The following is a 72,089-nucleotide window of genomic DNA, read 5'->3' on the forward strand; positions in this document are numbered from 1 at the left end:
GGAAAATAGCAGATGATAAATTAAGTGTTTGGGGCCCTGCCATCCATTTGGGAGACCTGGATGGAGCTCCAGGCTCCTGGTTTCTGCCTGGCCCATTTGGTGAAGGAACCAGTGGATGTAGCATCTCTCTCTTTCTCTGTCTTTCCTTCTCTCTCTTAACTCTGTCTTTTAAATAATAAATGCATCTACAATAAATAAAGTTGCCCTTTACATTGAAATGAAACTTGCCACCCAATAGCTTAATCCATTTGGCTCCAATTTTTTCATTTTATTTCAAATGCCACACAGCCAAGTCTGGGCTAGGCCAAAACCAGGAGGTAAGAATTCAATCTGAGTTGCTCATGTGGGTAGTAGAGACACAAGACTTGGGCCATCCTCTAGTACTTTCTGAGACATATTAACAGGGAGCTAGTTCTGAAATGGAGCAGCTAGAACTTGACTGGCACTCTCATATGGGATGTCAGTGTTGTAAAAGCAATGGCTTAACCCACTGCACAACAACACCAACCCTTAATCAGTTCTTTGGGGCTGATGCTGTGGCATAGCAGGTAAAGCCACTACCTGCAGTGCTGGCATCTCATACAGTCACCGATTCAAGTTCTGGCTGCTCCACTTCTGATGCAGCTCCCTGCTATGGCCTGGGAAAGCGGTGTAAGATATGGCCCAAGTGCTTGGGCCCCTACACCCGTGTGGGAGAACCAGAAGAAGCTCCTGGCTTCTGGCTTCAGATCCACACAGCTCTGGCCATCTGGGGAGTGAATCAGCAGATGGAAGACCTCTCTCTCTCTCTCTCTCTCTCTCTCTCTCTCTCTCTCTCCCTTTCCCTCTCTCTCTCTTTTTCTTTCTCTCTGCCTCTCCTTCTCTCTCTGTGTAACTCTGATTTTTAAATAAATCAATAAATCAATAAAAAAGTCAGTCCTAGCTTCAAATCCTTGTGCTAAGGAGATCATTATAATAATGAGACTTCTGGGTGCTTTTCTAAAAATAAATCAAACAAGTTCTACAACTCTTGAGAGAAGTAGGTAAATATAAATTTGTTAAAGTGCCAATTGGGGACCCAGAAAAGAAGAATTAAAATTAAAATTAATTAAATTAAATTAAATTAAAATTAAAAGAAGAATTTTTCCATTTGGCAAAAAGTAGATTATAAATTAAAATCTTCAATACAAATTCTGAAAAACTGATACAAGTCTCTTAACTTCAGAGTAGTTCATAAGATGTGTCTTTAAACTTTTTGATGATTAGAATATTAGTGCATCAATCTCTATGAACAGTCCATTAGTCTTTAATATAATCTACTCATGGCCAGAAAGGGAAAAATTTCCAGGGTATATCAAATAATTTTTTGGTATTATTATGTTACCTGTGACAAGTCATTTCCAGTGCAGATCATAGAAATGCTAGTTGATTCGCATGTCTGAGTATGCAGAGCTTTTAGCATCATGAAAATTAACCTTACAGGGGGCTCAAGTCTTTCCCCAAAGGCATTTAGATGCATAGCTGAGTATCTCTTCTTGCGATACTAAATGCATGTCATTGGAATTTAATAATTGGAAACTGAGTTAAACAAAGAAAAGAAAATTGAGTCTAAAAAAAAAAAAAAAAAACCTTTTCCCACTTAGGTGTTTGGCATTAAGAACTATAGCAGCCCAACTCTTTGAATACCAACCTGGGTACCAGTTTTAATTTATGTTAGTCTCTTATTCAATATTTCTCTCTTGTTTTGTCTTTTTCTTTTTTAATCTTTTCCTTTTTTTAACTTTTATTTAATGAATATAAATTTCCAAAGTACAGCTTATGGATTACAATGGCTTCCCTCCTCAACTTCCCTCCTGCCCAAAACCCTCCCCTCTCCTGTTCCCTCTCCCCTTCCATTCACATCAAGATTCATTTTCAATTCTTTTTATATACAGAAGATCAGTTTAGTATATACTAAGTAAAGATTTCAACAGTTTGCACCTACAAAGAAACACAAAGTGAAAAGTACTATTTTAGTACTAGTTAGTTATAGCATTAAATCACAATGTACAGCACATTAAGGACAGAGATCCTACATGAGGAGTAAGTGCACAGTGACTCCTGTTGTTGACTTAACAAATTGACACTCTTGTTTATGGTGTCAGTAATCACACTAGGCTCTTGTCATGAGTTGCCAAGGTTATGGAAGCCTTTTGAGTTCGCGGACATCAATCTTATTTAGACAAGGCCATAGTCAAAGTGAAGTTCTCTCCTCCCTTCAGAGAAAGGTACCCCCTTCTTTGATGACCTGTTCTTTCCACTGGGATTTCACTTGCAGAGATCTTTCATTTAGGTCATTTTTTTTTTTTTTTTTTGGCCAGAGTGTCTTGGCTTTTCATACCTGAAATACTCTCATGAGCTTTTCAGCCGGATCTGAATGCCTTAAGGGCTGATTCTGTGGCCAGAGTGCTGTTTAGGACATCTGCCATTCTATGAGTCTGCTGTGTATCCCACTTCCCATATTGGATCGTTCTCTCTCTTTTTTTTTTTTAATTCTATCGGTTAATATTTTCAGACACTAGTCTCGTTATGTGATCCCTTTGACTCCTAGTCCTATCATTATGATCAATTGTGAACAGAAATTGATCAGTTGGACTAGAGAGATGGCATTGGTACATGCCACCTTGATGGGATTGAATTGGAATCCTCTGGTATGTTTCTAACTCTACCATTTGGGGCAAGTCCAATTGAGCATGTCCCAAATTGTACATCTCTTCCCTCTCTTCTTCCCACTCTTATATTTAACAGGGATCACTTTTCAGTTAAGTTTCAACACTTAAGAATAACTGTGTATTAATTACAGAATTCAACCAATAGTATTAAATAGAACAAACAAAAAAATACTAAAAGGGATAAAGTATTAAGTCAGGGCAAGGGCTGATCAAGTCACCATTTCTCATAGTGTCCATTTCACTTTAAAAGTTTCCTTTTTGGTGCTTTGTTAGTTGTCGCTGATCAGGGAGAACATATGATATTTGTCTCTTTGGGACTGGCTTATTTCATTCAGCATGATGTTTTCCAGATCCCTCCATTTTGTTGCAAATGACCGGATTTCATTGTTTTTGACTGCTGTATAGTATTCTATAGAGTACATGTCCCATAATTTCTTTATCCAGTCTACTGTTGATGGGCATTTAGCTGGATTCCAGGTCTTAGCTATTGTGAACTGAACTGCAATAAACATTAAGGTGCAGACCGCTTTTTTGTTTGCCAATATAATTTCCAAAGGAGAGGGATGGCTGAGTTGTATGGTAGGGTTATATTCAGGTTTCTGAGGAATCTCCAGACTGACTTCCATAGTGGCTTAACCAGTTTGCATTCCCACCAACAGTGGGTTAGTGTCCCTTTTTCCCCACATCCTCTCCAGCATCTATTGTTGGTAGATTTCTGAATGTGAACCATTCTAACCGGGGTGAGGTGAGACCTCATTGTGGTTTTGATTTGCATTTCCCTGATTGCTAGTGATCTTGAACATTTTTTCATGTGTCTGTTGGCCATTTGGATTTCCTCTTTTGAAAAATGTCTATTGAGGTCCTTGGCCCATCTCTTAAGTGGATTGCTTGTTTTGTTGTTGTGGATTTCCTTGATCTCTTTGTAGACTCTGGTTATTAATCCTTTATCTGTAGCATAGTTTGCAAATATTTTTTCCCATTCTGTCGGTTGCCTGTTCACTTTCCTGACTGTTTCATTTGCCATACAGAAACTTCTCCATTTGATGCAATCCCAATAGTTAATTTTGGCTTTGACTGCCTGTGCCTCTGGGGTCTTTTCCAAGAAGTCTTTGCCGGTGCCAATATCTTGCAGGGTTTGTCCAGTGTTCTCTAATAATTTAATGGTGTCTAACATGGCTATTCCAAATATTCCTTCCCAACTTTCTTACCCTTTTTTTCCTATTATTCTCCTTCCAGTTGATTTAGTCCATACCTGCATCTTGAAATTATGTCTACTCTATCTTCTCTGGGCCACTGTCCAGGTCACCACTTGTGTTTGGAATGCTCACATTATCTCAGCTTCATGGGTTCATTTTCATCACTGAATTCCCATCATTTCTACACAGGATATTTGGGAACTTCACTATTATCCATACCTTGATCACTATTTTCCAATCTGGCCACAAACCACGTTGCTACCCTGTAAACAGGGACAAAGGGAAAGAGGGGAGAATAAGAGGAAGGAGGGAGGGAGTAGGTAATGAGGGAGGCAGAGACAGAGGAAGGGAAGATCCTGATCTTAGGAGTTCATATGCTGAATTTGGAGAAATAGAAAACACACAGACTATGTCAACTAGTTTGAAAGCTATCGAGAAAAAATAAGATCATTTTAAAAATGATGGACATATTTAAGCAAAGAACTGATGTAAGTGGGTATCTATGAGAAGAGTGGAAAACATTGTTAGTAACTGTCTCATCCCTCAAAATAATTAACTACATAAAATAATTTTAAGTGTTATCTGCTAATACCATATATTAACTCTTTAATCCTCAATATCACTTTGCAGAGTATCTATGAGCTTCCTTGTTTTCATAAAGGAAAACATGGGTCTCGGATTAAGCAGTATGCAAGGACATATAATTTGTAATGCATCAACTCAGGATGCATAGCCAGGTCGTTGTGACTTTGAAATCCATCACCTTCCAACTGCATGCTACATCTTTATTGCCAAATGAGCATATTTCTGAATATATTGCCAATGTGCTTGTTAGTGTTTACCACTGTCATTGTAACAGCATTAGATTACAAATTCCTAGAGAGAAATACTTCACCTATATCCAGCAGGATGCCATAGTTATATGTGAAGGGGAAGAGAAGAAGCCTGACTATTCTCAAATCTTTTATTTGTCAATATCTCAATCCCACTTCATTACAGGTTTTCTGGGGAACTTGGAATTCCCATTATAATGATTTTTCCCTAAAATGCTGTTTTCAAGGTCTCTGGCTAAAATGAACAAAAACTCCCTGGAAAGAGTATTATTACCCATTAACAACCATTAGTTCACTGCTAGAGTTTAGTTTATTAAATTATCTGACCATCAGAGAGCTGATCCCTGGAAAATGAGATATGAATGATATGAAAGGACCCTAGAATTATTCAGAGAATGAGATATCACTTGGGAAATGTCTTCTTCATAGCCTTTCTCAGTCCTGTGCTCAGCAGGTCACTTTTCAATTAAGAGCTAAGGATCCCCGGAAAAAGAAGAAATAATGAAGCATCTATCAAGCAAGCTGAGCACACTAATGCACAATAAATGCTTTCTTATGAGATGACTATTAAAAGGAAGAAATACATTCAGTGTTTCCACAGTAAATAATTATTAGATTCTTTCCATAGGACTCGGCAATTTGTTTGCCAGTTGAAGACTTTCACTTCAAGAATTAAAGAAGTAAACAGCGATACAATAGATACTCCAAGATTCAGGGAATGCCAGGAAATTAGCTGATTCAACCACACTGAGCTTCTTCGTTTTTAACAACTAGTGTCTTTTCAGACTGACAATATAGCAATAGCGAAAAACACAGACTAAAAAAATAAACTGGATGAAAGTTTTCATGTGTTCATGAACTTTTGTGCCACATTTGTTTCCAAGAAGGAAGGAAGGGCGGACAATTAATTACTATTATGTAATTTCCTGCTACTCTCTGATTATGCTGACAAATATATCGTCTTTGACAAACTAGACAGTGTAATAAAGCCTGTGATGAAAGCTCTTAAAGATGAGTTTCCTATTCCTTAGGGAATGAAACTGCATATTTATTGTTCCTGTTATTTTTCCTTTGAGCTAAAATGTGATTTTATATTAAAGGAGCATTCCAGAGGAAAGCTTATTTTCTACTGAGATTTTTTTTTTTTAATTCAATACACGCGCACATACACACATGCACATTTGCACACATACACATGCATCCTAGAGGGGGCCTACTCTGTGGCAGATTTAACTGCACAAAATTGCTTATGTGTATTCTGTCAACAAATTAGACAATAATTTCCAAGGTTAGCATTTTCATCATCCTGCTCTCTAGATTAGAAAACAAAGATGTAAAATATATGCTGATGTTTAAGGCACTAAACTTTTGAAAGTGATTTAAACCAATATAGATATGAAGAAAATAAGGAAGAAAAATGCTCTGAAAGAGTTTTAGCATGGAATTTTGAAGTTTCCAAGTTTTAGTGTCCGCTAATTCACTCAATCTTTATAGAAATTGCTTGAAGAAGAAAAAGTAAGTATTATACCTACATGGCACATGAGTAAATGTAGAGATTCAGTGATTTATTAAGATTATAGAGCTACGTGGCAGATCTGGAACGAGAAACATTCCTGACACTCTACAAAATGGAAACTGAATGTAATTTAACAATAAAACTGCTCTTTTAAAAAGCTACATAAATAGGAGTGAGTGATTCTCCTACTGGTTAAGATGCCGATGTCCTACATCAGTACCAGGCTTTGATTCCCAGAGCTGGACCTTGACTCTAGATTACTGCTGTGAAGACCCAAGAGAGTAGCAGCTCAAGCAGGTGTCGCCGTCACCAACCTGAGGGACCCGACTTTGGACCTGGCCCCAGGACAGGTGGTTGTGGATATTTGGGGAGTGAATCAGCAGAAGGGATCTCTCTCTCAAATAAATAAAATAAATATTTTTTTTAGGAAAAAGGATCTGTTTAACTTAAAAGTTTGGACACATTTACATTTTGTACTTCCTTCCTTTTCTTAACAAAGTACATGTTTACAATGGAAAAGTTAATGACAAAGAACGAGGTGACTTCAAAACCACCTAGTGACATTTATTGTTATCCTTTTGGATACAATTATTCCAGATGCATATTATATATAAAATTATATAAACGTTATAAAATGATAATGATATCAATATTAAAATATATTACAATCCAGTAATGTTTGAAGACATGGTTGTCTCATTATTTAATGGTGAAATACCAAAATAGTTTAGACCCAGAATTTCAATTTTTCTCCTCTGAAATGAAGATAATAATAGCATTTATATTATTTGATGCATAGAGTAATTGCTGTAATGTATAGAAAGGATTTATAAGGTATAGTAGATAGCTCAGGATAGATATTTGATAAATGTTAATGGCTATTATTCTTTGTATTTTAATTCACAATCATAGATGTTAGATACATTTATTCATCATATTTTCACAGATTACTTTGTTCATGCTCAAAATTTCTCTGATTTTTACTTTTTTCCCCATTCAATATTAAGCTATTGATACTTTTGTACATATATGGGTAGTCATGACTTCTTGATATTCAAGGAATGGTTTACTTAATTCCCTTATATTGATATTTATATTGATTTCAAACATTTCATCATTAAAAGTAATTCTGAAGTGAACACTTCCATGTATATTTTCCTCTACATGTTGAGTTATTTCATGAAAAAAATTCTTCGAAGTTGGATTTATTTGTTAAAGGAAAGAAATATAAAAGACATCATTCATCAAGGAAGTGGTTTATGTCCAAATTATCCATATCTAGAATGTCTTAGTCATTTCTGGCTGCTAAGTCAAGGTACTATGATGGGGAGGTTTATAGCAACAGAAATTATTCCTCAGATGACCAGGGTGCCAGCATGGTCAGACTACATAAAGTGCCTCTTTCAGATTGTGGACTGCTGACTTTTCAGGGATTAGTTTCCCAGCCTCTTTTTGTAGGGGCAGTAATTCTATTCAAGATCATTCAGCTTACATGATCAAATTACCTCCCAAAGGCTCCACCTGCAAGTATCACATTGGGATTAGAGTTTCAGAACATGAATTTGGAGGATCACAAATATTCAGTTTATTTCATAGAGGATATGAACAATTGATTCAATGGTATTAGGTAGATCACTATCCAAGATGGAGATTGAATCACCCTTAAAGATTGCCCCTTTTATAAAAGTAATTTTTCCCTTATGCCCTCCTTATCCCAGATACATAGATAGTTCTATTCTTTCTCTGAAATAGGCCTTAATCATGTTATCTCACTAAAGTTAGAACATTTTTCAAAATCGCCACTCTAGTTTCTCTTAAATTATACCTACTCAAGTTATTCAACATAAGTCACTACACTTAATCAAAAAGGTGCCACATATTTACATTTCCAAGATAATGAATAATGTCACATATATTATTTCCTTGCAGACATCAGAATCCTAAGAAATGAATATATGGATATCAGTCCACCTTCATTATTTTATTGAATTCAAGTGAGCCAGAGGATTATCCTGATGACTGATATGGTTACCTTTAATAGCTGTAGGCAAGACTGTTTTCTACTAGGGTGATATATTGAGTCTGCAATAGCATACTACCATAGACTGAGTACCTTAAACAACAGAAATGTGTTTCCTCACAAACTTGTAGGCTAGAAGTCTGAAAATAAAGTGTTAGCATGGTTGATTTCTCTAAGGTTCCTTCCTGGGCTTCTGGTTGGCTTTCCCTCTTTGTCTGGGTCCTCACTTGCTCTTTTCTATCTTCCTGAAAATTCAGTGTCTTCATATGTTCAAATGTCTCTTTCTATGAGATCAACAATCAGATTGGATTGATGCCTATGCATATTACCTCATGTAACCTTAATTAACATTTTCAAAGCTCTGGTCCAAAAACAGTCATATTCCAAAATATCAGGGATTAGGACTTCAACATGTGAATTTGGGGAATATACAATTCAATCCATCAGAAATGAGTATATTTTTTTCATTAAATGATAAAAATTTAGAAATTAGAAATTTGCCTTTTCACCTAAACAGAAATGATAGTTCTTCCATTCCCCTCCAATGATGCCAAATATGCTTCAAACTTCCCAAGCAGAAGTTTCAAAATCCTCAGCTAATAGGTTACTTGAATTTATTTTCTACCATGCATAGGTTTAAGACATTTTACTCTTTCTGTTTTTGCTTTTGTGGCATAGTTATTCAAATAGTTTCCCAAAGTATCCCTGTAATAAGAGACTTGAAGTCTTAGATATATGCCCTTGCTCAAAGCATCAATTATTTAAGACTGCCAATTCTCAGCTTTCTGGCAAGGACACACTCATGTCAAAAATAGTTTATCATCAACCCAACATTTAATCCAAATTTATACTTACTTTATTATTATCCTACCTTTTTCCTGACACTTTTACTAACTTATCTTTTCTTATTTGTAACTTTCTTTATAAGAAAATCATTCATTCACAAACGTTGTTTTATTGTCATGATCATTCCAGCTTGCAGAACTAAGTTCACCATCACTGAGAATGTTCCTAGCAGGATCTGGCTTGGACTCCTCTCAGATATTCATACATTTTATCACTTTTTTGTGTGTCCTAGTTACTGTCAGGGAGCTCCCAATTTGTTTACTCATTAACTATGGATTTCAAAGGACACGCTCTATAGCTTTCTGGATTGGAGTTCTTTCTGAAGAAGTTCATGAAGCAGATCTCCTTGTCTTCAATCATCAAATTTTTCTTATTTTTAGTACTTGCTAATTTGTCAAGTCATTTGCCACTGCCTATATGGGAGGTGGGGTGGGGTTCTTCAAAACATTTAAGGAACATGCATAGGAAGTAAAAACCTATGTATGAATTTCAAAAAAATTGAAAGCATAATAACTGGTCATTGAAATCTATTTTTCCATGAACTTTTTGAAGTATCTTTCTATTTCTAATTTTTTCCCATCCAAATCAGAGAAGCAAGCATATTTCCTAAATATTTGCCCACTAGGAATATTTCCTATCACCACTATCTTAGGACCACCACTGAACAGGGTCAGAATGTACCAGAAACACATGTGAGGCTTGCATGTGTCATATTGATCTATGCATACAGTGAGCTTGATATTTTCTAGGCTTTCTTAGCTTATGAGTACATGGTGTGAACTGATGGGAGGTCTCCAGAGCAACAGCAAAGAGATACAGGCATTTAAAGTGCTTGTTTTTACAACTTACTTCTGGCTATGCTCATACCTAATCCTGAATGCCCCATTTCCATTTTATCTAATCCATTTTGTGTAACTCATCATACAACAGATTTTATCTGTTGTCTCAAATGAGTAGTTCTGGCTACATAGGCATTTGTTATACCACGATCAGGCTCTATCTCTATCAAAGCCCTGATAGATGAAACATCTTTGTTACAAGAACTCTAGAATTCTAAATTTTTATGCTATTACTGGCCTTTTCTATTAATTCCACTCAGAATAGGCACTTCTAAAACCTGATAGTATTACCACATTGTATGCCCAAATGACAGAGCTGATTGCATTATTGCATGAACCTACTACCTAACTGTTTCATTCAAAATTGGCAGCTTTTATTGGCTTTTAGAAAAGCAATTGAAGGAATATTTTAACTCCCCCAAAGGTCTAACAGATGGTATGATTTATTACTTGTTGAAATTTTGAGTGAAATGATTTACCTTTTTATCAGGGACTGGATGTCTCAGAAGACCTTGGCGTACTGGATTCTTAAAAATTCTCACTGATATAGCAGACAACTCTATAGAGATAATATGTCATATCAAAGCCTCTAATCTACTTGCCACTTTTTTGTCATTTGTTTTGTCTAATGTGATGTCTTTATATAGTAAACCAATATGTCATTCTGCAGAATATCTAGGTAATTCTAGTATTTTGGCCTACATTTTGGGGAACTCCAGGAGTCTATGAACAAGGTCAGAAATAGGCTTTCTTGTGTTTCCCCTCTAAATGTAAACTACTCATAGCACCCATTTTGATAGAGATGGCAAATACTACTTCTGCATTCTTTCCCTGGGATGTGACATTGTATTTATATTTAAAATCTTGTTTGGTAGTTGAGGGCCATTTTAAGGAACTCCATTTGGTCTTGCCCATTGTAACTCTTCTTGCTGCACAGGCTAAGGAACCAGTGTGAGAGTCTAGCCAACTCCAAAATATATCCACTTGGTTTGTATATTCATGATCCTGGAAAATCACCATTTGGTGTTGCTGAGTTAGCCTAAACTCCATTTGTTTTCAGCGTGCTGATTATCAACCATTGATTTATTTTGGTCATATGGATGGATCAATAACCTTTTGACTACTCATTTGTCTTGCCCCTGGGAATGCAGTTCTCCATTAAATATCACCATAGCTTTCCACAACTGAAGGCCTTCTTACTTCTACCTTGACCTACTGCTCAAGTCAATAATTGTATCAATCTTGCTTTCTGATTGTACAAGCACCACTGAGTGGCCTCTACATTTTTTGAAATCCTATAATTTTCATTGTTACAAGCAATCTAGGTGCAAAGCCAGATCACCTGCTTTAATCCTTGCTTACAAAACACAGCTACCAACTGAACATCTTCAAAATTCTAGTCATTCTTTTTGTAAGAGCAATCCTTATTTGCTTTGATAAATGCAGCATATTCACAACCCTAACTCAAAAGAGTAACTTACTGAGATTTTCAGACAATATATACTATATTCATTCCATAATGCTAAATTACTTGAGCATTTTGATCCCTTATCCATCATTTAATAGCTTTTCTAGCATTTCTATCTCACCTAATGTGTCATTGATTTTTTATGAGCAAGAACCAACACAGAAATATTAGTGCTATCTCCCAGGGCCTTTGTCAAAAGATTAAATACTGTATCTCAGGTCAGTGCTCTTATTTTAATATAATATCCCTTATCAAAATTATACTCCTTCATGCTCATCCACATCCTGATGATTCATTCTCATATGTACTCTACTGTCTACTACTCTACTGCTCCACTCTATTACTGTTGGATGGTCCTGTGGATTCTTCAACATATAGCACTTTCCCTCCCTTAGAAGGCTCCACACTACCCAAGACTAATGAAACATGCCATGACTTGACCCTAATTATTAGACTGGTGCTCAGAAAAGGCAGTAAGTCTTAAAAGAAATAGAGGACATGTATATTCTTTCAAGGATGCAGGATATTCTTTCAAGGCTTTTAATTGTAAGAGAGTAAGGAAAGCTTTAGATTTTTATAAAAAGGAATGAATTACTTCTATACCCCAGATAGTCTGGGAATTAAAGATTTTTTAAGATTTATTTTATGTATTTAAAAGGCAGAGTTACAGAGAGAATGAGAGAACGAGAGCAAGAGAGAGAGAATGAATGAATGAATCTTCCATCCTTTGGTTCACTGCCCAAATGGCTGCAATGACTAGGGATAGGCCAAATTGAAATCAGGAGCCAGTAGCTTCTTTTGGATCTCCCATATGAGTGCAGGGGCTCAAGCACTTGAGCAAACTTCTGCTGCTTTCCCAGGCACATTAGCAGGGAGCTGGATCAGAAGTGGAGTAGTTGGGTTTCAAATCAGCATCCATATAGGACGCCAGCATTACAGGCTGTGTCTTTACCTGCTACGCCACAGCACCAGTCCCAGAATTAACCATTTTCAAGTACATTATTTCAAATGTTCCTATTTTGTAGGTACATTCTCCTCAATTGTGGTCCTTATCTTAATAAAGCATGGCTGAGAATTTAATCTTCTCTTAAGAAGCTCTAATACTTTTCTTTTTTTTAAAGATTTATTTATTTGAAAGGCAGGGAGAGGGAGAAGAAGAGGGAAAGGAAGAGGGAGAGGGAGAGGGAGAGGGGACTGAGACCATCCATGGGTTCACTCCCAAAATGCATACAATGCTAAGTCTGGGCCTGGCCATTGCCAGAAGTCAGGACCTCCATCAAGGTCTGCTATGTGAGTGGCAAGGACTCAAGTACTTGGATCATCTTCTGCTGCCTTACAGGCACATTATCTGGAAGCTGGATTGGAAGTGGAGGAGCTGGGATTGGAATAGCACCCCAATATAGTATGTCGACATCTCAGGCAGCATCTTAACGCACTGTACCACAAAGCTTCCCCTTGAAAAGAATTTTTGAAAAGCTGCAAAGAGCTTTCTGGCTTTGATACTATGTTTCCTTCCTTCCTTCCTTCCTTCCTTCCTTCCTTCCTTCCTTCCTTCCTTCCTTCCTTCCTTCCTTCTTCCTCCATCCCTCCCTCCCTCCCCTCTTTTTCTTTCCTTCCTTTCTAGCATTTGCCAAATATGTTTAGAAATTTGTTCATTTCTTTTATTTGAAAGAGAGAGACACAGAGAGAGACAGAGCAAAATCTCCCACCCTCAGGTTGACTGTCTAAGTACCGGCAGCTGCTGAGGCTGAGTCATGCCAAAGCTAGGAACTCAGTCTGAGTCCCTGATGTGGATGGAATTTGTGAGATATACTTGAGACATCACTTGCAATGCAGGAAGCTGGAGTTGGAAATGGAACCAAAGATCTGGCACATGGGCATCCTCAGCAGTGTCTTAATTTTTGAGCCAATGCTCATGCCTGCAGGTACTTTTTTGGGGAGTGTAAGGAGAATGATATCAATACTAATTTCTATGAGATATGCAGGATAAAGGTCTGCGTAGAAGAAATAGTTGAACAAAGTAGCTGCAAAGGGACCTCAACTGATCCCAGGGACAGATTTGGAGCTGGTATGGCCTTTTAGAGTCTTACTGAATCGAGGCAAGAGACCAGGGCCTCTGAAATTACATCACAACAATTTATTGCACACAGGTTACCCTTTGAGAGGAAGTAGACTTCACTGAGTCAGCTTTCTTTGAAGATCAACTATTACTGGAAAGGGACTCTGTGACAAGCCATCAGCAGCTAACGTTCTGAATAATTGGAGGAATATATGTCTGAGTCATAAAGATTAATCTAGGTGATCCACAGTAATGTTCACTACCTTATTTGATGATAATAGGAAGAAAATAAAGGGACTAACAAGGGAACCATTTATAGATTTCTGAAAATGAAAAAATGTTTAGGAGTTGTTGTCAGTTCTGAATAATTCAGAAAAGAAAAAGTGCTAAACTTTCCATCTCATTCTGCTAATTGAAGGCAAAGTACAAAAAGAATCTTGGTCTACAAGATAGTCAGAATAGGGAGTAGTTTGCAATATATAGGGGCATAATAAAATCCTACGTTATAGTTCATGGAAGAAGGTAAAAGAAAAATGACTGAAAAGAATAATTTCATTAGGACAAAGGTAACTTTGTCAGAATCATACCATGAAAGAAAATAGGACAAGTGAGTTTACTTTCAGCTAGAGCTTATCAGTATTATCAAAAATATAGCAGTTTATTAAATATACTTTTTGAACCAGGGTCCATATAATTGGTATTAGAAAAATTAAAACATATCAAGAAAGGTTGGTTAGGTTATTTAACTGTGGTCACACTGCAAGAGCCAATATAAAATTATATTTTCCTTTGTACTACACTTCTTATTAGAGAATGAAATATCTTTCAGTTTGAGTGTAATATGGTGACTAGGAGAAACAAGGATGAGAGATAAAAGAAGTAGGAGATTGAATCTTAGACCAGAGGAACAAGCCAAAATGAGTTGTAGAAAGGGATAGGGTTGAACAGACTGAGTTTATTGAATTTCATAGCTCCACTTTTAAGAATGCAGCTCTAAAGGGTGCTGGCTACTGAGATACAAACTTGTTTATTTAAACCTTTATGGAAAAATACAGTACATGGGCTGGTGCTGTAGTGCAGTGGATTAAACCCATGATAGCAATGCCATCCTTTGTGGGCACTGGTTTGAGGGGCACTGCTCCACTTCTGATCCAGCTTCCTGCTAATAAACCTAGAAAGGCAGCAGAGGATGGCCCAAGTCCATGGGCCCTTACATCTACATCGGAGACTCAGAAGAAGCTCCTTGCTTTGGCTTGGCCCAACTGGGTCACTGCAGCCATTTGGGGAGTGAAGCAGAGGTTGGAAGATCTTTCTCTCTCTCCCTCTCTCTCTCCCTCTCCCTCTCCCACTCCCTCTCCCTCTCCCTCTCCGTCTCTCTCTCTGTAACTCTTTCAAATAAATAAATCTTTAAAAAGAAAAATACAATATAGTTTAACAAATGCATTTTATACATATGTGTGTATATAATATATCCCTTTAATCGGATATTTGGACACATTTTTGCTTATTTAAAAGGCATAGAAGCAGAGAGGGAGAAAGAAAAGGTGGGGGGAGAGAGAGAAAGGGAGAGGAAGGGAGAAAGAGAGAGAAAATGAATCTCCCAATAGCTGGTTGCTGCTCAAATTCCTGTAGTAGCCGAAGGTATAGCAGGAGAAAACCAGGAGCCTAGTACTCAATCCACATATCCCTTGTGTGTGCTAAGGAGCCAAGTACCTGAGTCATTGTCCACTGTCTTCCAGGGTGTGTGACACTGGGAAGCTGGAACAGAAAGTGGAGCTGGGTCTCAGACTCAGGCTCCATAAGATGGGACATAGGCATCCAAGTGATGTCTTAAAACTGTACCAAATGCCTGCCCCAGAAATTGGAGACATTTTCCCCTTTAAGCTTAGCCCTTTATCACATGGTATTTGGCAAAAAGCTCTGTTTGTGAGCTAAAGTAAATTTAAACAGGAAATTTTACAATTTTCTATGTGATTGCACAGCAGTAATTTCAGAACTGTTGTCCTTGGAAATCTGGGTGGTAATTACTACAACTCCAAAGCTAATTATGTTGTTTTGCTAGTGGGACCGTAGCTAAGGATGAGAAGTCTTTCCACTGACAGCCTTGATTTGCAGGCATTGTAATTCCACTTTCACCCTCAATTCTTCCTCTCTCTCCTCCCTTTCCTTGGGGATAGAACGAAGCAATAATTCAACTGAAATGACCTGTTGGAGAGTGAGTTTGCATTTTAAAATCCTTAAATCAGACCAGAAAATAATTTCTTTTGCAGAAGGATCAAGCAGTCAAGCTAGATCCATGTCATTTGAGAGATGCTAAAAACACAGAGATACTTTGCTTTAAAATGGCAAAGTGATTTTCATGAAAACTGAGACATTTTACAAGGCAGAACTAAGTAGGCTATTAATAAGCCATATTAAATAAATAATCACAAATGGTATTGCTGTGAAGTGCTAATATCTGACACCTCACATGAGTAGGATGCTGTTTCCGTAAGCTGCTAAGTGTGTAGTAAGGTGTGAGGCTTCAAATATACATGCATATAAATATACTTGGACAGGCAACGTAGCTAAAGCACCTCACACAGAATCAACAGCAGCTGTGTGTTTCAACAATACTACATGTAGGTAAATAGCAAATTTGTTTACAGAGAATGTCACAAATTCAAATATATTTGAATGGATTATTAAACTGTCCCTCCCCCAATGCACACATTTCCTCTTCCAAGACATGAAGGGGAAATTAAACATATCCAAGGCAACCATGTAACAAATAATGTAAAGGAGCAAATGTCAAGACCTGCCAAGTTACAGCTGACACAGTGAAAGCATTCTTGCTATGTATCGGTACCTTCAAGTAGGACACTGTCATATCTTTTGGAAAATGGGTAAGTTCTAATCTTGCCTCCAGCACACTTCCTTTGTGACCTAGGGAAATATTACTGATATAGCACTGTTTCTTAGTTTCCACATTTAAAACAGGGAAAAATGTGTTAGAATGCTGGTGATGGGAAAGGATCACACCTTTGTCAGTGTTAGAAATATGTGCAGTCCAATAATACTTCACAAATGTAATTTGATTTGTTACATTTCTAAATTTCTGATAAAAGCTTAATCCTTAATGGTAAAAATTTCCTACAAGATTGTCTCAGCTATAATAATTAAAACATGTCTGTAATATATGTAATTAGGTGGAAGGTGCTTTGCCATGGAAACCCTGGAATCCTTTGCTCACAGGGACTTTGGACAAACTTTGGTTCCAATCCTGCTTCTGCTATTTATCAAGTGTTTGGCTTTGCATAAAACATTTCAGTTCTTATATGCTAATCCTTAACCTCTCTGAATTCTAGTTACTTTGCCTTAAATCAAGGATAATCACAGAGTTGTGAAGAATTAAATAACAGACGAAAAGTAACTGTCACACGCAGAAAGTGCTTACCACACTTTCAGTAATTTTCTTTTTTTTTTTTTTTAAGGGAAATGGTTTATTGGGAAAACCCAGCAGGCTGGAGAGAAGGGGCAAAAAAGGAAAAAGAGAAAGAGAGCATGAGAGAGAGAGAAACAGAGAGGAGAGGAGCCAGAGAGGAGAGAAGAGAGAGAGCAGAGAGGAGCCGAGAGAGAGAAGAGAAAGGGGAGCGAGAGAGAAGCCAGGAGAGAGCAGAGAGACAGTGAGCGAGCCACATGTTCAGGAAAAGATCCTTTTAAAACTTTGCCGGAGGGCGGGCAGGGAAGCAGTAGCAGCAAATCCCTTTAGGGTGGGGGTGGAGCTTGACAAGGGCAGTTGGGCCACGTGGCCACCTGGCTTCCAGCAATGGCAGCGGGGGCTAGAGACTAGGATGGTGTCAGGGTGTAGATCGTGCCATAGATAAAACTGCACCATTTTCCTAACATTCCCCCCTTTTGTTTTTTATAAAGCAGGAGTTGTATGGGATTACATTAGTCCCAAAAGTCCAGGAGGTGTAGAGGGACGATGATCTGTCTTTAGAGCTACTTCCTGCTGACATAGGGTGACGGGGTACTTTTCGCTGGCATGGGCTGATGTCTCAAGCTGCTGTCCCCTGGGTGGGGAGCCAAGTATATCCCTGTAGCAGCAACAGCATTTGGTTGACTGCCTGGTTGCTAAAGGCCTTGGTTCGTTCCATTATCACTTGCTGTAAACACTTAAACAGACATGGTAGTATAAAAGACAGTGTGAGAATAGCAACCAATGATTCTAAGAGTGGCATTAACCAGGTAATAAGAGGATTTCATAGAGGAGAGGAAATGGGGGGTGTCTCTAGCCCCTTGTGAGGACAATGGCGGTTGGGCCATGTGGCCACCTGGCTTCCAGCAATGGCAGCGGGGGCTACAGCCTAGGATGGTGTCAGGGTGTAGATCATGCCATAGATAAAACTGCGCCATTTTCCTAACATTCCCCCCCTTAAAGCTTATCCCAGCCAAGACTGGGAGAAAAGCCACTCAACTTTTGCAGGTAGAGGGGTTTGTCTGTAGAGAAATTATGAACAATCGCACAATCGTACAATCACTTTCAGTAATTTTCACGTGTAATTCAGTTGGGGAATGACATAGTATAGTAGTTCTAGCATTTCCCTAAAATTCAAGGTATTCTGTAATTGCCATTGCCCCAGATTCCTTTCCCTATCCACTACCACTAAATAATAGACAGTAACAAGAATTAATCTATATTAATATTGATATTCTGAAAGGGATTTTTTTCCCTTTATGTTGCAAGATAAAATTACTTCATAAGTAGACAATCACCTCTGGTAGTCTTTGTTAATAACACATTTATTAGATATTTCTACAACAAAATAATTTATTTTTTGCAATAGTTGTCTCTTAAAAAAATATGTCAATCCCTTGATTAATCCAGATGATCAAAACAAGATTTGATGATCTGGATATTAAGTGCATCTACATAGTATAAGAAAATCAGAATTTAAAGTATATTCAATTGGTGCCATCATTGTAGTGTAGTGGATAAAGCCACTGCCTGTGATGCTGGCATCCCATATTGGTGCCAGTTTGTGTCTTGGATGCTCCACTTTCTCTTTTTTTTTTTCTTTTTTCTTTTATTTTTTTATTAAACTTTTATTTAATGAATATAAATTTCCAAAGTACAGCTTATGGATTACAATGGCTTCCCCCCCCCATAACTTTCCTCCCACCCGCAACCCTCCCCTTTCCTGCTCCCTCTCCCCTTCCTTTCACATCAAGATTCATTTTCAATTCTCTTTATATACAGAAGATCAGTTTAGTATATATTAAGTAAAGATTTCAACAGTTTGCCCCCATATAGCAACACAAAGTGAAAAATACTGTTGGAGTACTAGTTATGGATGCTCCACTTTCAAACCAGCTTTCTGCTAATAGCCAGGGAAAAGCAGACAAAGATGGCTCAAATGTTTGGGTCCCTACCCTCATGTGGGGCACCTGGACAAAACTTCTGGCTCCTCCTGGGTTCTGCTGGCTCAGCTTTGATCATTAGTCATCTGGGGTTGGAACCAGCAGATGGAAGATTTTTGTGTCTCTCCCTCTCTCTCTGTAACTCTTACTTTAAAATAAATAAATCTTTATATATATATGTATATAATATACAATATATATTCAGTAGCATGGCAACATGTAAGCTTATAATGTTTAAATGTCTTATTAATAAGATACTGATGCTTAAGGTGCCTTTATTACCTCTTTGAATTACTAAATTACTAAAAAATGATCAAAGGTTGCTTTTGTTGCTGAATTAATGTGGTAAGCCAATTCTCATCCACTTAACATTCATTTCACAATTGTACTAAAAATATACTGAATGAACATCCATGATGTACTTTATTGGGCAACATCTTAAACATGCCTTTGAAGGTCCAAAAGGTATCAAACTTTCAAATAATTTATGGTTATATGAAACTCAAGGATTTCTAGAAATGTACTTAATGATTCTTCTCATCAGAATTGTATCTCCCATATGACCCAGCCATTCCAATCCTGGGAATTTACTCAAATGAAACGAAATCAGCATATGTAAGACTTATCTGTAACCCCATGCTTATTTCAGCTCAACTCACAACAGCTAAGGTATGGAATCAACCCAGATGTCCATCAACTGATAACTGATAAAGAAATTATGTATATATAACAATGAAATATTGCTCAGCCATAAGAAAAGAATGAAAGCCTGTCTTTCACAAAAAATGGATGTAACTGGAAACCACTACACTTAGTAAGATAAGCAAGTCTCCAAAAGAAAAATTTCATATGTTTTCCCTGATTTGTGGCAACTAATATATGGAGTACAAAGAAAATGTAATTTATATGAGTGAAATTGACATTCTGAGATTTGATGATTGTTCATAGTCCTTGTCTATACTTTTAAGAACAGTGATTTTTCTACTTATTACTTATTGAATTCTATATTTAGTAGAGGACTAAGCTTGTGATTATAAAGAAAATTGAAAGCATGTCATTGTAAAATTTAAAAGGAAAATAAAAAAAGGAGGGATGGTGGGAGTGGGGGAAGAAGTGAGGGATGGTAGGATGGGAAGTATCATTGTGCTCTTAAAATGGTACGTATGAAATACATATTTTGTTCCCTTTTTATAAATAAAAATGCTAGGAGCAAAAAAAAAAAGAACAAACTTATATCTCTTAACAATGCATTGTAAATTGTAGTTTCCTATTTGCTTGAAAGTTTGACTATAAAGAAGTGCTATTTTATAAGCATAATTATGAGTTGCTTTCAGTTAACTCCTCTATTAATTAGGAAAAATGATTAATAGAAATAGATTGTTTAGTAGTTTGTCTTCATTTTTCTTTTTAATTGGTACAAAATTTAATTTTAATATAAAAATTGTAGAAAATAGGCAAGTCAGTGGAAAAACTAAGAAAAATTATGATTTGTGAAATATCAGTGATCACTAAAACCCTTTTACAGGCTTTAAAGTAAGACATGTATCTCCTTTGTAATGATTTTTAAAAATTTGTATATGAAATGAGAAATGAAATTGCTGAATTATGTGGATAAATATGATAATTCTGGAATTTAGAATAATCACTAAAGCACTAGTTAGGTACATGAGGGTTTTCCACGTTAGAAACAATGAATCTGGGTCTGTCCCTGCTGAACACATGATCTCTATTTGGGTATTTTCACATTCACTAACTCTTATACCATCTTGAAACTGCTGTTGAAGCTGTCCATTAATGTTTTCTTTCTAGTCTTTTATTATTTTATTTTATTTTTTATTTATTTGACAGGCAGAGTTACAGACAGTGAGAGAGAGAGAGAGAGAGAGAGAGAGAGAGAGAGAGAGAGAGAAAGGTCTTCCTTCCGTTGGTTCACTCCCCAAGTGGCCGCAATGCCCAGAGCTGCGCCAATCTGAAGCCAGGAGCCAGGTGCCTCTTCCCAGTCTCCCACGCGGGTGCAAGGGCCCATCCACTTGGGCCATCCTCCACTGCCTTCTCAGGCCACAGCACAGAGCTGGACTGGAAGAGGAACAACCGGGACTAGAACCGGCACACATATGGGATGCTGATGCCACAGGCAGAGGATTAACCTAGTGCACCACCATGCCAGCCCCTTTTATTATTCTTAGCTAAAGAATATCCATGGCCAGCGCCCCGGCTAAACAGGCTAATCCTCCGCCTGCGGGGCCAGCACCCCGGGTTCTAATCCCGGTCAGGGCGCCGGATTCTGTCCCGGTTTCCCCTCTCTGCTGTGGCCTGGGAGTGCAGTGGAGGATGGCCCAAGTGCTTGGGCCCTACACCCGCATGGGAGACCAGGAGAAGCACCTGGCTCCTGCCTTCGGATCAGCGTGATGCACCATTGGCCGCAGCGGCCATTCGGGAGTGAACCAACGGCAAAGGAAGACCTTTCTCTCTGTCTCTCTCTCTCACTGTCCACTCTGCTTGTCCACACACACACACACACACACAAAGCTTTTCTTTACTTAAAAACTTATATTTGCTGGTAGCTGGCGCTGTGGCACAGCAGGCAAAGCCACTGCCTGCACTACTGGTGCCCCCTATGGGTACTGGTTCAAGTGCTAGCTACACCATTTCCAACCCAGTTCTCTGCTAATATGCCGCACCAGCCGCGGCGGCCATTGGAGGGTGAACCAACAGCAAAAAGGAAGACCTTTCTCTCTGTCTCTCTCTCTCACTATCCACACTGCCTGTCAAAAAAAAAAAAAAAAAAAAAAAAAAAAAAAGAATATCCATCGGTTCTTAGTTTATATTTCTATATCAAGATTCCATTTTTGTTTACCCATTATCTGAACAATTGCCTTTAATTGTTGTACCATATTTGTAACTACCCATTCTGATGCTTCCCCACATTAACCCAACATCTGTGCCCAGTTAAAATCTATTTTAATTGCCTAAATTTAATTTCCCAAGTATTGGTCACAGTTTATTACTTCTTTGCCTGTCTAGTAAATTTTGGCTAAACTTCAGACATTGTAGATATTTTATTGTAACATTTCTGCATTCCCTTTTGTTCTGGGAGTCATTAGCTTTTTTCTTATAGTAGGTAGTCGACAAGACTATATTCAGTGGTTTGAAGATATTGACATTGCTGATCACATTGGAGTGAGGCATGTGTAAGCTTGGCTTTCTGGGGATTTCTGCATGCTTTTGTAATTTAGCAATCAGCTAAAGTTTAGGTAGAAATTTTTTTCAGACTCCTATAATCAATAAGGGTCCCATCCTCTCGTGATAAGGAGAAATTCATTAAAATGTACAAAAAAAAATCTTTAATTCTCCCAAGCCTTTCAGTTTTTTTCTTGGACCTCCCAGAGTCTTCCACATCTACACATGATTTTCAACTCAGCCACTGATATCTGGGAGTGTTTATAACTTCAAAATTTCTAGGATTTCTTGCTTCCAAAACCATCCCTGTACATGAATAACAATTTACTCAAGTTTTAAACACTTTTGGTTATCTTCTGATGCCTTGAAATAGATTTTATAATAATTTATATCTAGTTTTAATTTATTTTCTACAGAGGAAATTCGTTCAAACATCTCACAGTCACATAAGCAAAAATAATGCCCTAGAAGGATTTTTTTTAAAAAAAATTTATTTATTTGAAAGAGAGAGTTACAGAAAGAGGTAGAGCCAGAGAGAGGAACAGAGGTCTCCAATTCCGCTGGTTCATTCTCCCAGTGATAGCAACAGCCAGAGCTGAGCTGATCTGAAGCCAGGAGCTGGGAGCTTCTTCCTGGTCTCCCATGCGGGTGCAGGGGCCCAAGCACTTAGGCCATCTTCTATTGTTTTTCTAGGCCACATCAGAGAGCTGGATTGGAAGAGGAGCAGCTGGGACTCAAACCGGCGCCCATATGGAATGCCAGTGCTGCAGGCTGGGGCTTTAACCTGCCATGCCACAGTGCTAGCCCCTAGATGGATATTTTTAAATTTAACCAATATGTTCACCACCATATTTTATGTTTGGAATCATTTCCTCTACACCTGAATGAAGCATTCTACCTGGCCCATAACTTTTATGTCTATTATTATGTAATAAAAATTTGTATCATTACTGAATATTGAAAAACACAGGAAAAAAAAAATACAGATAATTAGGAAGCTAGAATGTCCAAGCCAAGGTACTAGTCAGAATTCTAGTCACTGAATCTGTGTTGTGGGAACCATACATTTTTCTCTAGATGTGTCTTTTAAATTCTTTTCAACCTTTGTTCCTTTTGTCTATTTACAATCTGTTTGTTGTTTATTTATTTTCACTTTACTTGCAGGGGAGAGATAGGCAGAAGGATAGATGTACATAGATAATCTTCCATCCTTTGACTCTCTTCCTCAAAAGGCCTGTAACAGAAGGCTAGGCCAGGTAAAATCCAAGCTCCCAGAATTCAATCCAGGTCTCACACATGGAAGGCAGGGACTCAAGTACTTGAACTATCAACTGCTACCTCCCACAGTGCACATTAGCAGTAAGCTGGGTCAGAAATGGAGACAAGACTGGAACTAGGTACTCTGATATAGAATGCAAGTGCCCCAGTGATGTCTTAAATACTGAGCTAAACAATTTCCCCAACCTTTGTTTTTCTCATAATCTTTTTCCAGGCAGTTATTGAGGTTACCACTACTAGCAGAAGTCCTCCTGGATAGTATTCCAATTAACTCCCCCATTGCTTCAAGACCTACATCCTTAAGAAGCACCTACATATTTACTGTTCTGAGGATTCTGATCTATTCTAGTATAGACATCTCTAGGCTACTGCCACAAGATGCTTTGGTTTCTCAGCTATGAAATAGGAGCCAGTATACCATTTCCATATTTGTCTAAGAAACACTTATCAAACTCTTTTAAAGCTCTAACTGAAGCTTATTTGACTTGGTATTAGGAGGTAGCATCATACCCTTACTAACAAAGATGTTCACAACAACAGCCTAAAGCAAGTTTTTTTGTTCTGTTATATGTTCTAAATTGGACTTAAGAGTCTAATATTTGAGAAATAGGATGGCAATCATTCCTTTATAAATTATGCATATGGGGATCTCACTTTGAAATTTCGTGTGTCCCTTATCTTAGTAAGAAATCAGTTTTAATATATTATTTTATATAATTTGTATGATTCATTGATTTTTCCATTAGACTAGATTACCCAGGGACACTCACATTTTTCCGTAAGTGTGGTAAAATTCTTCCTGTTAACATTTGACCTTTTTGAATGATTTTGCATTATTGAAGCTATGAATAGGATATTAGGTATAAGGCTTAGGGAAGAGCAACAAACTTAAAATTAAGGAGGCAAGAAATTAGGATCCAGGGAATTGGAAGAAATTGGATTTTTGTGCTGCTTCTGAGAGGTGGTATAGGACAATGTTTGGTGAAAACCCTGAGGCAATAAAAATCTTCAAATGTCTCCTATGGCATTCACTAGCCATGTCATTTGGATTATAACCTTTACTTTTTCCATCCAGATAATACTGTAATAATAGAACCTTCCTCATAAACAACACAATATCATTGTACTAATGGAAACCATATAATACTATATTTGAACACTCAATAAATCGTGGCTTTTACTATTATCATTATTTCCATTAAAACACCACAGAAATACCCAGGGATAATTAAGTGAGTAGATGTTTTCAGCAAAATGGATTTATAATCATGGTTCCTGGATCAATTCACTATGACAACTATCCACATCAAAAGTTACTAATTAGACTCATGGACAGGAGGCTTTCTGGTTTGCTAGAAAGCTCGAAGTTGTCCAGGGACTTCTAGGCATAGACATTGATTTCTCTTCCAAGGTAAAATTGTGACCCTGATACTGAGTTTGGCTCAAGAACTCTGCTGTCCTCAAATGAATAAACATTTTTTATTCTTTTTAAAAATAATTGTGAAAGTTCTGTAATAAATCAATCTTACTTATACCTGTATAAACCCTGACTTGTTCCAAATGTCATTTGCAGCCACTTTCCATCCTTTAAGGACTCTGGGAATTCACAGAATAATGTGCTAAGATATGTTGCCTGGGTGGGTATCTTCAAGTAATTAAACTGAGAATTTTAGCAAATCTTACTGCGCATATGCATATCACTAATACATAGCCATCTAAAATAATGCACAGAGTGATTTTCTAGTCAACGAATGATGTAATCTATATCATTAAAAACATATGAAATCAGAGCTGACAGTGTAGCTCAGAAAGTTGAACTGTAGCCTGCATTGCTGGCATCCCATTTGAGCACAGGTTTGAGTCTCAGCTGTTCCATTTTCAATTCTGTCCTCTGCTAATGACTCTAGATAAGCAGGTGAAGAAAGATGACCAGAGTGCTTGGGCCCCTGCTTCCCACTTGGGAGACCTGGATGGAGTTTCTGGTTCCTGTCTTGCAGCCATTTGGGGAGTAAACCAGCAGATGGGAGACCAGTCAATCTCAATCTCAATCTCTCTCTCCCCCACCCCCGTTTCTCTATAACTCTGCCTGTCAAATAAGCAAGCAAATCTTGAAAAAAAAAAAAAAGAAAAGAATGTGAAATTGCTGTGCCCTCAGCCCATTTGGCAGTAATCTAGTACACACAATTGGCTCTATAGAATCTCTAAATATCCACTCAAGTGTAAATCTTATTCATATACCTAAAAACCTATGGGCTTTTATGATTGTAATCAAAATAATTTGTTGTTCTTTTTTACAGAAAATACTGGGTCTAAGTGGAGTGTTCAAATTATTATTAAAAATTTTTCAACACTTCTCATATAATTAATAATTAGCTCTAACCCCATCTGAGAATCATTTAAGATCACAATCATGACTATATATTTATTCATATCATTTTTTTCTCAATATAGAATTCGCACAATATAAAGCAATTATTATTAGTCAAATAATTATTGAGCAAATAATGTAATCAACAGCAAACAGTATAAAGCAAAACCAAGTATCCAATACGTATGAACTAAAGAAAACTTAAAGGACACAATTTTATCAGAAAGGAAACACAAATATAATACGGTATTTGTTAGTAAATATACTTCATCTGGGACTGGAAGTTTTCAATCAGGAAACTTCATTCCCTTTCACACAGAAGCAACTGCTATGAATGTTTTAAATTGTAAAATATTATAAAGAAAAATAAAGTGTAAAGGAAAATGATGACTGATATTATGGATACTAAAATGCAACACAGACTTGCTTTAAAAACTGCAGTAAAATGAACATTAATTAAAAGATTCAGACTGCACATAATATATGCACTAGATATTTGAATATATGTATATGTATATATATATATGTATATATATATACAAATATTTGGGTGTCTTTTTTTTTTTTTGACAGGCAGAGTGGACAGTGAGAGAGAGAGACAGAGAGAAAGGTCTTCCTTTTGCCATTGGTTCACCCTCCAATGGCCGCCGCGGTTGGCGCGCTGTGGCCGGCGCACCGCGCTGATCCGATGGCAGGAGCCAGGGGCTTCTCCTGGTCTCCCATGGGGTGCAGGACCCAAGCACTTGGGCCATCCTCCACTGCACTCCCTGGCCACAGCAGAGAGCTGGCCTGGAAGAGGGGCAACTGGGACAGAATCCGGTGCCCGACCAGGACTAGAACCCGGTGTGCCGGCGCCGCAAGGCGGAGGATTAGCCTAGTGAGCCGCGGCGCCGGCTGGGTGTCTTTTTATGTAGGCTGTAATGTTAGCGTGGGCTTCAGTTACCACACACATACAAAAACTAATTCCATATACACATATAAATTCTACTCCAATTCCTCCCTTTTTCCTTTCCCTCTTTGAAAGCCTTACCAATATCTGCTAATTAAAAAAAAAATCTTTCCCTGAATGCTACAGTCCATATAAAGTATGTTGTCAAAGACAAAATGGACTTTAGCTTCATTGTTTAAGATAAGATTTTTGAGTCATGGACCTATCACTTATTATCCAGGTGATGTCAAATCAATTACTAGATATCCGCAATCATCAGTTACTTTATCAGTAAATTGTGGTAAAACAACATGCTCATATGGTCCTAATATTTAAGTGGAAAATATATGGAAAGTTCAGGGGCCAATCAATATTTGGAACATACATAGAGTTCAAGAATTGGTAGTTACTATCATTTATATTTATTAGTCTTAAATATATCACCTTAGTACTAGATTGTGGTTGCTGATTCATAAAACTTTTTCACACATCTTTTAATTATTCACAAGGATAAACACACTAATAATCTCAGAGAACTCAATAAATCCTTTTTGGTAGAGTAAAAACAACTAATGTTAAAGAGCTCAGAGATCAGAGATTAGGTATTCTGTTTTGTTTTTTTCCCCTGATGATATTTGTGAGTTAGGTTAAAGAGACTTGTTCAAAGTCCTCTTGACAGACCAAAAAGTAGATTCTAGGCTTTCTGTCCAAAAGCTATTACTATTTAAATTATTATACATTCTTATCATATTCATACAGGAAATGATAGGTCTATAGCTCTATAGATTTATAATTATTTTTCATAACAAAATTTGTTCTTGACAAATGTATTTGCCATAAAGAAATTAAAATACATATTAATTCCATATTATATTTATTGTAGAAATCAAAAATATTTATCAACTTTACATTCAGTCCTTTGACTATAGCCAAGATAGGGAAACAGGTAATTCCACCTATAAAAGTGTCTTTGCCATCATAATTCATTTACTGCCTTCTCTGTCATTATGGAGGGCTAGTCTTATTATGAGGAAGTGAGAAATTTGCCATCTGCTCTGTTTTTTCTTTTCCATGAAAAGAACCCTTTCTTTCCTTTCTGTGCCACTTTTGGCTATCATTAATTTCACCCATTGTGTGTTTTTAAATTTGAACATCTAATTCCAAACATATCAAGGAGTTAAAACATCCATTATTAAGCTATTGTGTTAAATTTTTTAACTATCACCTTAATCTGTTATTCATCTAATATTATTTAATGTGATATTCTTATATTAAAATATATATAAAATCATATATTATAGATGTGATAATGTTATGTTACAAATTCAATAATTTTTCAATACCCTTTTCCTTCATTTTTGAAAGAAATTTATCCTATGATAGTGATTTCTAAAGTGATTAGTTTTTTTTTTTTTTTTTTTGACAGGCAGAGTGGACAGTGAGAGAGAGACAGAGAGAAAGGTCTTCCTTTTGCCGTTGGTTCACCCTCCAATGGCCGCCGCGGTAGCGCGCTGCGGCCGGCGCACCGCGCTGTTCCGATGGCAGGAGCCAGGTGCTTATCCTGGTCTCCCATGGGGTGCAGAGCCCAAACACTTGGGCCATCCTTCACTGCACTCCCTGGCCACAGCAGAGAGCTGGCCTGGAAGAGGGGCAACCGGGACAGGATTGGTGCCCCGACCGGGACTAGAACCCGGAGTGCCGGCGCCGCAAGGCGGAGGATTAGCCTGTTGAGCCACGGCGCCGGCCTAAAGTGATTAGATTTAAATGTGGGCCATGATGACACATATTCATGACAGATATTCAATTGTCATTTTAACTAAAATGTAAATTATTAAACAATTACCATGTTTGTAAGTATTTATAATCTAGGCAGCTTGGAACTTCCAAATATTTCCAAAGATTTTAGAATTCTATTAAAGAAGTAAAATAATATGACTTTTATATGAAAGAAAAGACAGAAATCTGTAAGGGTGGATTTTGTGTCTTTCTTTTTAGTGGGTTCCAGTACCCAGCTCAGTGTTTGACTTAAATTAAGTACTTGATCAATACTTGTTGAATGAAGTATTTTAACCATGAATGAGTGGAACATGAAAGGGATGATTACTTCTAGGAAAGAAAAGAGAAATTTTTATGATGAAACAGATTGTTAATATCATAAATTTTATCAACTCCAATCAACTATTATTGGGTAAATTTTAAGTTTGATATAATTTCAAATTAGAGATAAGTTTATGAAGATTGTATATCAACTGTCATATATTGTTTACTCAAATTAACTTTCTCTCATTTATCATTATTGATAAGACTGATTCAAGAGTAAAATAGAGATATTATACTTCTTTATATCTTAATAGCTTACTTGTTTTTCTCAAGCTCATGGTATTATCTATACAACCATAGTATTATTATCAAGAGTGAGAAATTTAATATTGCTACAACTATTACCTATAATATCTTTTCAATTTTATGAATAATTCCAATAATGCCTTTTTTTTAAAAGACTTATTTATTTGAGAGGCAGAGTTACAGACAGAGAGAGGGAAAGACAGAGAGAGAGAGAGAGAGAGATCTTTCATCCACTGGTTCACTCCCCAAATGCTTGCAATGGGTGGAGGTAGGCCCATATGAAGCCCAGGAGCCAGGAGCTTCTTCCAGAGTTCCTCAGAATTTCTTTTCGTGTCTAAAACAGGTGTTGTTCATTTATAAAAAATTACAGCCAAGGCAGTCTGTCCCAGGACATGAGACTCACACAGCTCTTGGGGGATGAAGTGGAACATTAGGGACGCTCTTTTCTATATAGATTGGTACAAATACATAGAAAAACCTGAACTCCACAGAATAGCTGAAATAACACATCACTGTCTCAGAAACAGTCCAGACCTCGGCAAATTCAGCCAGGCCAGGGACTGAGGTTGTAAGGCACACAGGGGACAGTGGCAGTTCTGGACTTGAGTGATCAATGAAGAAAACCACCATGCAAAACTGCAAACATTTACAACATCTGTTATCACCAACCACCAGTGGGAGTGCGGCCCGAGGGCTAGAGGCTGGTGGGAGCCCAGAGTGGGTACGATGCTCTTCCTCACTGGCCCTGCGGTGCCTACAGCAATCCTCTGGTCACTAAATAGTCTCTACAGCAGTCACTTCCAATCCAGGTCTGTAGGAACTGAACCATCCAGCGATAAGACACTCAGTTCCTGGGAGAACTCAGTCTCCACCATCTTCAGGCAGAAATCCTGGTCAGTGGGTTCTGGCTCTTAATGAAGGAGAAACATGCTATGTACAGAACACCCCAGCAATAAAGGGCCTGCAGTTCAGGCTTCACGGGACATTTCACATGCCAGCTCCAGCCACTTGCAATTCAGCTTCTTGAAGAGGAGGCTCTGCTTCACTTCACATCCCAGGCACTCAGCAGAGCTTTTGCAGAGAAGTGGCAAGCAGAGCCAGCTGGCTTGTGGTTTAAAAGTGCTCTGAGTGTTCCTGGGGCACCTCCTTCACCACCTCCTCTCAGTTCGTCTTTTATCACTCGCCTTTTATTTCCTCTCCTGGAAGGACAACTGGTCTGCAATCATGTAGTAGAGGAGGCAGCCATGTGCACACCAGTGGAGGCTCCACCTGTCCCATTCTTTCTTGACCACCTGCAGAGCCACGTAGCCCATGGTGCCCACACTGCCTTAGATGGACGTGCTCTCAGGGATATGCAGTCAAGCCCAGGCCAGAGATGCCCATGTGGCGGTGGCCATCAAGCAAGTTCTCTGTCGTCATGTCGCTGTACACAACACACTCCTAAGGCTGTGTCTCTAGGTCCCTGCACAGTTTAGTGGCAGGGATGCCAGTTGGACTCTGTGTCTATTTTGGAGCTTGAGGTGGCCCCTGGTCATCAGCATCCATAGCAGGCACAGTGCATTCTTGGTCTCATTGGCATAGGCCAAGTTCGCAGCAAACCTACTGCTCACCTTCTCCAGCATATGCCATGTTTCCCTTTTCTTGGTGATCAGCTGCTCCAGTTCTTGCAGGTGAACATCTTGCCTGTTGCTTACACCTGCCAGGTGCACACCTCCCCCAAGTGCCTTTGTCCAGGACTCAGTACTGCCTACAGGTGTTTTTGGTCACTGGCTTCCCTTCCAGTCACTTCCACTGCAGAAATTGATTCAAGTAGATCCTGTGGAAGTATTGAACCAAAGGGACTAAGTTCAGCATTCCTGGGCCAGCAGGGTGAGCTCCTGGAAGAGGTCTTTGCAGGGCCCCTGCAGTCAAGAATGCTCAGGAATGGGATCAGGACCCCTGTGGCTCAGAAAATTCTGCATTAACTACCACCCATAAGCCTACTGATTCCCCACATCAGCACTTAGTACTAGGTCTCCCTTTCCAAAGGGCAATTACCACAAGTCAGCTCAGGGTAAGTGGTGCAGAACTTGAGGAACACTAAACATGGTGGGCTGCTGCTTGCTCAGGCTGTGGTAGTCACGTTCCAGGCTGAGCCACAGCTCATGGCCATGGCTCATGTGGGGAGATGGTAGCGTACATCGCCATTTCTTGCTTTCGCCTCCACTTTTCTCGCCATCTCCTTCCTTGGGCCTCACGTAGCAAGCACCATGTTCACCATGTTCGCTAGGAGGTTCTTGAGATCCACAAGCTGAGGTGTCAGCAGGAATGCCAGGATGGACTTGTGTGGGTGAGGCACAGTAAGTGGGTGATCTGCATGGCTCCAACAAACTCAGCTTGCAGTAGCCTCTCCCCCCACCTTTGCCACCAGCTCCCAAGCCCAAGGGAAATTTATAGGTTTATGTTAGTTGTAGGTTATGTTAAGATGGCATCCAAAACTTAGAAAGGGGTACCCCAGACAATAGTAGGTACAATTGCTACTTCTGGATCCACCCATCTCTGTCAGCTTCACAGCTGGAGAAATGAACACATTTATTTCCCTCTCGCTTTCAGGCGCACTTCTTTCTGTACTTTTTCTCTCTTTTCAGACCTCTTTTCCAACTCCTGGATCATGGGAATAATAAAACTAAATCTTTAACAAAGAGAAATAAAGCTTTTGTTTTCCTCCTGGTACGGATCTCCAAGGGGTGAGGGTGGTGGTGGGGAACCCTCTCTGTGTCTAGCTACATGCCTAGAATTTTTATGAGTTTTAGAGGTAAGGGAGTAGAAAAATAATACACATGAATTAACGTACCAGTAAATTATCTTGCCCCCAGCTCTTTCTCCCATATCAGAAGATCACTTTTGCTAACTGTCTTCATAACTAAATATGCAACATATTCCTGCATATTTGTATGTGATTGGAAATATCACATTCAGCAGGGGTTGACTCTATGTAAAATTGCTTTCCTGCTGCTCTGGGTTCTTGTTGTGAAAGAAAGCTGGTGAGTAAATCAATTCACTCTAAATATCTGTGAATTTAAAGTGCTCATCCTTTCCAAGATATGGGCTTACAAACTGAACAAGGAGGATATTTAACTCTAAGGAATGTAACTCTATTGGTGGATATTTAGGAAGGTATTTTGTTTGAAGAGAGGTTCAGGATAATTAGAAGGTGGAGCATAATATTTTTATAAAGATCACAAACCTCTGTATTTATATCTATTTATTAATTAAGACTCAGTCTTAATGAATAAGCAGCATTTTAAAAAATGGGGATTGTTTAATACATTCAATTCGGGACAGGGAATGATGATTTGCTGAGCTGTAAAACCAGAAGATAGAGGCTTGTGGATAGGGAGTCAACCTATCTGGAGGGTAGTCCCAGAACCATTGCTAAATAACTAATGGGGATTCTGATTTGGAGAATTTTTGCTTGCAGGTAGAAAAATGAGTCTTCCCTTTTGCACTGGGAGTTTAGAACCTAGAATCTTGGCAAAACATGAAATTCCTGTTCATGCAGAAAACAGAGCTGGGAGTTAGAATTCATTTGTAATTTCCTTAGGGATGAAGTAGGCCCAATTATCAGCAGGAAAGGTAGCCATCTCTGGAAAAGCTAAGGATGATGACTTCTACATTTCCTTACTTAATATGCCTTAAGAAGTCGACACTGACCTTCGGTGAGTGCAGCTTTCATTTATTGGGCAATAAAGCAATTTGCTGTCAAAGTGTTTCATCAGATCCTATTAGTCACTTGGGATACAGTGGATAAGGATTTTAATTTTATTAGTTTCATGGGACCAGACCCTTGAGACTGAGTCTAATTTAGGAAAGCATGGTACAACTTGTACTTTCTGCAGATTGCCAAGAAAGAATATTTTACTTCTTGTGAAATGTTGCTTTATAGAAGGTCTTATGAGTTGATTTACTTTGTATAAATGCTTAGCAAGAGGAAGTTTTATATGGCAGTTGTATTTTTGTGACTAAACTGTCAGAACCTTGCAAGAGGAGAATGTCCTCATAGAAGTAGCAATCCACCTTACAATACTCTAACTACACCACTGGGTTTTCTTCCTGAAGGTTCAGCTTAAATGGATTCATGGACAACATCTTAGAATCAGATGAATTTACCTAAGTGGACCCACTCAAATTTGGAATTAGTTTTACCTGAAAAAATTTCCTTAGGCCTATATGTATTTGCACATTTTGGTCCTTCAAATGAAAATGAAACCAATATCTAATTTTAATCTGAACTCCAACTATTCTGTCTGCATTATTGTTATTTACAGCACTTGGATTTGTCTAAAATCAGCAATAGACGGTGGCTACACATCAGAATCTTACCAAATAGTTCAACCTTTATTTTCTAACTCCATCAAAGGACTAATTGAAGTGAATTAACCGAATTAACCTAGAGTCTTAATTTGACTGTCTGCTGGATCCTTTAATGTCTCTCTGTATCTTATTTTACCATCAGAGTATTACAAACCCAAAATTTATTGGCCTTTCATAAGGTGATATTAGGAACAGTCTTACCACAAGCATTACTTCTACAATTCTACTATTAAAAGTATTTTAATTGTGGTTGATAAAGCTCTTCAAAATGAACTCTTATTATATAGTTCAAATAAGAAAATAGTTGTCAAAACTATCTTTTGATTAAATAGGATTGATTTAATTGAAAACAATTCCAGTTCTCAATTTGCCTTCATTTTCAGGAAACATGTATGATTTACCTCAAAAAATTATCATTGATTTTAAATTTACAAAACAAAAATTGTGGGGTAGTACTACAATGAGTTCCCATATACCCCTCACCCCATCTCCTCTATTACTATTGCATATTACTATATTGTGACAACTAATGAGCCACACCCAGCTTCCACTATTTGTTAAAATACAAACTCATTTTTTCTTTCCCAAAACTCCCAGCTTCAGATTGAGGTGGATTTTTTTGTTTGATAATTTGTTTTGTTGTTCAGTTTCAGCTTCCACACATAAAGAAGAACATGTGGTATTTGTCTCTCTGTGTCTGGCTTATTTCACTCAACATGATGTCCTCTAGTTCCAAGCACCTTTAAGCAGATGACAGGATTTAGGTGTTGTTTTCATAGATGAATAATATTCCATTGTGTATTTATACCCCAATGATTTACTTTATAAATTTTATCCATAATGTCTATTCAATTTTTATGTTGCATGGTACTCTTGTTTTGTCCTTTATTGAAAACTACTTAATACATTTTTGAGCTATACTTTCAGATTCCTTACTTCTTTCCTTTCAAAAGCTTGGCTATTTATTAACCTAAAATATTGATGGAGGAATAACTTTTAAGGTTTGGTTAGGATTTACTATGTACAATGTATTATGAGAATTTATCTGTTAGCTTATGTAGATGGCTTATGTTGTGAATTATTCAGTAGTCATGGATTCAGTTTTGGAATAGATAATTTACATTTGCTTTATTATACCACCTCATTCAGCCCCTATAGCTTGAGATAATATTTAAGCAAATGTTCACAGTTAAAGATTAGATAAATTAGATGGGAAAAATGAAACATTTCAGAGTGAAAATGCAAAAATCTCAAATATGCAAATAAAATATTCTTTAAAACTATAGCAAGACTATATGTTGTTATCTTTAGACAGAAATAAGACATCAATTACTAGTAAAAATATAAATATTAGGGAAATGGAAAATATTTATCTGTAGATGGTGGCAATTGTAAATCAACATATTTTTGGTTTGCAAATTAACAGGACTAACGCAACATGTTAACTTAGAAAGATCTTCCTACACCTCTAAGAAGCATTCTTCATTCAGATAATAACTGATTTTCATTCATAGCGCATCTGAACCATTAACTTTTGTATAACTACTTAACTGTACCATAAGATCAACCATGTAGAATATACAGAATGTTTCCATTTAAGTTTTTTATGGAGAAGACAACATTGATCCCAGCAGGCTAATTCTTATGAACATGTTTGCATATAAGAGGCTGCCTCAAGAATTTAGAATTCATCATTCACGGGGTCAGCATTGTGGCACAGCAGATTAAAGCCCTGGCCTGAAGCACTGGCATCCCATATGGGTGCTGGTTCTAGTCCCGGCTGCTCTACTTCCAATCCAGCTCTCTGCTGCGGCCTGGAAAAGCAGAAGATGGCCCAAGTCCTTGGGCCCATGCACCCATGTGGGAGACCAAAGGAAGCTCCTGGCTTCAGATCAGCTCAGCTCCGGCCATTGCGGCCATTTGGGGAGTGAACAAGCAGATGGAAGACCTCTCTCTCTGTCTCTATTCTGTCTCTACCTCTCTCTATAACTCTGTCTTTCAAATAAATAAAATAAATCTTTAAAAAAAAAAAGGAATTAATCATTCACATAGCTATTTCTTGAATCAGGTCAGGCCACCAGATAAGGTAAACCTGAATCACATGTCCCTGGACACTGACAGAATCATTGATACTGATTGAATCATTAGACTAGATTGAGCAAAATTATGATACGTAAGTGTAATAAAGAAGTAAATTATTTAGCTCCCCAAACATTTTTAAATCGAAGGGTTGATATTTAAACATTCCAAAAATAAAATGTTATGAAGATTCTTCATATGTGTTAACAGAGATTTTACCAGAATATTTTGGTTGCAGTTTTACATTTTTAAAAAAATTTAGATATATTTCCCATTTCCTACCTTTCCAAAATTCTAATTCTTCTAGATTCATTACTGTTGAAGCAACATTTTCTTGTGACTCAGTTATTTGTAAATGTATTCTTTCCTGGTATAGTAAGCAAACAAAAATCTATTCAAAAATATTTTTTAAATTAGGTTGAGAGAGAGAAAAAACAAAGATGACACACAGACTGACAGAAAGAGACATATCATTCACAGGTTCATTTCCTAAATGCTCACAACCATCTGGGCTAGACCACACAAGAGCTGGAAGCTGGGAACTCAATCCAGGTCTTCTACACAGGTGGCAGGGATGCCACCATCTGAGCCATCATCTATTCCCTACATCGGTGTGTATTAGCTGGGCGCTGGAATCAGGAGCAAAGCTGGGACTGAAGCCTAGGCACTCTGATTTGGGATGCAGATACCCCACCCATTGTCTTAATTACTGGACCAAGTACCTGTTCCACAAAAGAAAATATCTAGAAAAGTAATCTGAGGAGATTTTAAAGATAAGACTCAAACAGATCAGCTTCGATTCCTGTCTAAACCAATTATGACACATAAATAAATCATTAAGTACTTAGGGTCTTAATTTTTTTACCTGTAACGTGGAAAGAAAGTAATAAAATGTCACATGCTTATTATGATAATTAAGTTAAATAGGGTAAAAGTAATTGTTTTGTCCATTACCATATCATTGGTGCTTAAAACAGTGCTAGGCACATAGTAGGGGTATTTGCTCATTTTTGTGACTTTAACATTATCCCCCAAACTGGGTCATTTATAATGTGTTTCTTAGGATTCTGAAGACTGGGGAGTCAAAGGCAGGAAAGTTGGGCAAGGGCCTTCTTGCTACAATCATAGTGGAAGAGTAAGAACCAAGGAAGGACAAATTAACCCTTTAATGAAGGCCCCAATCGCCACTCCAATCAGAGTGGATCCGTCATGACCTACTCACGTTTTAAAGATCCCTCATCTTAATAGTATTATAATGGCAACTAAAATTTACAGAATTTTAAAAGGAACATTCAAACCATAGCATTACGAATTCTCAGTAAGGTGGACAGATGATGGGTGAATGGGTAGATACAGACATTTTATAAAGTTATGGCATATATTAAGCACCCAATAAATTTTAATTTCTGGTTTTTTGGGGGGACAGGTAGAGTTATAGACAGTGAGAGTGAGAGACAGAGAGAAAGGTCTTCCCTCCATTGGTTCACCCCCCAAATGACCATTACAGCCAGCGCTGCACCAATCAGAAGCCAGGAGCCTCTTCCTGGTCTCCCATGCAGGTGCAGGGGCCCAAGCACTTGGGCCATCCTCCACTGTCCTCCCGGGCCACAGCAGAGAGCTGGACTGGAAGAGGAGCAACTGGGACCAAAACTGGTGCCCACATGGTGCTGCAGGCAGAGGATTATCCAAGTGAGCCATGGCGCCAGCCCCTTAATTTCTGATTTATTTTAAGACATCATTCCTCTTCACACTGGGGTTGTCTAGTCTAAGAAATAGTTATTCATCAGTGGAGAGGATAACTTTTGAACCTACCATGTTAACAGTAAAAAATAGAATCATGCATATATCCGATGCACATATGGACTAGTTTGAAGTTGGCACAAAAATACAAAGAAACACATTTCAAATTGGGGATCTTTTTAACCCATAGTCTTAGTTCTAGGAGTGTGATCTCATCTCTGTTAAGCAGGATGGCTCATGCAGCTGTGACGTGTGGGCTGGTGAACAAGTAAGTGCAGTTGGTCTACCCCCAGAAAGATGAGGTCCTTTGGTTCCAAAAAGAAGAAAATGTATACAAAAAGCAATCAGATCACAGTATTTAGTCATCTGTTAACTCATTCATGATTCACTTATTTATTCTATTTACCACCACATAGGGGTGAGTGGTTGGCACAGGAGTTAAGACAGTGCTCGGAAGTCTGCCTCCAAAATAGGAGTGCCTGGGTTTGAATCCCAGTTACGATTCTGATTCCAGTTTCCTGTTAATGCATACTCTGGGAGGCAGCAGATAATTGGTTAAGGACTTTGAATGCTGGCACACACATGGGAGTCCTGAGTTGATTTCCAGGCTCCTGGCACGCTTTGGCTTAGCTATGGCTATTGCAGGCATTTGCAGAGTGAACCACTAAATGGAGGACCTCTCTCTCTCTCTGCCTTTCAAATAAACAAAAAATGACAGAATAAAATCACCTAGTGATCATTTTAAATGTGCCAGGCAATGATTTTACATTTATGGATAACACAGATAAACTTCCTGCCTTGCGGAAATGTGTCACCAAATGATTGGACATATTCTCTTTTATAGACTTTATAGAATTCTGAGAATTCGGCCGGTGCCACGGCTCAATAGGCTAATCCTCTGCCTGCGGCGCCAGCACACCAGGTTCTAGTCCCAGCTGGGGCGCCGGCTTCTGTCCTGATTGCCCCTCTTCCAGGCCAGCTCTCTGCTGTGGCCCGGGAGTGCAGTGGAGGATGGCCCAAGTGCTTGGGCCCTGCACCCCATGGGAGACCAGGATAAGCACCTGGCTCCTGCCTTTGGATCAGCACGGTGCGCCGGCCACAGCACGGCCATTGGGGGGTGAACCAATGGCAAAAGGAAGACCTTTCTGTCTCTCTCTCTCTTACTGTCCACTCTGCCTGTCAAAAAAAAAAAAAAAAAAAAAGAATTCTGAGAATTCATCTTAGTGAACATCTTTACTCCTTCAAAATAATCTATGTTGCTTATTTCAAGCTGATTTAATCTTCATATAAATATTGTGGTGGGAGAGTACAGAAAGTTAAGTTTGTAACCCTCTTTTGGTGAGCATATCTAAGCCACTAAAGTCAAAAAACATCCATGACCTTTGTGTGAGTCTTTGGCCAATTCCAGTTAGAAAAAGGAGAAAGTATCTCTACCATAAGAAATTGCTGTTAATTTTCTTGTGAAACTCTCTCTTTATCCACTGTATAGGAGAAGTGGCATTTCATTCAACTCAAATAATAAATGATTACCTGGGATGGCACGACGGCATCTATCTGCTAGAGATGATATTTAATCTTTTTAAATTTTTTTTCTTTTTCATTCTGAGAACTAACTAAGAAAAAGAGAAAAAATAACTCAACTTTTTAAAATGATAGGGGCAGGAAGTACTTGTTAGGAGGAAGAATAATTAATAATCACAGGATTGCTATAATTAGGATTTTCACACATTTAAAGTATTACAGAAGGGGAAAGTCTGAATCTTTCCCCTGGTCCCTGAAACTGGCCAAATTCTTTTCATCACTTGGATGCTAAGGACATTTAAATCCTTACTTGCTCTTTTAATATGGCACAAGAATGTTGACAGGCCACCCCAAACAGAAAGACACAGTGTTTCACATCCCTGACTTTTACTGGGGAAGTTTTCAGTCCTGGCAAGGCTTTGTCCCATGCTTTAATCAGTTAAATCAATTCAGTATTAAAGTGGTGGGTTTTTTGTTGTTTTAATCAATTTGTTCTGTACAGTTTACAACTAAAATTAATTCAGTATTCAGTCGGGATTTATTTTCAATTTGATTTCTTGACCAAATTGCATTTTTACTTTAAATTACATTCTGTGGATCTAAGTTGAGTGTGATTATAATGATTAATAAGGCCATGTAACTTCATAAATTAACCATAATTGGCCACAGTGATTGCTAAGGTAAATCCCATTATGAAGGATCTAATTTGAGAGATTGGAGATAGGGTTGTAAAAGCCCATCACCCACCCTATCAGTGTTTAGTGGAAACATTCACTAACCTAGAAAAGCTTATTTACTTGTAAACTTGTTTCACTTGGCTCAGCCTTGTTATTTCTTCTTTTTTAATGGATGAATGAATAACTAGCAATTTTCAAGTACTGCTTAAGATAGCAAAAATAGTAATAACAATCATAAAGACAGAAGAATTTCCCAATAGGATAGATTTTTTTTGCTATTCAATTCTGAGTGTATTTCATGGAAGGATAGAGTTAGAAAATGTTCTGTGTTCTAGTCTAAATTCCTACATCCTAAAACATTAAAGAAACATAAAAGATACAAAACATAAAAAATAAGAAAAATAATTGGCATATAATGGAATTAACATTTTAAAATGACATTGATTTAATGGGTGATAGATGATATTTTCAGGTAATTTACAGATGCTGGCACCACTAAATGATCCACAAATAATTTCACTTTAGTAAATTTTGTTAATATATATATAACTTGGAGAAAGTAAATAATCCTTTGTTCTCCAAAGGTGCCTTTTACATCCCTCCCCTTAATATATTTACATGCAAACTATAGATACACAAGTGGAGATGTGACATTGAAGCATCTGGCTAGGTCTTTATTTTCAAAGCATTAGGTAGGTCCACCAGATAGCTATTCACCAACTCTTAGAGTTCTTGTTTGCCAAGAATGTAGATAGTGCCAGGAAAATAAATGTCATAGTCAAATAACTTTGGTTGCACTTAATAGACAAAATGAAGTAAAATGATACCAACTGTAAGCGTTACGTAGGAAAATTGTTTGGCTACATTTGGACAGCTTTAGCCATATTATATATTTTGACTCAATTCCTTTGAATTTCTCCATTTTTTCCTATGTCACTTTATCATAACAAAATACTAGGCAGCATCAGAAAAATATGTTCTTTCATTGTTCTGGAGGTTAGAATTCTAATATAAAGATGCCAGTAGGGTCAGGCGCTCCCTGAATGACCTAGGGGAGAACCTGTTCCATGACTTTCTCTTAGTATCTGGTGCTGCCAGCAATCCATGCTTTCTAATCTCTGCATCCAACATTGTGTGGCATTCTCTGTATTTGCATCACTTTGCTCTTTTGAAGACACCAGTCATATTAGATTAGGACCCATTTAAATGAAATACAATCTCATCTTAATTTGATTATGTAATTATGCTCTCACACACACACACACACACACTTACACACACAAAACCTATTTTCACCTAAAGTCACATTCACTAGTACTGAGAGCTCTACTTCATCATTATCTTTAGGGAGGACATAATTAAAACCCTAATATAATTTATTTCAATCAGATTGAAGTTTCCAATGATCGTACTAAGTCCAAATGTGACATATACACACTCTCATAGGCACATCCTGCCCCCAGCTCTTCCCTTATTATCTGAGGAAGACAAAACATCTCTTTCTCTGACTGTAAGGGTAAAGTCCTGGGCTTCACTATGGTTTAACAAATTTAGGTCCCTTGTTCTCCTATAAGCCTATCTATCATTTTGGCCAGGGGAATTTGGCTTAAGTCCACATTATCATTCATCTTGTAAAAGCAATTGGGATCAATCTGTTTGGTTTAGATGATATGTACTTATGTGGGAGGGAGAAAAATGGCAGGGAACTGTTACTTATTTTTTTCAATCAAACCTAATGGTCTTATACAAAGAAGGAATGATGTGAAATTATAGCTGGTGTGATAACTACTATGTCTACTTTAAGAAATGAGTAGTAGGGGCAAGCAGTTGGAGCAACAATTAAGCCACCACTTAGGATGATTACATCCCTTATCAAAGTGCCTGAGTTTGAGTCCTGCCTCCACTTATGATCCAGCTTCCTGCTAAATGCACTATAGGAGATGGCTTGTGCTGACTTAAGGATCCGGGTCTCTGGCCCCAGGTGAAGATCCAGACTGAGTTCCAGTCTCCTGGCTTTAGACTGGCACAGCCCCAATTGTTTTAGGCATTTGGGGAGTAAATCAGTGATAGAAGGTCTCTCTTTTCCCTCTGTTCCTGTCTGCCTTTCAAATTAAATAAAACTAAAAAAGTTTTTTTCCCCAAAAAGATATTAGTTGTAGAATTTTCTTTGAACAAATATTGCGCAGAATATATAGTTAGTGTATGCTTGCATACACGCATGTGTACACATTGTCTGGAAATGTGCATGTCTCTGTTTAAGTAAATACACAGACCCAAGGGGATTTTTTGATCTACTTTAGTGTGTACAACTTTTATAACTTCTCTTTTAAAGAATTGGTTCCCTCCATTGATCTACTATTTGTTATCACAATTTATTTTTAGCTCCTGGTATTATACACATTCTGCATATCAGCAAAAAATAATGCTTGATTCTAATAAATTATTTTGAGATATGGAAATGAAACATCAAAAGGTTTGAAAGGTATAGTGGCCAGATTTAAGAAATTTTCATAAAATCTTCATCTCAAAAACAGCCACCACTGGTATAAAGGATATTTCTATCATACTTAGGAGAATAATAACAGAATAATACAAGGATAAACTAACAAAAGTAAATAGATTTAGTAGGCATCTACACTAAAGGATACAGTCATTAAACATATACTTCTTTTGCCATCATATGTATGCAACACTCCAATAGGCTAAGTATTTCTTAATCAGTGAATATCTTTAGAAAAGTTGTTTAGAAATGTGCCAGGGGATTCCAACACAATCCCATCAAGATGGCATGTACCAATGCCATCGCACTAGTCCAAGTGATCAATTTCAGCTCACAATTGATAGCTCTGATAGCTCTAAGAGTCAAAGAGATCACACAAACAAGACAAGTATCTGCTAATACTAACTGATAGAATCAAAAAGGGAGAGAAAGATCCAACATGGGAAGTGGGATACACAGCAGACTCATAGGATGGCAGATGTCCTAAACAACACTCTGGCCTCAGAATCAGCCCTCAAGGCATTCAGATCTGTCGGAAGAGCCCATGAGAGTATAGCAGGCATGGAAAGCCAAGATACCATGGAAAAAAAAAAAAAGACCTAAATGAATGATCTCTGTGAGTGAGATCCCAGTGGAAAGAACGGGGCCATCAAAGAAGGAGGTACCCTTCTCCGAAGGGAGGAGAGAACCTCCACTTTGACTATGACCCTATTGGAATAAGACCAAAGTCAGCGAACTCTAAAGGCTTCCATAGCCCTGGCAACTCATGACTAGAGCCTAGGGAGATTACTGACGCCATGAACAGGAGTGTCAAATTGTTAAATCAGCAACAGGAGTCACTGTGTACTTACACCCCATGTGGGATCTGTCCCTAATGTGTCGTCTAAAGCGAAGTGATGCTATAACTAGTACTGAAACAGTATTTTTATACTTTGCGTTTCTGTGTGGGCACAAACTGATGAGGTCTTTACTAATTATATACTGAAGTGATCTTCTGTATATAAAGAGAATTGGAAATGAAAAAAAAAAAAACAACCTGGTGTTAAAATGGAAATGGCATAGAAAATTAATTAATTTGGAAAAAAAAATTATGTAGGATCTCTGTCTTTAATGTGCTGTACATTGCTATTTAATGCTATAATTAGTAATCCAATTGTAGTTTTTTCACTTTATGTTGCTATATGGGCAAAATGTTGAAATCTTTACCTAATATATACTAAACTGATCTTCTGTATACAAAGAGAATTGAAAATGAATCTTTACATGAATGGAAGGGGAAAGGGAGCGGGAAAGGGGAGGGTTGCGGACGGGAGGGAAGTTATGGGAGGGGGGAAGCCATTGTAACCCATAAGCTATACTTTGGAAATTTATATTCATTAAATAAAAGTTTAATAAAAAAAAAAAAAAGATTTCGAAAAACAGAAAAAAAAAAAGTGAAAGGAAACTGATTACTTTGAAAGGTTCAATAATAGTGAGTTCCTAAAGTCAATTGCTATCAAATTAGGTATAGGTAAGACCAAAATGACTGAGAAATTTTTCTTTATAACAACAGATTCTTTGTAGGTAACTTGGAATTGCCTTTAAATTCTAGTTCCTCTGAAAACCAACTGGAATATAAAATCTTATATGAATGGAAATGAATGTGATTGTTCAAGAAACACAAGTCAAGCAGTAATCATTACATGTACATTCAATGAAATGTTCCAGGTTCTTTACAAAACAATGGTGAATAAATGTACATGTATGACTAAATATGTTAGTCCCATTTATGTTTAAATTTTTTGGGCCAGCGCCGCGGCTCACTAGGCTAATCTTCCACCTTGCGGCGCCGGCACACGGGGTTCTAGTCCCGGTCGGGGCACCGGATTCTGTCCTGATTGCCCCTCTTCCAGGCCAGCTCTCTGCTGTGGCCAGGGAGTGCAGTGGAGGATGGCCCAAGTGCTTGGGCCCTGCACCCCATGGGAGACCAGGATAAGCACCTGGCTCCTGCCATCGGATCAGTGCGGTGCGCCGGCCGCAGTGCGCCAGCCGCGGCAGCCATTGGAGGGTGAACCAACGGCAAAAGGAAGACCTTTCTCTCTCTCTCTGTCCACTCTGCCTGTCAAAAAAAAAAGGTTTTTTTTTTTTTTTTTTTTTTTTGTGCAGTTTAAAAACTTAGTCTAGGGGCTAGTGTAGTGGTATAATGAGCTAAGCTGCCTCCTGAAATGCTGCATCCAATATGGGTGCCTGTTTGTGTCTTGGCTGCTCCTCTTCTGATCCTACTCCAGACTAATGTGCTTGGGAAAACAGAGGAATTAGGCCAGTCTGTGGGTCCCTGTACCTGGGTGAAAAACCCAGACAGAGTTCCAGGCTCCTGGTTTTAGCCTGGTGCAGCTCAGGCCATTGCAACCATTTGGTGAATACGCAGGCCACACTCACACATTGGAAACTGGAGCCCACCTCCCACCACCCCATCCAGGATCTGGCTGGTCTAATGGGCTCCAAGATCTAGATGCAAGACATGCACCACAGTGGAGTGTTTGGTATCTCTTAACAGCAATGATGCTGCCCAACCCTGTCCTGCAAACCCAGACACAACACTGAGAAAAGTGGGGCAAATAAACTCTATGGCCTGAGCAAAACCTGAAGTGGTAGAGTGGGCCCTGAACTGAGTAAAATCAAATGTCCTAACAGTATGTGGAACAGGAACTCAGCCAGAAAGTTTGTTAGGAAAGATAACCCTCTGTTTTAAACATATATTGTAATATCCTACCTGCTGAACAATCCTCTATCTGAAAACAAACCCCAAAGTTCTGACCTCAGTGCTACTACCACCCCATGATGGTCTCTACCCGCTTAGATTTCTACTCTGTCAGCAGTTTTGAGATTTACCCACTCTTGAAGCCTCCACAGAGCTTCACTCCTGTTCTGTCCAAACCCTCATCATCTTCCCCTCAACCCTGGTTCACTTTTCACTTGTGAGCTTTAAATAGGTCCCAAAACACCAGGATCATCTTGAATTCTTTCTTTCCTGTTCTTTGTCTCAACCTTCCCAAGTGCTTTTTGGTTTTCCACAGAAGACTTGTAAAAGACCGAAGAACCTGGTCTCTGTGGATGGTAACTAACTAGCAGCTTGCTTCAGAATCGCCTGTGTTAAAACAAACACAAGGCCTGCTTGTTCAAAGTTACAGTGTGTGTGGACTATGAGGAAGGTAACGTTGGGATCCTTCTGCATGGTAGCCTACTGATATTAGGTAATAAACACTAAAAATGAGATTTCTCTGAGGTGCTTTATTTCTTTGCCTTGAGTATAGCAGTTAAAATGATCAAAACTATGGAATAGAGTGAATGATCAAACTGGTTTTTGTGTTTTATTTTGAGGTAATTTAAAAAGCAAAGAGAGTAATGACAGGTGATTTTAAGGATTAATTGGGAAGGAATTTAAGAGAGGGAAAAATCAGAAGAATAGCAGAAGTTTCATGTTCGAAATGAGAAGAGATGCTCTAGTGTTCAGTGTGATCCTAAATCCTTGTTGAAATGGAAGTTAGATGGTACTAGCAATAATAGGAAGAGCTAACTTCAGAACAAAGGTCAGGGGCTATCGCAAGCAGTAAAGACAATTCAAAAGGCAAGTGACTGTTGAGTGAAGCTTGTTAAAATACTGCTAGGGAAAGGAAAGAGGGGCGGGCATTTGGCCTAGAGTTTAAGATGCCCCTGATATGTTTGCATCTCGTACTGGAGTGTGTGATTCAAGTTCTGGCTCCACTCCTGGTTCCAGCTTCCTGCTAATGTGGATCTTGAGAGGCAGCTGATGATGCATCAAAAATGCGCTTCCCGACACCCATGTGGGAAACCTGAAGGGAATTCTAGGCTCCTGGCTTGAGTTGGAACTGAATAAGCATATGGAAGATCTTTAGTTTGTCTCACCCTCTCTTCTCCCTCTGTCTCTCCCCCTCTTCCCTTCCTTTCAGTCTAAAAAAAAAGAAGAAAAATTATTTATTGTTCCTCATGGTCTTATGTTTCAGTATTGGCCTTTATTTTTCTCTTAGTTTCCTCATTGATTTCATAAACAGTGTTTTAGGCCTCCTGAATAGATAATTTTGACTTGTTTGTAAAATGCTTATTTATAAACTACATTTTTTTGGAAAACAGTTAAGAAAGCTACACATATATCCAAAGCCCACTGTACTTACTTGTATTAGGAAGCAATTTTATTCTTGTGAACATCAAACAAATCAGTTCAATTTCTCATGTCTGTTACAATAATTGAATTATGAGGAGCAGAAATGAGCTGATATGTTGAATGTTAGTGGCACATTTCATATAAAGTCAGAGATAATTTCACTTGCCAAATTAATTCACTTGGCTCTGTCATGAGCTCTACCACATGGATGATAAACAGGTGGAAGTGCTATAAACAAAAGATAATGATAAATGGCAGCATATCAAGAGGGAGGTGTAGAGATGTCAAATGAAATGTCACTGAAGTCAGTGCTAACCAGACTGACTTAACAACTTCACGGTCTTGTTCATGAAGGGAACAATACAATGAAGAGAATTAGCAAGCATCCAAAAACCTCTTTCCTACAACATTAGAATGGCCAAGGAAACACAACCAGAAGAGTATGTGAGATTGATAACTGCAGAAAAACTCAGTATGTATATTCTTCACAGAAAAGGAAATAGAGGCATCTCACAGATATTAAGAAATGGTATTGCCCTAAGAAGTTCTAATACTGACTGAAATTATAAGATGAATATAAATGAATGTGAAATACTTTACAGAGTTCCAGCACACAGCAAACACTCAAAATACACTACACATTTATGTTATTTTAGGCAAAATGTCATTTTCATTATCAGTAACAAAATTACATATGATTTGCTAAGTAAAGGAGAATGAGATTCTTTGTCTGCATTAGTAGCTCTATTTTTGTCTCATCAAATTAAGAACATATTGTTTAAGATTGCATATCCTTAAATACATGTAATTTATTTTCATATTTATGATTAAAAGATAGTACAGATGTGTAGGTTTATGCATATATCTACTTCCTAATTATTTAACAAATATTTACCATGATTTAAGTTGCAGATGGAAGAAAGTATAGTCAGTCATAGACCTTAGAGTCTCAGAGCACAGAGGGTTCTGAGTTTAAATTCTAGCCCTTATGCTGCTTGGGAAAATTGTAGCTACACACTGAAACTGCAGAGGCCATAGTTTCTTTTTATAAGTATATAAAGTGGGTCTAAGAGTACTTATCTTTTATAGTTATTATGAGGATTTAATAAAGTAAAATGAATCATGTTTGACTCCATGTCTGTCATATAAAAGACTAGCTCTTTGCTTTCTTTTTTGAATGTAGAACTGTTCCAGTAAATAATCTGACAAGCACAAATTCCATGAGTACAAAGGTAACCAAATAAAATGTTTTTCTTAATAACACTTGAAGTGATAAGCCACATTGGTGGTGATTTTATATTTTATCATGAGATTGATGCTTTGCATGAATTTATGAAATTATAATTGTTTTACATTTTAAATTTTTGCCTGGTAAATAATTACACAGTTATGAGATACAAGGTGATATTTTGATATATATCTACACACACATACACAAAATGTGGCATGACTAAATCAAGCTGATTAATGTATTCATTACCTCACTGTCCTTATCATTTTTATGGCTAAAAGTGAAATTTTCCTAGTTGCTTTGAAATATGTGATACTAAGAAAGGCCCCAACACCGACGTGGGAGACCTGGAAGAAGCTTTTGGCTCCTGGCTTTGGATCAGCTCAGCTCTGGCTGTTGTGGCCATTTGTGAGTGAACCAGATGGAAGACCTCTCTCTTTCTCTGTCTTTACCTCTCTCCATAACTCTCTTTCAAATAAATAAAATAAATCTAAAATAAATAAATAAATGGAGCAGCCAGGACTCGAACCGGTGCCCATTTGGGATGCCATCACCGCAGATGGCAGTTTTACTATGCCACTGTGCTGACTCCACTTTCCAGCCTCTGATAATCATCATTCTACTTTTCACTCCTAGGAGTTCAACATTATTCGATTTCCTTTGTGAGTGGCATTTGTCTTTCTGTACTTATTCTACTTAGCATAATGTCCTCCAGATTCATCCATGTTGTTACAAGTGACAGGATATCTCCCTTTTTAATGCTGAGTAGTATTCCATTGTATATATGTATATATATATATATATATATACATATATATAGTATATTGTATTTGTCCATGTATTTATTAATAGATGCTTAGGCTGTTTTCATATCTTGCTATGTGGATAATGCTGCAATGGACTCAGGGGAGTTCAGATATGCCTTTGAAAAAGTTGATTTCAGTTTCTTTGGATATATATCCAGAAGTAGAATTACTGGATCATGTAGTAGTTTTATTTTTTTGAGGGACCTCCATATCACTTTTGATAAGGATTGCAATAATTAACCTTCCCACTAGCAATGTGCATGTGTTGCCTTTTTATAACATCCTCTCCAACACTTGTTATGGTTCATCTTTTTTGATAGAAGCCATGGTAACACATGTGAGGTATTCTTAACTAGAAGAGTTCAACTATGGACATCTCTAATTTATAAAAGGTGTTCATTTACCTTCCTATAATAGGAATTTTGAATTTTTTAAAAAATATGATTTAGTCGGCAACTCATGACTAGAGCCTAGGGAGATTACTGACGCCATAAACAAGAGTGTCAAATTGTTAAATCAACAACAGGGGTCACTGTGTACTTACGTCTCATGTGGGATCTGTCCTTAATGTGTTGTCCAATGTGAAGTAATGCTATAACTAGTACTGAAACAGTATTTTTACACCTTGTGTTTCTGTGCAGGTGCAAACTGATGAAATCTTTACTAATTATATACAGAATCGATCTTCTGTATATAAAGATAATTGAAAATGAAAAAAAACTTTGTGTTAAATTGGAAATTGCATAGAAAATTAATCAATTTTTTAAAAAAATATCATGTAGGATCTCTGTCCTTAATGTGCTGTACATTGTGATTTAATGCTATAACTAGCACTCAAACAGTATTTTTCACTTTGTGTTGCTATGTGAGGGCAAACTGTTGAAATCTTTACTTAATTTATACTAAACTGATCTTCTGTATATAAAGATAATTGAAAATGAATCTTGATGTGAATGGAAGGGGAGAGCGAGCGGGAAAGGGGAGGGTTGCGGGTGGGAGGGAAGTTATGGGGGGGGGGGGAGCCATTGTACTCCATAAGCTGTACTTTGGAAATTTATATTCATTAAATAAAAGTTTAAAAAAAAAATAAAATGCTACCCTAAAAAAAAAAGGTAGAAAATAAAAAATAAATTAAAAAAAATATGATTTAGGTAAACTGAGTCCTATATGCAACTTTCATCTCCTTTTTTTATTAAAATAATTTTATCTGTGAGAGTGTGAGCTATGACCAGGAACAGACCATGTTCTTGGGAATTAAGGGATGTTTAATATTTCAGATGGTAAAGGTAATAGTGCTCTTGGCATTATATGATGTCATAATGTCAATATTCATGTTACACATTACTCATGGATATAAGTGTTTTTCAGGGAACAAACCCTCCTAATCAAAAAGGTGTAGAAATGATGCTTAATCCAAATGCAAATAGTTTTCATGATAACTCATTTTTTAAGGCTTCTGTGTTCTATTCAAAGTATTTTAATGGTACTATTATATATTAGCTATACCTAAGGTGGAATTATAGGCTGCAATTTGGAAACCAGTCAATTAAAGTTTATTAAGTAAGGTCATAAAACTGAAGTGAAAAAAAAAAAGACACTTTGCCCATATTTATCTTCCATCTGCTCAGAAACTGTTCAGATTGCCGACACAACGACGAATCATTTACTTATAATAATGCATTAATCACAATAATGAGCAATCAATTTTCAGATGTTAAATGAACCCTCAGAATAGGAAACCCTGTCATTTAGAAGGCCAGTTAATGAGAACAAGGTGGAAAAATTGCTTGATTAGGCAGTTGACTTTTTAATACAAATGTTTGTGTCTCCATGAATTTAAAGTCTGCCAAATAATTGAGTCTATTTATGCTGATTTTCAGCAAATAGAGACTAGTCTGATGTCAGGAGGAAACTTCAAGTATAACACTTCACTTTGTACATATTTGATGCTCAGTGTTGGATATAATTGAACTGGAATGGTTTGTGGGAAATGGAGAATATGAAATTGCTAACCTAAATTGAGTGATAAAATTTAAAATGTGGCAGTACAAAATTATAAAATTCAGTAGATTGCTTTCATTTGAGATACATCTCAAATCAGTTATAAAAACTATTTGCAGATTCTATATATGATAGGTTCACATATATACATGTTCCTATAGATAATTTCTCATGTAGCTATCTAGATGTCTTATATATAGCATATATTTGTGTGTATTTCTATATATGTAATGAGAATTTCTGTATTCCTTGGTAGTTACTTAGCTCCATAATGTAAGTGAGAAGATTTTGCTTTCATAGGTCCTCTTACAAAATAGGTTTTGCTCTCTTAAGAAGTGTAACTATATTTCTTGTCATGAAAGCATTCCCTGGTCTAGAGAAAAGATAGAAAGTGATAGCCCAGGCATCAAATCCAGCCTACTATCTACTTTTACACAGCCTGTGAGATAAAAATAGTTTTTATTCTTTGAAGTGGTTTGTATAAATCAAGAGAAGAATAATAGTTGTGACATACAAAATTACATGGAATTCAAATTTTGGTCTCCATAAATGAAGTTTTATTTATATATTGTCTATTGCTGCTTTTCTCCTGCGCTGGCAAAGCTTAGTAGTAAATCTAGAAATTGTTTGGCCTGCAAACATGAAAATATTTATTCCTTGACCCTTTATTTAAGAAATATGTCAACTCCTTTTCTAGAAAGTATAGTGATGAAAATAAGTGCCGTGAGGGTGGGAGTGAAATTTAACACAGAAATCAAGTTTTACTCCTTGTTTTACATGTAAGTGAGGTGAAGCAAAACATTTTTTCTCCATCAATGTTCGTTTGTCTTGAAACTTAAAGGTAATATCACTTTCATGTTTTATGCTTAATCCTATTCTGCTATAAAATGAATAGGCTGTTTCCAATGGCTAATATTCAGTATTAACCCAGAACTTTCAATTCAGTGTAAAAATCTACACTGAGTTGTACTTAGTTATTTTAAATTCTGTTAAGAATTTTCTCCTATGTAAGTACAAACTAAGGTTTTTGGCAACACATTATATGCTTTGGTATTTTACTAAACAGGACATACTAGGGCTACATATCTAACTTGAAACATGGAGCATTCTCACCTAACATGGTCAATTTATAAAATAAATGCATTATGTTCAACTTGTTTATTATAAAAATAATAATAGTACTAAATAGCAAAGATTTATTGAGCAGATTTGGTTACAAGTCTTTTCTAAATGCCTCAACATAATCATTTGTTCGATATCCTTTCTTATCAGCACTTCACTGATGAGGAAGCATAAGCAGAGAAGATTTCATATACTGTTGCAATTCTATTTAGATCCCTTCATTTTAAAACTTCGTAAAATTCAAGACTTCTGAGATTAAGCTTGGTATCGTTTTGAAAGAGTGTCATGAACACTGCACTACAGCTTAGAGGTGACCCAACTCCCTTTCTCCATTTAATGTTCTACAGGAACTCCATGATTAAGTCAGAATATATTAGTGTTCCTCTGTTGAAAAACCATTACATCACTGTTTTATAGGTAAAATCATCCAAACTACCTATGAACTAAATGCCTCAGTTCTTCACAGCACTGAAAAGGGAGACCCTATCAGATGTGTCCCTGTCCACAGAGTTTTGAGACTTAGTAATGAGCTCTTATTAATGATTTGATAGTATCACTTTGGTAAAGTGAATAATTTGACACTCTTCCTGTATATGAAGAAAGTTGTACTATCTTGTAGAATACAGTTCATTTGCATGATATCCCTTCCAAGACAAAAAACTATGTGGTTATACAAACATTACATTTAGATGTCAGGCCCATTATGTAAACCTTTTAGTAGATCCAAATATTAGAATATTAATTTGTCTCTTTTTTCCTGCCTATAGTATACTTTACAGCTCTCTTCTCTATCTCCAGCTCTACACATTGGATTTTCCTGCCATCAGTAATGCAGAAGTCAAAAATAGAGCATAATTGGAGATATCCTGTCTTCCTAACTGCTATGACAGAGACCTGAAAGCTTTCATTTAAGGAAGAGTGTGCTGGAAACTCCCTGAAGCTGGGAAAGATACTAAGATTCCAGGATCTTTTGTCTTGGAAATTCTTGTTTTACTGTAGCAGCCTCAGGTAGGTGGCAGGTGCTTATAGAAAAATGTAACTCTAGACAGCCTCAGGTTTTTAATCTCAGCAATGATGTGTGGTCATCTAGCAAGGACAAGCAGCAGCCAGTGTTGGATACCTAGAACCCAGCTTGGCTCAGACAATGAAATTATTAGTGGTGTATATAATGAATAAAAAATTAACTTTTGACAAATCAAGGCCCTTTTGGATTTTGGGCAACCTAAAGCAAATCACAAGTCCCCCCTGGCAATTCTTGCAAAGACTTTTTTTTTAAGCAGGAAAATGATTTAAAGAAAATAAATACATAGGACATCTCTTGCACATCTGATATTGTTGGCCAAATTTCATAGCCACTAATTATGTTCATATGTGCTAAACTAATAAATTTTCCACATTCCCCACCCAAATCACTTTATGCCATCCTCCAAGTCACACAAAATTGTGCCCACATGAAAATGAAAATAATTATGTAATTGACAAACATTTAAGCTCTTTGACTTCTTAGTCTGTTAAATAATTGATACATTGAATCCATATATAAAAAATAACAGCACATTCTTAAATTCCTATCTTTCACATGTATTTATGTTAGTTTTGGACATTATCCCTAAGACTCTTCAGACCCATTGTTGTTTGGGTTTTGTTTTGTTTTTGCTCAATATGGATGAAGATACAAGACTCTTGGGTTCTCTTGGGTTCCATTTTCCCAACTGGGTCAGAGGGTACCTCTGGCAGTCATTTAATTTCCTCCTACCAAAGACAGCAGTCACAGATACACAACAGAAATACCCAATAGGATCTTTCAGAATGCATTTGATATTTCTACTTAATTACTATCTGTAAAGAATTTGAGATTCTCTAATGACAACTTCAATTGCAGGACAATATACTGTAATTTAATTTGGAACTATTATCTTGCCTTGTTTTGCTTTCAGAAAGACATGCAGAAGTCAAGCTTCGTATTAAATAACATTCTTTGTAAGGTCAATAACAACAGTTGTGAATAAAAGTGGAACATTACAGCTTCTATTCAGAAGAGGCCAAATGGCCAATTCTACAATAAATAAAGGAATTTAACTCACCATAAGCCCATTTATTGCAATGAGAGGAAATGTAACCTTGTTGTTTAGTGTTTATGGCTTGTTGTTAATAACATACTATATTTTAGACTGAACTTAAACATACTACTTTATTTTCTCACCACCACTTATTATTGAGGTTTTCTTTAGTCTATAAATTATGTTTATTTCACTTGGGGCCTCCGAATGCTGTGCAACAATAGATACGTAGCAACTAGAAATTGCTGTTATTTTTTTCCTCTCTAGAGATCTGCGGACAATACAATAAAGAATTTCCATGTTTACATAAATAGCCACTCTCTGTGTTGGTATTTGGAAAGGGCATTGGGTGGTCATCCTAAAGCAATCTAATCTCATTTGAGAGGGCTTATATTTTAGTCATAATTTGGATAGTTTAAGGTATTTGAAAACCATTAATAAATCCTCAGTTCTTTCTCTAAAAAAACAGAAAATTAGAATAAACAGAAAATTAGAATAAAGTGGACTGAACTGCAAACAATATGTTGTTATCTTCGCTCACCCCCAAAATTTCTGTTTTCTAGATGTACAACTCTGGTAGATTATTTAATTTATATATCTCTTCACCCCAAAAAAATAAATAAAATAAAATGAGGATAGTAGTACTAAATATCTAATTCAGGTGTTGGTAAGTTTAGGTTATGTGTACTTATATGTGTGTATGTATATTGAGTATGTTTAATGGTACAGGTATATCTGGTGTACAGTAAGGGTTAAATGACTATAGGGACTATTTATTAAACAAATGTTAATTAAGTACCTACTCTATATCAAGTACTGCTCTTAGCACCATAGATACTTTAGCAAAAATAAAACAAAGATGCAGCCATTTAAAGTCTACCTTTTCAATTGTAATATTTCACTCTTATCATTGCTTATCTTTCATTTTGCCATGGAAAGAAGGCTTCTTTCACAGTAAAAAAACAAAAAACAACAACAAAAACAGAAATAGTAGAGCAGGATGCAAAGACATATTTTGCTTTGGAAGATTTGCTTTATTCATTTTAATACACATGTGGAAAATATCTAAAATAAAATTGTAAAAATAATAAAGAGTAAGACTCTGTCATATATTAGTTCTAGATAAATGTTGTGGCTTAAGAACATACGTCAGTAGTTCTCACTGAACTATGGACACCTCCTACTTTTTTATTATGGCAAGAAATATGCTTAAATCTTTACACAACACGTATCACTTTACATTTCTTTCTGCACTTAGTCTAATGGGAGTTTACATATTCTAATAAATTGGGAATAGGTTTTTGATAATTATCCAATGCAAAGACCATTTAAGATCAAACCAGTCTAGTAAAATTATACTGATTTTATAGAAGTGAACAATGTCTTTTAAAATATTAAGATATAATCTTCACTGTTTGAAAATTACTATAGAATTTATACTTATTTATCTTTTTTCACATAGACTGTCTTAAGTAGAATCAGGAAAAGATTTTGGATAATGTGTTTATTCATTTGACTACTCCTCTTCAGGTAAGAGATTGCTTGACTTATGATAACTTTCATAACACGTAAAGATGAGAAAATGTAATTTAAAGGTTATTGCGGGATAGGCATGTGAAACAGCAGGTTAAGCCACCACTGGGGACACTAGCATCCCATATGGGAGTGCTGGTTCTAACCTGGCTGCCCTACTCCCAGCTCAATTTCCTGTTAATGTGCCTGTGGAAGATGGCTAAACTACTTGGGCCCTTGCCACCCATGAGGGAGATCAAGATGTAGTTCCTGGCTCCAGGCTTCTGCCTCACCCAGCCTCGACTCTTGTGGTCATTTGGGGAGTGAACCAATGAATGGAGGATTGTCTCTCTTTCCCTCCCCTAACTCCTCCCCCTCTCCTTCTTGTACTCCCTCTCCTTCTGTCCCTGTGACTCTGCCTTAAAAATAAATCTTGAAAAAAAAAAATGGTTATTAGCATTAGATAGTTTGTCTACTTGGTGAAACAAAGGAATTACACAATTTTATAGTTGAAAAACAATATACATCATTGAAGACATCAGTTTCCAAGTCTTTTAAAAACTGTTAAATTCTTTCTTATTTATAACAAAATGCATGCAGAAGTAAAATGAAAAAGAGATAAAAGGAAAGATGCTCTGATTGAAATGAAGTGAAGGCCTTGGAGCTTAATTCCCGTGGTGACTACAATTGAATTCACTGCAAATGAAGAAGCTTCAGTTTACAATCACTGACCAGATTCAAGTATTTTCATTTCATATTAGATCAATTCTGGACCTGTAGTTGTTAAGTGAAATGCTCAGAGAGCTGGTACAAACAGAACAGATCCAGGAGTAGAACTAAAGTCTCCAGATAGCTACTTGATTTTTCTTTATTTCTCTTTACATTAAGAAATAGCATTTAGCACTATAATTAAATTGAAGGCTACTGCTGTTCCATTGCCAAGATCACAGTTTAAGTAGTGCATGTGCTCTGAGAGATATGGTTACAACCTCTCTGCCATCATTTTCCCTCTGACTACAAGAGTTCATCTTTTCCAACATGAAAAGCACACTTATCCCTTACTACACATATCTAAATTTCATACCATTACTGTAGAAGCTCAAAATTTATGTTCCCACTATAAAGTGCATCAGAGGCTCCTCAGAGCCATGACCTCAAATCATTTTTTGGTACTGTTACTCTTGATTTCACTCTAACTCACTAAAGAGATTATCTCAAATATTACACCCAACAAACAATGGTGGGGTAGGCTTAGGATAACAGGTATAAATATTCATGTTCACAAAGTGGAGAATGGAAAGTATACAAGCAGCTAGTTATCCATAGTCATTTAGAAAAACGGGCAACATGCTTTCAGGTTCTTGATTAGGGCTTAACCTTACACATTGGAAATAATTTTGCATAGGTCTTGGTTTCTTAATCTGTCCTCTTTTTTCTGCCTTATGAGAAATCTTTTCTTTCCCATAAGAGATGGCTGTTGCTTGCTCCTAGAGTTTCTGAAATGACTTGTTTTTATACTGGGACAAGAATAAAGATCTGTTTTCCATTTCATATAACCTATAACTTTAGACCATATTAACAGCATATTTTCATCCTCTTGTAAAAATTGGTGAGATCTCTAAAAATCTTTTTGGGGGCTCATCCATTATATAGAGAGCATACTCTACCTTTCTTTGCTATGAACCCCTTTCTACTTGGATCATCTTTTTCAGACTGTTGTGGGATCATATTGTTAGAAGCCTAGTTTAAAATGTATTTCTTTGAGATAGTTAAGCAATCTTCTATTTTAAAGGATGTACTATCCTGGGTCTTTCTGAGGTCTTATCAAACTTTTTCGTAACCTCACCCTTTGTTTCATCTTTGCACACTACTATTTTTAAATTGCATCCTAGATGTAATGGATATCCAGAAATTATGAATTTTAGCATCTTTGTCAATCAGATTAAAAATGAGGAAGTTTTATTTTCCAATCCAGCAAGTCCTTGTTCCATTATGTGTAATGTTTCTTCTTTAGCTTATTTATCTATCTATCTATCTTCTTTCTTTTCTTTTTTTTTTTTGTTTTTTGTTTTTTTTGGACAGGCAAAGTTAGAGAGAGAGACAGAGAGAAAGGTCTTCCTTCCGTTGGTTTACCCCCCAAATGGCTGCTACGGCCGGTGCTGTGCCGATCTGAAGCCAGGAGCCAGGTGCTTCCCCTGGTCTCCCATGCAGGTGCAGGGCCCAAGCACTTGGGCCATCCTCCACTGCACTCCCGGACCACAGCAGAGAGCTGGACTGGAAGAGGAGCAACCAGGACAGAATCCAGTGCCCCAACCGGGACTATAACCCGGGGTGCCAGCGCCACAGGCAGAGGATTAGCCTAGTGAGCCACAGTGCTGGCCTATCTATCTATATTCTTATTTTATTATAGGTAGAAGAAGCTGGGCATGTCATGCAACATTTTACCTAAAAATCTCTTTAGCTAACTCATAGAATGCATTGAAAATATTTTCCATTTTGCCTATTGTCACAGGTAAAGTGTGACTCAAACTTCCGTCAATATGCAACAAGAGACTTTTATTCTCCATCATCTTTTTTTTTTTTTTTGACAGGCAGAGTGGACAGTGAGAGAGAGAGACAGAAAGGTCTTCCTTTTGCCGTTGGTTCACCCTCCAATGGCCGCTGCGGCCAGCGCATCTCGCTGATCCGAAGCCAGGAGCCAGGTGCTTCTCCTGGTCTCCCATGGGGTGCAGGGCCCAAGGACTTGGGCCATCCTCCACTGCCTTTCCAGGCCATAGCAGAGAGCTGGCCTGGAAGAGGGGCAACCGGGATAGAATCTGGCACCCCAACCGGGACTAGAACCCGGTGTGCCGGCGCCGCAAGGTGGAGGATTAGCCTGTTAAGCCACGGCGCCGGCCTATTCTCCATCATCTAATTGCATGTTCTTCTGACTCTTCAAAGACATCGTCAGGATTCATTCAGTTTTTGCTATAAAAATCAATGAACTCTATTATTTGCAGCAAAATGGTTGGAACTGGAGAACATCATGTTAAATGAGATAAGCCAGACACAGAAAGAGAAATATGGCTACTTCCCCTTTAAATATGGGAGCTAAAATTAGAGAGAAAAAAAGGCAAAAAGAAGGAGAGAAGAAATAAATGCTTGTTTTTTCAGTTTTGATGCTAATATTTCGTATTTTGTTAAACTTTGTTTTAAATATTTGTCAAATATATTTATAATTATAGACTTGCCATGGAATTATAGACTACTATAGTTTTTTTTAAAAAAAGACTATTTGAAGATATTTCATAGATTAATCCCTCCTTGTCTTATTTCTCATGTGGATATTAATTTCCTATACCGGATTTTGCCCTTATTTGTTTCTTGCTGGTACATGGCAATCCTCTTGATTGTATATGCCAATCATATACCCAGTAATCTTGCTTAATTCTCTCATTAGTTTGCATTTATTTTTGGACTATGTTAGATTATCTCTGTATACAATAGTGCCATCCATATATGTCAACAGTCTGTGGCATAAAAGCTGATTTTTATTACTAAAAGAATTGAAGCCATGTGAATGCCAAAAGTAAATAAAATATACCCATAATGTTAAAAAAAAAAAAAACACAAAACAGAGCTAGGAAACTGATTTATCTGCCAGCTGATGATGGCTGTGGTCAGGAATCCCACTGTCATCTCTCACTGTGGTATGATTTTATTACAGTATAGTGGCTTGTTTCAGCAGAACTTTCTAAAAGAGAATTTTCAAAATCTGTGTTGCCTTTGATGACCTGACCTCAGATAGCACTATCATCACTTTCACTATGCTCTGCCAGTCAAGGCTGTGCCAACATGTAGATACAAGAAGAAAGGACTAAAGTGCTTGCTCTAGGTGGAGAAGTGATAAGGCCAAATGATAAGTTTAAGAGTAATGTATACAGTGTCAGGATGTCTTTGAAAAAGGCAATTTTCGTAACCACTTGCCACCAAGTGTCAGCTGTATAGTACCAGACAGAAGTAGGGAAGCACAATGAAAAAATTAGAATCATGACATTAAACCATTTCACATTACATGGATGAAACAGTTTGATGTATTTTATTAAAAATAAAAAATAAAAATTTCACCATACAGCTATTTGAAAAACTGGCTACCTCAATATTTCAAGTCTGAAAATAGATGGATCTAATAAAATGTATGGTAGTTACTTGTGGGAGAAAATAAATACTTCACAACAAATGAGAAAAGTCATATTCAGTGTGAGAAATAAATATTTCACACTCTTGGAGAGATAAAATGGCCTGACTACAAAAAGAATGACTTCCCTAATAAATTCTACCACAGTAGTATGACAAAACATAGTTTCTGAAACACTAAATTTTATGACTTTTAACCCTCTTTGCTTATGTGCTCTTCCTCTTTTTTTTTCCCCAGAGACTTAATTGTAAGATAAAATTAAAAATAAAGTAAAACTAATGGTTTCAAATTTTGCAGCTACTTTTAGGAATATCTATATATGAAATGTGTAAAATTTGTATACCTTAAATAAAATTTTAAAAGTAAATAAATAAAAAGAGAGTAAAATCTTCCATTGACTGTTCACTCCTCAAATGCCTGAAAATGGCAGGGCTGGGCCAACCAGAAGCCAGGAACACAGAACTTGGTCCATTCCCCTACATAGGTGTCATAGGCCCAATTACTTGAGGCCACACCTACTTTTTCAGAAGATGCATTGAGACAGATCTCCGAAGCAGCAGCTGATCCTGCTGTGCCTCAATGCTTCTCATATAATTATATTATTTAAAATTTTGTTCCAGTACCAATCATATTACAATGAATATTTTAGATATTTCTTATCATTTTTTCTGAGAAAACATGATCACAATTAAGTCCTCAATCTTCCATATAACTTATTCCCACTAAATATGTCACAATTTTCATTTAACCAACATTTACTTTTCACGTTATTATGAGAATAAAACACTATAAAAAAAGCTACATAACTTTCTCAGGTTAGTTTTCTACCTGTTAGGGTCCCTGATTACATTTCAAAGAGATGGCTCCCAGTTCCTTGAGAAAGACATTCCTAGGTGTAAAATTTGCAGGAGTCTGGGAGAAGACCTACATTTTAGGACAGTGAAGGCATTTAGAAGGAAAAGTTTCTTAAAATAAATGTTTGGCCGGTGCCGCGGCTCACTAGGCTAATCCTCCGCCTTGCGGCGCCGGCACACCGGGTTCTAGTCCCGGTCGGGGCACCGATCCTGTCCCGGTTGCCCCTCTTCCAGGCCAGCTCTCTGCTGTGGCCAGGGAGTGCAGTGGAGGATGGCCCAAGTGCTTGGGCCCTGCACCCCATGGGAGACCAGGAGAAGCACCTGGCTCCTGCCATCGGATCAGCGCGGTGCGCCGGCCGCAGTGCGCTACCGCGGCGGCCATTGGAGGGTGAACCAACAGCAAAAGGAAGACCTTTCTCTCTGTCTCTCTCTCTCACTGTCCACTCTGCCTGTCAAAAATTAAAAAAAAATAAAAAATAAAAAAAAATCAATGTTCAAGTAAAGACAGGACAGGGGACCATGGTAAGGAAGAAACCAACCTAAAGTTTAGTAAAGCAGAGGGGAATATAAGGACATACTGGTCACCATATAATCTAGTGTTACAGAATAGCATTTTACCATATGGGCAGTGAAAAGCAATTAAACATTCATTATGCCTGAGGAGAATTTTCACCATTTAATGGAGGGTGCTAAGGCTGCTAAATGTCTTGCAAAACATGAGATAAGCTCACATAATCAAGATTTGTTCTACTCTAAAGGTCAATAATGCATCCATTGAGAAATGATGAAATCCAGTTTTTTAAAGGGATATGTTCAAAATTTGTAGGACTGGAGATGTTAGTAATTAGGAGATTATTGCAATCACTGCTTTAATATGCCATATGACAAAATATATTTTTACTTACTATTCCGTGTATCAGGATACATTTTTTTCACATCTTTCAGAAATACATTTCCAAGTATTGAATGGCAGATTTCACCTTCTTCAGTAAAGGGTACAAAAATACATAATTCAAACTATGCCCAAGTATTAGTGTTTGATTTCTCACAAATCCCTGAGATGTCTATGCATATTAAAATGATTAAAAATGACATAATTGAGAAATGGCGTCTCCAAATAATTGAAATTTATTTACAAGCTTTTCGTGCTATGCTTTTCTCATTTTTTACAAAGTTCTATCTCAGCTCTATTTCTGTAAGATAAATTTTGCATAGGTTAAATCATGTGTGAAGAATACGCTGTCAATACTGTCAACTCCTCAGTAGCTCCAAACAATAGGATTGGCATGGGTTGATGTGACTGGGTTATTTATCTTTGTTTCACTGTTATTTCTTTTTAGTGATATTATCAAATATTTCCCTTTATAGAGAATCTCAAAAGTCTTTATTATGTTTGAGTGGACTGAAAAACCCAAAATATCATTGCATGTACATAATTAACAATTTTAAACTTCTTCTTTTTATGAGTTAGAGGTTAATTAGCATGGTATCTTGGGTATTTTTTGCTATTTATCAAACATGCATACTTATATTACTAAATACTGGATATGTTCCACTTGATTCTAATATCTCCCATTTGAAATTTAATAAGCTTCCTTTTCCTCATATATTTCTTCTTTTAAATATTTTACCCTCTACTTTTAGTTCTTTTCTGTGTTAAGCAAAATAACAGTCTCCAAATAAATATATGAGTCAGAATCTATAAATATTTTATAATGCAAAGGAGACTTTGCAGGAGTGATTAAAGGTTCAAATGAGCTTAGTATAATCATCTGGGACCTTAAAATTGGAGGGACTTTTCCAGCTGTGCTAGACAGAATAATATTATGATTCTCAGTAAAAATAAAAAAAGATCAAAGAAAGATACAAGGTTGAATGAACACAATGAAAGACGACATGAACCAAATGAGGTTGGAAAAGATAGAAAACAAGTTATATTTGAGAACCTCCAGAAAGGAACATGGTGCTACACATACATTGATATGAGCCCAGTGAGACATAGGTTATTTTTTGAGTAACAGAGCAAAAATAATACATTTGTAATGATATGGTTCAAAGTTTGAGGAAACTTGTTTTTTGAAGCATGGAACACTAGTACACTTTTATAATCAACTTTTGTAAAAGGCATCTCTTGTTTCTGTCAGTGTTAACTCACTTTGAACTTTCTGTTTTACCTGCTATTGGGCTTGTGCCCTAACCATATACTTTGTCTCTTCTGTAGAGGAACTGTTTTATTATTGTTGTTGTTGCTGTTGTTGTTGGTGTTGTTCATACTATTTGTTGAACTCCACTTAGTGTAGGAGTATGATTATTAAGTAAACTGAAAATAGATCTTTGTAAAAATTAAGAGTATGAATAGGAGAGGGAGGAGAAAGAATGGTTGGAGCCTGGGCAGGAGGGAGGGTAGAGTGCTAAGTATCACCATGTTCTTAAATCTGTATACAGAGATTGCGTTAAGATGACAGAGTAGGTAGGGAGCTTACTGCTCTAGTGTAGAAGATAGTTTCAAAAAAGGAAAGAGAGTGTAGTCCCAGGGAAGAGTTAGGAAGGAAACAGCAGAGGAAACTCCACACAAGTTAGAGGGATATGGTGGACCTACACAGAGGGTGTGGACATGCACAACTCAGGACCCTAGCAGCCAAGAGCCTCCACACCAACTTTGGAGAGCTTTGGAGAGTGTGGTAAGACCAGACTGCAGCAGCCCAGGCCACTGCAAATAAAGATGCAGGAAGAGTCTGGAAGAAATTGGGCTTGGAGCTCTGTGGGGGACAGTATATCTGACAAACTAGAAGAGAAAAAAATGGGGGAGCCTGTTTCTCGCTCCCTAATCACCCTGCAACAGCATCCTATAACAAGCTGTTAGGGAATGGGCACCACTTTGGACAAATGTAATGTCTGTGCCAGCTTGTGTACATGCCCAACAACAAGACAAGTGGAGACCCCTGAGTCTGGCAGGGAGAAGTTGGTGGGGGGGGGGGGGCTGTATGCTCATGACTAGATCCAAAGGACTCCACTAGGAGACTATTAGAAATCATAGAAGAGTATGGTAAAGTAGCAGGGTATAAAATTAATACACAAAAATCAACAGCTTTTGTATAGAGGAACAATGCCATGGCTGAGAAAGAACTTCAAAGAATAATCTCATTCACAATAGCTACAAAAAAAAAAAATCAAATGCCTTGGAATAAATTTAACCAAGGATGTCAAATATCTCTATAATGAGAATTACAAAACCTTAAAGAAAGAAGAAGGGACCAAAAAAAATGAAAAGTTCTTCCATGTTCATAGATTGGAATAATCAGTATCATCAAAATGCCCATTCTTCTGAAAGCAATTTACAGATTCAATGTGCTGCCAATCAAATTATTAAAGACATTCTTCTCAAATCCAGAAAAAATGATGCTAAAATTCATATTGAAATACAGGGGACTTCAAATAGCTAAAGTAACCTTACACACAAAAACAACAAAGCAGAAGTGTCACAATATCAAATTTTAAGACATACTACAGGGCAGTTATAATCAACCAGACGTGTACTGGTAGTAAAACAGATGAATAGACCAATGGAACAATATAGAAATGCCAGAAATCAATTCTTACACAAAAATCCACTCACAATGGATTAAAGACCTAAATCTATGACCCAATATTATCAAATTATTAGAGAATTTTGGAACAATCCTGCAAGATTTTGGCACAGGCAAAGAGTTCTTGGAAAAGACCCCAGAGGCACAAGCAATCAAAGCCAAAATTAGCAAATGGGATTGCATTAAATTGAGAAGCTTCTGTACAGTAAAAGAAACACTTAGGAAAGTGAAGAAGCAACAAACAGAATGGGAGACATAATTTTCAAACTATGCAACTGATAAAGGATTAATAACCAGAATATATAAAAAGGTCGAGAAACTCAACAACTCAACAACAACAACAACAACAACAACAAAACAAACAACCCATTTAAGAAATGGGCAAAGGATTAAAACAGACATTTTTCAAAACAGGAAATCCAAATGGCCTATAGACATATGAAAAAATGTTCAGGATCACAAGCCGTCAGGGAAATACAAATCAAAACCACAAGGAGGTTTCACCTCACCCCAATTAGAATGGCTTCCATACAGAAATCAACAAACAAAAAAAGCTCCCAAGGATGTGGGGGAAAAAGGTACTCTAATCCATTTTTGGTGGGAATGTAAACTGGTAAAGACACTATGGAATACAATATAGAGGTACCTCAGAAATCTGTATATAGACCTACCATATAACAGCCATCCCACTCCTGGGAATTTACCCAAAGGAAATAAAATCAGCATATAAAGGAGTTATCTACATCCCTATGTTTACTGCAGCTTAATTTACAATATCTAGGATGTGGAATCAACCCAAATGCCTGTCAACTGAAGACTGGATAAAGAAATTATAGGATATGTATGCCATTGAATATTACACAGTAGTAAAACAAAATGAAATCTGGTCATTTGCAACAAAATGGTTGAATCTGGAAAACATCATACTTAGTAAAATAAACCAGTTCCAAAGGGACAAATACTATATATTCTCCCTGAACTGTGATAACTAATAGAGTACCTAAAAGGCAATCTGTAGAAGTGAAATTGACACTTTGAGAAGCAACGACTTGAACAGTCCTTGTCTTGACTGTTGAGGGACAGTTTCTTTTTTTAATACTATTTGTTGAACTCTTTACTTAGCATAGAGTTAAACATATGTTTATAAAGTCAATTGAAAATAGATGTCAGTAAAAAAAAAAAGAGTGGGAATAAGAGAGTGAAGAGGAAGAGGTGTTGGGAGTATGGGTGGGAGGGTGGGTACTCTGGGAAGGATCACCATGTTTCTAAAGATGTAATTATGAAATATATGAAGTCTGTAACTGTAAAGCTGTATTCATTCCTATGGACTTATTTCTAAGGGTACAGTTTACAAACTTACCATAGGACCCCTAATCACCTGAAGCTGGGTGCTAAAAATACCATCTTAAGTGTTAAAGTGATTTTATGGATAGGATTAAGTATCTGGTAATAGTAACAGATAGAATTAAAAAGGAGTGAATGCTCCAATGTGGGAAGCAGTCCACACAATAGACTCATAAAATGACAATTGCTTTAAGTAGCACTTTGACTTTAGAATCAGCCCTTCAGGCATTCTGACCTGGCTGAAAATTCCATGAGAGCATTTCAGGCATGGAAAGCCATGACACTGTGGCAAAAAATGTCTTATATGAAGGACCTCGGAGGGTGAGACCCCAGTGGAAAGAAGTGGTCATCAAAGAAGGATGTACTTTTCTCTAAAGGGGAGAGAGAACTTTCACTTTGCTTATGGCCTTGTCTAAATACAGATGGAGTTTGTGGATTCAAAAGGCTTCTATGGATTCAGAATCTCATGTCAAGAGCCTTGGGTGATCAGTGATGTCATACATACAAATGTTTGTTAAATTAAAAATAAGACTCATTCAGTCATCTGCATTAATGTGACTGTTTTCCTGGATTTTTGAATAGCATTAATGCTGAAGATCATTATCTTCATTATCACGGTTCACTTTTTCTTTTACACTGTTGAAAATATTTGTTTTCCAGTCTCTTGCTTATCTTTACAATTGTTGTGGTTTTATGATACTGAATTTTCATGGAAATGTAATTTTGATCTTTTCTTGCTGCTACTTTGCCTTAAGCTATTCTTGCTTGTTTGATGACATACAGGTGATCTTATGTTTCTTTCTAAAGACATTCACTTTGTTTTTGCAGACTTATGTCTTTCATCCATAAATTTTTGGGTATTGCTGTGGGCTGCATATCTAATGTACATTTTCCTGTAACAATGCTCAGTTGTCTCAGTACAACTTAATAAATAGTTCATCTTTTACCTGAAAAAAAAAATTAAAAACAAGAGTCACTGTGCATTAACTTCCTATGCAGGACGTTTGTCCTCAAAGAATTGTATTATAGTTATGTCTAAATGCTTGCAAAAGATGTATCATTCTCAGGTGCTTCCTTAAAGTTAATTAAGTTTCTACAAAAAAAAAAAAAAGTGAAATTAACTTCAAGATGCTTCTGTGTATAAAGTTAATCGGAAATGGATCTTAGTGGAGAATGGGACTGAGAGTGTGGGCAGGAGTGTGGGTATGGTGGGAATAATCAGTATATTCCTAAAGTTATATTTATGAAGTGAATGAAGTTTTTATTACTTAAATAAAAGGTTTCTTTGGGAAAAAATCTGTATATATGAAACTTTTATAACAAATAAAATTTTAAAAAAGTGTTTTCTTTGTAGGAGGTAAATTTTTCTCATTACAACTATCCATTAATGTTTAAGTTAATTTGTTTAAAAAATGCAACAAATACTCATGAAATGTTACAAATTCTCATTCAACAATTCCAATGTGAAAAAAGAAGCTAAATTACTTTTCAGACACTGATATTTCTGTAGATGTTGATAAAATGCCTCTTGCTTATGAACAGAAATTTCTCTTTAGGCCGGCGCTGCGGCTCACTAGGCTAATCCTCCGCCTTGCAGCGCTGGCACATCGGGTTCTAGTCCCGGTCGGGGCACCGATCCCGTCGCGGTTGCCCCTCTTCCAGGCCAGCTCTCTGCTGTGGCCAGGGAGTGCAGTGGAGGATGGCCCAAGTGTTTGGGCCCTGCACCCCATGGGAGACCAGGATAAACACCTGGCTCCTGCCATCGGATCAGCGCGGTGCGCTGGCCGCAGCGCGCTACCGCGGCGGCCATTGGAGGGTGAACCAACGGCAAAAAGGAAGACCTTTCTCTCTGTCTCTCTCTCTCTCACTGTCCACTCTGCCTGTCAAAAAATAAAAAAAAAAATAAATAAATAAATAAAAAATAAATAAAAAAAAAAAGAAATTTCTCTTTAATTCTATTTCTATCACAAGATATTTAATAAAATAGAAGCACTTATTTTGAAGGAAATTTAATTACTTCTTAACATATTACATAATTTACTTGCTTGCAAACATCAGATAAGGCCAAATTGTATTGAGAGCACTGAAGAATTTGATTATTGTATAAAAGAAGATGTCTTAGAAAGTAAAAGATACATTTATCACATTTACCCAACCTCCCTATAAACCACTAATTGCAAAGTGCAAGACTGAAATACAACAGGATCATGCAGTTGCCAGTTTTCAGAAATGCATATTGAAGACCCTGCATATCACTACTTTTAATTCCAGATGCAAACCTCATGCGTATTTAGCACATTATCACTCTATCTCAATTTGTATTTTACATAAACAGAGATTTGGCAAGTGTATTCCTATTGTTAGGCAATATTATCACATCAACACCAAATCTAACATTTTAGAACTTGGTTATTTTTTACTAGTGACTAAGAATGGTAAGGGCAGAGTGCTGAATCAAATTCAGCAAACTGAAGAGAAAGATGTATAAAAATGAGAATATCACCACTGCAGGGGGTGTGGTTTCTGAAATGAACTTGACTGTGATAGTGTAAAGGAATGGCATGTTTTTGTAGAGCAATGTGATATGTGGGAATATAATTCAGCAGAATTCAGCATTTCCATTCCTTGATTATTTTTTATGTTTGGAGCCTTCAGAGTCCTGTCCTGAGTTTTTATGAAATATGCACATGTTGTTATATGTCATATGACAAATTTTACAGCACCTATACAATTTGTTGTTGTTCTATAGTCACTCTACCATATTATCAAATATGAGAACTTATTGTACTTACCAAATTGTATTTGGAAATTGTTATTCAGCCTCTCCTTGTCTTCTCTCCCTATTCCCTTTCCCAACCTCTAGTATTCACAGTTCTACTCTCTTAAATTGCTTACTCTATGATGCATCAATTCTTTCTGCCACTGGATTATTTTTAAGAAAAATCCAAATCTCATCATTCATTTATAAAATTTATTATGTTCTTTTAAAGTCATGGCTTGGCCGGCGCCGTGGCTCAACAGGCTAATCCTCCGCCTTGCGGCGCCGGCACACCGGGTTCTAGTCCCGGTCGGGGCACCGGTCCTGTCCCGGTTGCCCCTCTTCCAGGCCAGCTCTCTGCTGTGGCCAGGGAGTGCAGTGGAGGATGGCCCAAGTGCTTGGGTCCTGCACCCCATGGGAGACCAGGAGAAGCACCTGGCTCCTGCCATCAGAACAGCGCGGTGCGCCGGCCGCAGCGCGCTACCGCGGCGGCCATTAGAGGGTGAACCAACGGCAAAGGAAGACCTTTCTCTCTGTCTCTCTCTCTCTCACTGTCCACTCTGCCTGTCAAAAATAAAAAAAATAAAAAAATAAAAAAAAAATAAAGTCATGGCTTATATTTTAAATTATAGCCACCATACCATCATATTCAGAAATAAGAATTAGTAATTTAAAAGCTTCACTTAAGCCGGCGCCGCGGCTCACTAGGCTAATCCTCTGCCTTGTGGCGCCGGCACACCGGGTTCTAGTCCCGGTCAGGGCACCGATCCTGTCCCGGTTGCCCCTCTTCCAGGCCAGCTCTCTGCTGTGGCCAGGGAGTGCAGTGGAGGATGGCCCAAGTGCTTGGGCCCTGCACCCCATGGGAGACCAGGATAAGCACCTGGCTCCTGCCATCGGATCAGCGCGGTGCGCCGGCCACAGCGTGCCTACCGCGGCGGCCATTGGAGGGTGAACCAACGGCAAAAGGAAGACCTTTCTCTCTGTCTCTCTCTCACTGTCCACTCTGCCTGTCGAAAAAAAAAAAAAAAAAAGCTTCACTTAAACACTGAATGTCTATATTTCCTTTATTGATATATAAGTCTCCTGTAACTCTATCTCCATTTCCTCCTTTTTTTAAAAAATACACTGAAATGAGTTTGTTTATTCTTAACATTTTAATTTGTATCTATATTTGTTAGCAAACTATTGTTAACCTAATATTGATAATTTCTTATTTTTTGTTTTTGTATTTTTGATCTATAAAATAAATACATTGATTTTATCTTTTAAAAGGAATGCAGCATATTAAATACAAAATTCCAATTCCATTTATAAAAGTAAAATCTATGTCATTAGAAAGACTTGAAAGGCAGATAGAGAGAGAGAGAGAGACAGTAACAGCAAGAGCAAGAGTGAATCTTCCATTGGCTGGTTCATCCTCAAATGCCCACATCAGCTAGGGCTGGTTCAGGGTGAAGCCTGGAACTCCGAGTCTCCCACACTGTTGGTAGGGTTCCAAGAGCTTCAGCCATCATCCATTGCCTCCCAGGATACATTAGAAGGGAGCTGGTTTGGAAGCTAAGTACTAAGCTAACCACCAGCTAAGCTCGTACTCTCATATGGGATCCTGGTGTTGCAAGCAGTGGCTTACCTTGCTTTGCCACACACTTTCACCAGACAACTGCTTTTTCAATACTCAACTGATGTCTTAGATACAATGTAATAGCGAGGCTATTCTCCCCTTTTCTCTTCTATTCAACTGCATGGTATGGTTTGTCAAGTTTTGAATTTCAATACATTTTTTGTTTTCTCTTTCTGTTTCCTTCCACAATTAACTTTCCTTTTTTTTTTTTTTTAAGATTTATTCTTTTATTTGAGAGTCAGAGTTACACAGAAAGAGAAGGAGAGGAAGAGAGAGAAAAAGAGAGAAGTCTTCGTTCCACTGGTTCACTCCCCAGTTGGCTGCAATGGCCGGAGCTGGACCAACCCCAAGCCAGGAGCTTCTTCCTGGTCTCTCACACAGGTGCAGAGACCCAAGGAATTAGGCCATCCTCTGACGCTTTCCTAGGTGCATTTGCAGGGAGCTGGATTGGAACTAGAGCAACCAGGACTTGAACTGGCACCCATATGGGATGCTGGCACTATAGGCAGCAGCTTTACCTGCTATGCCACAGCACGGGCCCTTCCAAAATTAGCTTTCTAAGTCTCTAGTGTATTTAAGAAATTTACTCCAATTTATTTGGGTCAAGAGGTGACCTTGCAGAATCCTCTGACATAGTCAGATATTGAGATTCTCACAATAATTCCTTTTTTTTTGGTCAAGTAAGCTGAGTTAGAGAAAAACCCAAGAGAACGGAATAAATTGTTTAATAGCCCATTTTCAAAGTATTTTTCTAATGTGTATTTTCAGAAGAAAAATGAAGTTTAAGATTGAAATAAAATGAGTTTGCATGTTTAAGTACCATTCAGCAACATAAGAGAAAGTAACTAGACAATCTTTGCTAATATTTTTAAGTTTCTATAGAGCTTCCATGTTAGAATTCCCTGCCGGCGCCGTGGCTCAACAGGCTAATCCTCCGCCTTGCGGCGCCGGCACACCGGGTTCTAGTCCCGGTTGGGGCACCGATCCTGTCCCGGTTGCCCCTCTTCCAGGCCAGCTCTCTGCTGTGGCCAGGGAGTGCAGTGGAGGATGGCCCAAGTGCTTGGGTCCTGCACCCCATGGGAGACCAGGATTAGCAGCTGGCTCCTGCCATCGGAACAGCGCGGTGCGCCGGCCGCAGCGCACTACCGCGGCGGCCATTGGAGGGTGAACCAACGGCAAAAGGAAGACCTTTCTCTCTGTCTCTCTCTCTCACTGTCCACTCTGCCTGTCAAAAAAAAAAAAAAAAAAAAAAAAAAAAAAGAATTCCCTGCTCTGGTGATAGTGAAGACTTTGAGCTCTGACAAATTTTCCATTTTACTACCACAGCCATCTTTCTCCAAACTCCCATAACATATAAAACCACTACAAAATGCTTACTTTTTCATGAAAATACTTCACAGAGAAATTCTCTTACTTTAACTAAAGAAAAAAATTATGAGCTTGCTGTTAATATGATCTTGTTGTTAAGATATACAATCTCCACTGCTTTGGTTTGGCATTATAGGGTCTGAAGGATGTAACTCCTGCCAATATCCCACTGCCAATAGTGTCCCTAAACAGCCTGGGATGCATTTGCCACCATTTACATCAAGACACTACACTGCATCCAACAAAGATACAAGCCACCGGAGAAACTTGCTCAAGTAAGGCTAGGGGCCATGCCTACAAATTCTGTAGTCCTTGAACAACCAAAGCCTTTATCAGAGTCCCCCATCAATGGTCGAGCTTGTCCCTGAGGGTTTAGAGGACAAATCCACTGCACTCTATCATTCTTATCATTGGAGGTCCCCACTGCAAGCAGCATCTGCCCTTGTAGGGCTTGAGGATATGTTCTTCTGGTCTATGACCCTGGCACTGCCCTTCGGGTTCTAAGGTCAAATATTTTGGCAACCCACATACACTGAAAAGTTGCACTACTACCTCTACAAACCCATGCAATCTAAACCACTGGGACAGTTACAGACATACAAAAATTGATTAAGCTAAAAAATTCACTTGGAGATTACATCTTTGTTTATACTCAAACCCAAAGTAAGAGCCCTCTCCAAAAAATCTTTGATTCATATACAATGAAAATTCTTTCCCTTGGAAAATTCTCCCATAAAATTAGAAGAGGTGACTGTTACACTACATATGCAGGTTTTGATTTAGGAACATAATAAGCAAGAAAAAGCAAGCCAACATGATACTTCCAAAGAATAATAATTATACATTAACTTTGTAGCAACAGACCCTAAAGAAAAGTAACTTGAAGAAGCAAAACCTAAAAAATAATTCAAAAGAATGATTCTATGGAAATTCAGTGAGATACACAATGCAAACAGACAATTCAACAAATGTGGGAAAACAAGGAAAACAATTCATGATAGGAACGAAAAAGTCAACAAAGGAATAGAGCTCATGAAAAAGAACAAAACAACTCAAATAAAAAAGTGGAGTTGAGAATGTCAGCAACAAAACAGATCAAAGCAGAAGAAAGAATTTCTGAGCTTAAAGATAGGTATCTTGAAATAACTGAGTCAGATAAAAATTCAGTTAAATAAATAAATAAAATGAAGACAATCTGAGGCAATATGGGAAACCATGAAACAAATACTCAAATTATGAGGATTTCAGAAAGTAAAGAGATCAGAAAAAGTAAACAAACAAACAAACAAAAAACCCAATCTTTTATTGTGGATGTTTTGCTCATAGGTGTATTTTTCCTTACTTTAGGCAAAATTAAAACATGTGACTCTCACTTCCATATTTTCTTTTACCCATCACTCTTTTCAGAGCCTCATTGCTGGAAGCAAGATTTTCAAGTTCTCCATTCCAGGGCTATCAAGTGTTCCAGTAATCTTTCTCCCTTACCATAATACTTTTTCTACTTTCATTTGTATAACAGAGTAACTTTTAAATGTAGAAAAATTTTCCATATTACTGTGATGATTAGTGAATATACAAAACTCCTCATTTAAGGAATAAGTACCATTTACTGGCTGGTGTTTTGTTATGCCATTTTGTAACATCCT

The 72,089-nt window shown here is 37.4% G+C and overlaps 1 pseudogene; it reads right to left on the reverse strand.

The window, feature by feature from the left end:
• Window positions 1-30,157: 30,157 nt before the first annotated feature.
• LOC133772323 (G protein-coupled receptor kinase 6-like) lies at window positions 30,158-45,054 on the reverse strand (annotated as a pseudogene).
• Between the last annotated feature and the right edge of the window lie 27,035 nt (window positions 45,055-72,089).

Source organism: Lepus europaeus, chromosome 13, assembly GCF_033115175.1.
Source record: "Lepus europaeus isolate LE1 chromosome 13, mLepTim1.pri, whole genome shotgun sequence".
In the NCBI taxonomy this organism is placed as follows: domain Eukaryota; kingdom Metazoa; phylum Chordata; class Mammalia; order Lagomorpha; family Leporidae; genus Lepus; species Lepus europaeus.